The sequence below is a fragment of the Phaseolus vulgaris genome, chromosome 1 (genome assembly GCF_051622355.1).
Source record: "Phaseolus vulgaris cultivar YP4 chromosome 1, ASM5162235v1, whole genome shotgun sequence".
In the NCBI taxonomy this organism is placed as follows: domain Eukaryota; kingdom Viridiplantae; phylum Streptophyta; class Magnoliopsida; order Fabales; family Fabaceae; genus Phaseolus; species Phaseolus vulgaris.
Window position 1 is genome coordinate 47,294,370 of NC_143498.1, and position 72,089 is coordinate 47,366,458.

Here is a 72,089-nt window from a genome sequence, read left to right on the forward strand (position 1 = left end):
TATCTAACTATTAGCTATCAAAATTTAGTTACTTATTACTTTATATTTTAAATTAATTTTTATTAATATTTTAGAGATTAATTTAAAATTTAAAATATTAGTTACTAAAATTTAGGTAACTAATTTAGATATAAATTTAAAAATTATTTAATAAATTTTTATTAATAATAGAAATCATTTTAGACAAATAATTTTTTAATCTCTAAATTTAAATTTAATGTAATTAATATAATGATTAATTATGTTTTTATTTCTAAATTTAATTATTATGATTTTCTTGTTGTAATGGAAAAAAAGAAAAATATAAAAAAGATAGTAACGTGTTTGATTATGCATATTAACTGTTCACGTGGATTGAAAGATGCTTACATTGGATATGTTTGTTACTACTTATTGATTATCGATGAGTGCGAAGAAATAAAAAAGAGAACCGTTGAAAGAGTTGAAATTTTGCCTCCCCCATTATGACGTGGGAAGAGAAGAAAAAGATAAGTAATAACACATATATTACTACTTTACTCATTATTTTAAACTTTAAACAACACTTCTCACAATGCATAATCCATTAATTATGACCTATAGGAATTATTTATATATGTAATGTAACAATGCTTAGGAGTATGATAAATTATGCATTGATGGTTTGTAAGCACAAAGGTTTTTTTGTAATTTAAATTTTCACTATGGATAAATTTTAATAATAGTAGAAAAGAAAATACTTTTAAACATTAGATTAAATTCCCTCAACCAAACTAATTGCATAAAAAGAAGTGATAGAAAATAATTAATATTATATTATATTATTTATAATTTAAAATATATGAAATTAAAGAAATATGAAATAAAAATTTATTAAGCCTTATAAATATTACGTAATTTGTCCAATTATTTATAAATTTAGTCACTATACATTATGAGGGTAAAATAATGTGAATAATTTAATCAAGGAAAACATATTTGATATGTTGAATTTTTATTTATAATTTTTAATTAATTATTTAAAATTTATTAAATTATAAATGTTATTTTTCAATATATAATTTACTAGACATTCTTTTCTATTTTAAAAAAGTGATATAAAATTATTTTCAATTAAGTTTTTGGGTACTTTTACGTTACTATATTAGATTGTTTTTACATACTCGACTTTTAGATTGCTTTTTACGTACTCAATTAAGCATCTTTCAATCCACGTGAACAGTTAATATGCATAATCAAACACGTTACTATCTTTTTTATATTTTTCTTTCCTCTGTTAAAATATATTTAAGACTAATTTTACAATTATGATATTGAATTTTCTGTTTTTATCAGATACAATTGTTACATGTTTTTTATCATTAATATAGACATATGTATTAGTTGGAGATTTTTTTATTATTTGGGAGAAACACATATTTTTAATATTTTTTTATACAAGTTAGAGCATCCTTCATTTAATTTATTCAAATAAAAAAAAGTACTCGATTACCAAAAAAAAAAGTGGAAATTCATTATATTGGTTTAAGAAGTGAAAATTGATTTGCAGTACATGATTATGAATATGGGCATTAAATTGATCACTAAAGAAGTACATGGATATAATTGATTATGCTGGCATGCGCCTCTTCATTCACAAATAAATGCATGCAGATTCAGAAACCAAAAATGCTTTTATAGAAAGTCCTTTAATATATTTCATTTGAAATAAATGAAGTCAATAAGTCAAAACTTTGTGTTTTATATTTGTATTTTAAGAAATAAATTAGAAATTCTAAACAATGTTTATATATATATATATTATTTGCAGTTAAATTCAATTAATGGATTGATGTAATGATTATAAATTTAATTTTTTTTTAAAGTAATTTATATTTACTTTAATTTTTTTAAATATCATCACACTAAGATAAAAATATGTTACACATAAAAATATATTGGTTTAAATAATTGTAATGGCATTTCATATATATATATATATATATATATATATATATTGATAGTTAATATTTTTATTCTCCTATTTTAAACTAATCTTAATTTTCTTCTATTTGAAATTAAAACAAATTAATTGAATTTTAGTTCAATAGCAGTGATTTTGATTCTATTTTATTGCAAAATAATATTAACAAAATAAATTAAATTTATATGAAAGTATAAAATTATATTACAAATTTAATTGTTTTTTAAAATCCATGTAATTTTTATAAAATATTATTATTATGATAAATTTAAATTTTATTTTAAATTTTATAAATTAATTACTTCATATTAATCATCTTTCAATTTAATTCATGTTCAATTTTATTAAAATTAAATCAATGGTATGTTTGCAATTTATTATACTACTCAATTAATTTTGTTCATCAGATTGATCAAATTTCCTATAGGCTTTTCACCCAGTTACCTCATTGTGAACTTTTCATATTTATAGTTATACTTTTTAAATTATAATTAAAATAAAAAATAAAGTTATAACGAAGGTTTGAAATTAATTTTTTGTATTCTATGGATTATAAATTACTCAGGCTCTTGACATAGAAATATAAATTTCTTAAGAATAAATATATCCTAATATTTTTTATTATTACCTTCTAACAAATATAAAAATAATAAACATACGTACTTTCATATTTGTAATAATAAGAATAGCCACCTAGCGTGTACTCATAACAGTATGATAAAGACATTTACTTACTACTACTACCACCAAATTTTATTAGCAAAAGACTACCACTTACGAAAAGAAATTTTCAAATAATTAAGTATTTTAGTGAAAGGCTTTGTCGGATTGTTTAGGAGGCAATCAAGTGCTAAAATGTAGGGCAACAAAAGAATTATTTTTGAACCATTATAATCTAACTCCATTACCAAAAAAAAAAATTCTTGAAAAACTTATAAATAGATTTGATATTAAAAGAACACACATTAAAGAAAAGTTATATAAATTGTTATTAACTTCCACTATCCAGAATCAATAATGAGATAATAGGATAGAGAGAATGAGTGAGATAAAGAATAGAAAAGTTGACTATTGAGCAGACTAATTTGAAGTAAAGGAATAGTATAGAAATATGGATGGATAGAGACACGAGGAAGTGCTACAATGTCATGTTCCTAGCAAAACTCACCAACCACCTCTTAAGTTTTAGTCCATCCCGTTGGGCGCCACCACACTCAGCTACCAAGAAACAACCCCAATGCGCTCTTCCACGTGTCACAATCCCATACTAAGTTCCAATCCAACGCTTCTAATTACTTTTCAACAAACCCCATTTCGCATTCCTTTCAGCTACCTACCAAACACCGTTGCATGACACCACACGAACCGCACCTCTATATAACTCTCCAACCAAACTCTATTCTTCTCAGGAAATCCTCAACACACATCAACATTTCCTCACTCTCTCTCTCTCTCTCTCTCTACACAAAACTCACCTCCATTTTTTCATTCTCTTCATTTTATCACGATGGAAGCAACTACCCTTACCAACGCCCAAAACGGTTCCTTCTGCCTCCCATCCGCCAAGACCACTGATCCGCTCAATTGGGGAACGGCCGCGGAGGCGCTCAAGGGGAGCCACCTCGACGAGGTCAAGCGCATGGTGGCCGAATACCGCCAGCCGCTGGTCCGCCTCGGCGGCGAGACGCTCACCATCGCTCAGGTGGCGGCGGTGTCTGGCCACGACCAAGGCGTGAGGGTTGAGCTGTCGGAGTCCGCTCGGGAAGGTGTTAAGGCGAGCAGTGAGTGGGTGATGAACAGCATGAACAATGGTACTGACAGTTACGGCGTCACCACCGGCTTCGGTGCCACCTCCCACCGCCGAACCAAACAAGGTGGTGCTCTGCAGAAAGAACTCATCAGGTAACTAACTCTACTCTACTCTACTCTACTCCCTCTGTATACACACACATACACTCTACGTATATGTATACGTTTCGTAGTCGAATGTATTTTCTCGGTACGGTACTCATCAGGTTACCTATAATCTAACCGTTTCATAAATTAATTACTACAACCTAAAACAGTAACGTTGTTCATATTAAATTTTTAGTTTATCATTGAATTGCCATTTTACATTTAAAATAATTTGTACAAAGTTAGTTTCAAGATATTGGTATTTTTAAAATAACTAAAAGATCGGAACTTAAGAGAGTAGGCTTTTTGTAACGATAGAACACTAAAATTATATCATTCTATAATTGTTTTTTATATAACCAACTAAATAACGAGGATTACGAAGAAACATATTTTTTAGATGAAATTCTGGTCTTTATGATTTATTAGAATTACATTCTTATTAATAGATAAAAATAATATTAAAAGATGGAGTATATAAAAGAAAAAATCTACTTTGAGTGAATTAACCGTCCCGGAAAATAATAATATTTTTGGGACATGGGACTTTGATGTGAAAACAGTGATGAAGGAGTCTGAGACGGATAAGAAAAAACATATAATTTATTAGCATAAGGCGTCTTAAGTAGGGGATGGGTTGGTGAGACTACTACCCATGTTTGACTCAACTTCTTCCCATTCATGTCATTTCTAATTTTGTTTTTGTTTTATTTTATTTTAAGTTGGACGGCTCTTACCTAACTATACCCATTTAAGAAAGGATAACAATACATTCAAAATCCCAATTTTGTAATAATTATATTCTAATTTCTAATACTATACTTTTTTATATTATTTAATTATAAATTTATTTTTTTATTATATATTTATTTTTAAATCGATAATGATTCTCAAACTATATTCTCTTATAAGAAAATGCCAACCGCTAAAAATATTCAACTTTTATATCAACCATATCAAAAGTTAAAAGCTTTTATACTAAAACTACTATATTATAAATGAATATTTCTTACACCACCAAATAACTTTTTACACTATCTCTCTTTTAGCTATGGATTCTCATTTACCTGAACTCATTTCAGTCTTGTCTTTAAATGTTTTTATATTAATTATTTGTAAACATATAGGTAACGCGCTTTCTTTCAAGGTGGATTTATTTTATAATTCATTTTAAACTGGAATTCCTAATGTAACTTTTTTTAATCTTCTTCAGGTTTTTAAACGCTGGAATATTTGGAAATGGGACTGAATCATCCCACACACTGCCACACACTGCAACCAGAGCAGCCATGTTAGTGAGGATCAACACTCTTCTTCAAGGCTACTCAGGCATCAGATTTGAAATCTTAGAATCCATCACCAAGCTCCTTAACAACAACGTTACCCCATGTTTGCCACTTCGTGGTACAATCACAGCTTCTGGAGATCTTGTTCCACTTTCCTATATTGCTGGTTTGCTCACTGGCAGACCTAACTCCAAAGCTGTTGGACCTTCTGGAGAAGTACTTACTGCTAAGCAAGCTTTTGAATTGGCTAACATCAATTCTGAGTTCTATGAATTGCAACCCAAGGAAGGCCTTGCCCTTGTTAATGGCACGGCTGTCGGTTCTGGCATGGCTTCTATAGTTCTCTTTGATGCAAATATACTAGCTGTGTTGTCTGAAGTTCTATCAGCTATTTTTGCCGAAGTGATGCAAGGGAAACCTGAGTTTACTGATCATTTGACACACAAGTTGAAGCACCACCCTGGTCAAATTGAGGCTGCTGCCATTATGGAGCACATTTTGGATGGAAGTTCCTACATGAAGGATGCTAAGAAGCTGCATGAAATAGATCCGTTGCAAAAGCCAAAACAAGATAGATATGCCCTCAGAACTTCACCACAGTGGCTTGGTCCTCTCATTGAAGTCATTCGTTTCTCCACCAAGTCAATTGAGAGAGAGATTAACTCCGTGAATGACAACCCTCTTATTGATGTTTCAAGGAACAAGGCATTGCATGGTGGTAATTTCCAAGGAACCCCAATTGGAGTCTCCATGGACAACACTCGTTTGGCTCTTGCATCTATCGGCAAACTCATGTTTGCTCAATTCTCCGAGCTTGTCAATGATTTCTACAACAACGGTCTGCCTTCAAATCTCACTGCTAGCAGAAATCCTAGCTTGGATTATGGTTTCAAGGGAGCTGAAATTGCCATGGCTTCCTATTGCTCTGAACTCCAGTATCTGGCAAATCCAGTAACAAGCCATGTCCAAAGTGCTGAGCAACACAACCAAGATGTGAACTCTTTGGGTTTGATTTCAGCTAGGAAGACAAATGAATCTATTGAGATCCTTAAGCTCATGTCTTCCACGTTCTTGATGGGACTTTGCCAAGCAATTGACTTGAGGCATTTGGAGGAGAATTTGAAAAGCTCGGTCAAGAACACTGTGAGTCAAGTTTCCAAGAGGACTCTTACCACAGGTGGCAACGGAGAACTCCATCCTTCAAGATTTTGCGAAAAGGATCTGCTGAAAGTGGTTGACAGGGAGTATGTATTTTCCTACATAGATGACCCATGCAGTGGTACATACCCACTGATGCAAAAACTTAGGCAAGTGCTTGTAGACCATGCCTTGATAAATGCAGAGAATGAGAAGGATGTCAACACATCAATCTTTCAAAAGATTGCAACCTTTGAGGAGGAGTTGAAGACCATCTTGCCAAAGGAGGTTGAAAGTACAAGGGCTGCTTATGAGAGTGGGAAAGCTGCAATTCCAAACAAGATAAAAGAATGCAGATCTTACCCACTCTACAAGTTTGTGAGAGAGGAGTTGGGCACTGGGTTGCTAACTGGAGAAAAGGTGAAGTCACCAGGTGAAGAGTTTGACAAGTTATTCACAGCAATATGCCAGGGCAAAATTATTGATCCTCTTCTCGAATGCCTTGGAGAGTGGAATGGAGCTCCTCTTCCAATTTGTTGATTTTACTGTCATTTTTATAAGTATTTTTCTCTGTATCTACGCAAGTGAAACCATAATCATTGAGTTTGGTAAGCCTTTTAACAAATCTACATGGAAAGCCGGATTCTAATGTTTCCTCCATGTCAGATAGGACCTTGTAATTTAATATTATAGTGAAATTTCAGTTGATTAATGATTCGTACTAATACTCATGTGTTACTTTTAATTTTTAAGAACGTTATGTATTTTAGATATAATTAATTATTTAGTTAGATTATATTGTGTTTTATTAAAATGATATTTCTATAAATAATAATAAAAATATCAAGAAAAATAAGAAAGCAATATATATACATATAAGTTAAAAGTGTTATAAAAGTATACAAAATTATAATATATAAAATGTCTGTCGAAGTAAATTAATTATGTGTAGTGTGAGTATATGGTTTAAAATAATCTTTCCAGTAGTAGTCCAAAAGACGTGGATGATGAAATCTATTTCATGAGTTGTCTGCTAATAATAAAAAAGAAATTGTTAAAAATATTTAATAATTATTAAATAAACAAGATTTAAGAAAAATGCATCCAGTACAAAGTGCACTGACAATAAATGCCATGTTTTTATGTAGACTCTATCCAATTAATTAGGTCATTAATAACCTATTAGCTAATACGCGTGAATGTTTGGATGAAAATAAATAAAATGAAAATGTAAGAAAAGTTTATAAAAATTTGTGAGGGAGGTGATAGGTGTAATTGAAATGTTATTATTTTTAATTGATAAAATTGTAAATTTATAATTTTTTTATATTTAAAAATTATTAAAAAATTAATTTGATTTATTTATTTATAAATTATAATTATTTTTAAGTAAAATATTATTTAAATATTTATAATTATAAATATTTGATAAAAATTTATTTTTATATTAGATAACATTATTATTTTTATCTCTACTCTTTTAATTAATATAATTATTATATAAATTTATTTTTTATTATTAAAAAAATATTTATTTTTATTATTTCTTATATTTATAATATGATTAATTATGTTATTTATAATTATTATTATTTTTATAATTTTAATTATATTTAAATTATAATTCTGTTTTAAATAAAATTAATAATAATTTGAGTTTAAAATAAATGGGTAAAAATGTAAATTAATTAAATATATATATATATATATATATATATATATATATACATATACACTTTCTTGACACTTATGTGTAAAGAAAATTTTAAGTGCCAAAAACATTTCGATTTCTGTGTTTTTTTTAATTTTTTTCTTTGGTTTTCCAATTTTTCTTGGTATACTCTGAGTATGAGTTTTCCCACCTTTTTTCACTCCCAGATACAAACAGAGTCTTATTGTAAACTTCACATTTAATTTAGTTTGATTAATGTTTATTACAGTAAGCTATCATATATTTTAATAAATATTAATATTTTAATTATTTATATAAATTTATATTTTTAATTTTAAAAAAATAAATAAATTATGTTTTACATGTATTTTTATTTTATATTTTTTTATAAATATTAATATTTATTGTGGTTGTATTTTGATGTTGATTGTCAAAATATCAGAATTTATTTATTTTCAAAGGATAAATGTCAAAATGTTCATAAAGTTGAAATGTAAATACTAATATGAAAATTGTCTTACATTCTAAAAACTAGTTATAAATACAAGTAAACTTGAATATTTACTTTCGAAATTTGTTTGTGTTGTTGTGTTTATGTTTTCAATCATTTTTTGCCATAAGGTTGTAGAGAAGTATCAAGTGACATTATCATTTTTTATCGGTTCATATAGTATTTGTGATTAATATAATACTAATAAACTTAATGCACACGACTTTTAACTATTTATCCGCCTAATTTCTTAAATTTGTTTTTTATAAGCTTTTCATTTCTTGTTTTATTTCTTAAAATGGAATAAAACATCAATATCTTATCAACATAAACTCTTAAGATTACAAGATGAACTCATTCAATCAACATGTGTATAAATTGTGTAAGATGATTAAGAAATATAAAATTGGCTTGATAAAACTAATATAACTCTTCAAGAATATAGGATGAGTGAGACAAAATTAATCTAATCTTTCAAGAACATAGGATAAGTGGAAGAGAACAAGTTACACAATTATGTTTGATGGGTTAACAAATGAAAAAGGTGTTTGATTTATAACTTCTTGGTGAATAATCTTAAAGGAACGATTTTTCTTTATTCAAAATATCTCATACACATTTCTTGATGAATAATTTTAAATTGATGATTCTTCTTTATTCAAGATACCTAATACAAATGACAAACAACTGATAAAATATTTAAGATGTAGAATGATATGGAATATATTGGAGAAGAAAATGTAGTGCAAGTGGTTACTAATAATGCTGCAAATCTCAAGGCACATAGAGATTTATTAATGAAAAAAAAATAAGGAAGAGATGTATTAGATCCCTTTCCCATTGCATTAATTTGATATTTGAAGATTTTGACAAGAATTTGAAAGTCTATTAAAATATTATCAAGAAAGGAAGAAAAATCATCACATATATTTATGGTAGAACAATGCTAATTAGCTTTAGAAAAGAAATACTTGATAAGACCAAATATAACTAAATTTGTCATGACTTATTTAACTTTAGCTTGTCTTCATGTGTTGAAAACATCATTATAGACCATATATTAGCTTTGAAGAGTAAAAAACAATCAAGTTTAAAACTTCACATCAGGGAAAAAAGGTTGAAAATGTAGTATTGAAAGTTTTGGAAGAATGTCTCTTCATGTGCCTTAAAGTTATTCTCACTCTTATGATGATCCTAAGATTGGTAAACTCAGATATAAAACCTACAATAAATTTTTTATATGTAAGGTGATTGAGATTGACTGTGCAAAAGAAAAGATTAAATGTAATTTTAATAATATTAAGAAAGATAAAAAAAAATTATAACTTATTTGGTTTATGTGATGTATAAATTAAAGTTAAAGAATAAACAAATTAGAAAAAATATTATTATTCCATTCGATGATATTGAAGCAAATGATGATGTTGTTGCGATTGAGCTAACTCAATTTGATTAATATAGAAGATGGAGCAATAAGAGATACAACTCTACACTTGATGTATGTTGATAGTATAACTTTTGAGGCCAATTTACGTGATCAACATTATGATGAAGATGATGACAAAAATGATGATATTAATTAGAATGAGATACAACACTAGATACACTAGATCTTTTTGATCTTGATAGTATAATTTTTGAGACCAATGGTGATCAACATTATGATGAAAATGATGATGCAAATAATGATATTATTGAGAATTAGACATTGAAACTTAACATTTATCTATTTCTAATTATTTAATCTTTATATTTTAACAATTTATGTTTTATAATATTTGCATGAACTTCTTTATTCGGGATAATTTGAAATTATGTAATTTTAGTTATTTTAGTAGTGTGAACTTTTTTTTAAGTACTTTGCTTAATTATATTATTAAAATGTTAAATTACCATGTTATTTGTATATATATTTTTTTTCATATGAACTAAAACTCTTAAGAGTTTAGGAGCCAAGTTCCCTGACCAAGTTTCCAGAACTTCCACGACTTTTTTTACTTTTTATAAACTCTTAAGTTCGATAACCTTGATTAAACCTTATTAAACAATTTAAAACAGTTTAAGCATTTATTCAACATTATAAATATTTTCTTTTCTAATAATAATATATTTTCTTGTTTCATATACTCGGGAGCACATAACAAAAAAAATTAATAGTTGTTCAGTTATATAACGTATTTACATTCATTTCACCAGACGACTACACTGGTTCAGAATTTGGTGTACAGATAATTTTTCACGATACTAAGGTTGCAATTCTATATAATGTCAAGGCAATTGCTGAAGAAGATGAAGCGGCTGCAGAGGGGACAAGTAAATTGTAGCCATCAGGAAAATTATTGCACAACTGAATTATTGCACAAGTGAGTTGATTTCTTCTGGATGGATGGCTGTCCAAGGTTTGACCTTGACCATCACCGTAGGAGTGAACAAGGATGGGTTATGAGTGGACTGGAGCAGTGACATGAGAACTAGGCATTCCTCTCTGCAGAAGGGAAGAAGACTACCAAGTAGATTCAGGAGTTGCATATGCATGAAACACAAATAATAGGCACGCAAAGGTGCATTCACCACATCAATAATTATGCAGTTTAGGTACAAACAACTAAAAAATAAAAAGTCAGGTTAGCTATACAGCTGAAAGAATTGTGTTTAGCAAAAACACGGTGCATAAGTTAGTAAATGAGTCTAGAATACATTTAAATCTGGATTGGTGAATTCCTGCCTTGGATTCTAATGGAGGGAAGTTGGGTGATTACTCATGGTAAATAAGTCTAGATTATAAATATCTAGGTATACGGGATAATTAATGTAGAATTTTTTCCATTAATTTCCCTAATCTGTTTCTATTCTACCTAATAACTATTATACAGTAAATGGATAATTAACAGACTCAACAAATATACAAACCATGATCTCGATACCTTGTTCTGAGCATTGTCCCACAGCCCTTTCACAACCATCAAGCATATGGATCCAAACTTCAGCTAATACCTCACTGCTCAACACTAACTTACATTGTGTCTCAAGTTCCATTTTTTTGAGTGCTCCTTCAGTATCAACATTCTGAAGCAAAATCCTGTACTTTTCACTCAATTTTTCAACCTCCTTTTCATATTCAGATCGAAGCAGCGATATCTGCTCCACAAAGAAACAAAATGTAAGCTGAAAGTAGAAGGAACCGGAACTCACAGATAATATTAAGAAAGATGTGGGGTAAAGAAAGAAATGGATTGCTGCTCGTACCTTCTGCTCATGTATCTTGAAGGCTTCTTCATTATCCTTTTCTATTCTCTCAATTTCAATTAGTAGTGGATCTATGAAGGCTTCTTCATTCGTGTTTTCTATTCTCTCCATTTCATCCAGTAGTGAGTCTAGGTAGGCAAGGTGGGATATTTCAGATGCCACATGGTGATGTTGAAAATAACCACTGTTCATATATCCAGGAATAGTAAAGCTGTCAGGTACATGTGTCATATTTTCATTCATGGCCACACTTGTGAATGGTTGCAGTATCACAGGTGAACCAAAGGAAGAGTTAACTGGTTCCACAAGGTCGTTTGGTGCTTCCAATATTACTTCAGCCTCATGAATGTAACAATGATCCTCACGATTATGATAAAAAATATCATCTAGAGGCGTGACAGTACTAGCTGAATTGTGCTCCGGAATAGATGGAATATCAGACGTTGCTATCTGAAAGATACAAGGAACAGGTGTGGACGCATATGATGAGAATATTTTCAGAGCACTCCAAATAAACATCCCATGGCCCTTTTATCTTATTTATTATAATAAAATAAAAATAATTATATTTCTGTTAAAATAATAAAGAAAATCTTTCTTTTCGGTAACCTCAAGTCAAACAATTCAATAGGCAGTCTATATTCTTACATTTAACATTATTTTAGCAATTGAATCTAGGACACGTCAAGGTATTATTTGAACAAGAGTATGCAGAGCAATCTATCTTGCTTTTTCTTTAACTTATTATCTAATGAAGTGGGGGCACGGGAAGAATAATTCAGATCAATCAAGTCCCACCACAGTCTATATAATAATGTGTTACAAGACAGAAACTTCTATACTTATTTTCAATTTAGAAAAGAATAGAGCTCCTCCTTACAGCAAAGGAAACTACTAAACTAGAAAACAGCCAAATCTGATGACACAATAGACTAAGGAAAACTAAAGATCAAAATAGGAATGAACACTATACATTATCCAATTCTCTTCCCCTGTTAGTGTAGATATGGGTCTCTCCTGCTAGTTGTGATTGACTAACTCGTAGTTAGACTTAGTAAGATTGTAACTGTAATGTGGATTAGCTGTGCTTAGTAAGCTACTCAGTAACAGTGAAAAGGCAGACGTTCAGACCCATATGAGAGGTTGTTCTGGTGGAAAGGTAGGCGTTCAGTTTAATGCCAAGGGTGCTACAAATTTGATGTGAAGCCCATGTCTGCAATCTCCGCTTCCTCAACAAATGCATTTGTTACATCATTCTTCAACTCCTATTGAGTTTCCTCACCCTAACCATGGTCAACCAAGTCATCCCTGGCAGTATCAACCTATGAGCAGCTAACTAATCTACCAACTATCAGTCTCAACCATGGTATGTTGATAAAGGTGCTACACACCAAATAATCATACTTGGAAATGGTCCAAGTTTGCCTGTTCTCTCTGTTAGTTCAGCATCTTTTCCATCTTCTATCAATTCTAGAATTAATCTCATCCATTTGTCCCGTCATGTCATGACCAAAAATCTTGTGAGTGTTAGTGAGTTTTCACTTGATAACTGTATGCTGGGTTTTACCCCTTTCATTGTCTTGTCAAATCACAAAACTCTTGTAAAGTTCGCCTAAAAGGAAACTTGGGTGTTAATGGTCTCTACTTTTCACTACTGATCTCTAATCGGTGATTAATGTTCAGTAAATAATGTTCACTGCTGTCAACGTAAAACTGTAATAAACCCACAAGTTTGAGGAAGAACGTTAATTTATACATGGGTTTTTCCTGGTAGCTTTCTTAGGATCTTTCTAGTTCAATCTTTGTTGTAACTAACTAACAGTTAGTTAGACTTTGCGGTAACCTATAATGTGTAGGCTTAGCTTGCATAGTAAACTGCACAGTAACAGTATAAATATAGTTGCTTGTACTCTTATTCAAGTAACCATAGATTTTACATCCCCCAATTTCCTCTAGCCAACTGTGCATACTATATTAGAGATTTCCCCCTTTCAACCAATTTCTCCATGCCTCCACTCTGTTTCTTTCATCATATTTCCATCCTTGTCCCTTTTTACTTCTCATTCACCATGCCTTAGTATTGCTAGGCCCATTTTTCTGTTTTCCTATCCAATGCATGTGGGAGCGGCTCATCAATGTGATTCATAAACAGAATACACATCAGTCAAGTGCACATCTAATGCCAATGTATAAAAAATATAGAAACTGCCAAGGCATTCTAGTAAATGGAGGTTAAATTGTATACTAGGTTCAGAGACTTTTCAAATAAAGAAATATAAAGAGCTCAATGTGGTTAGAGCAAAGCAATGTTTTTGAGATTGTGAGATAGATCATAAACTCACAATATTATGGTCCCACACTCATTGCGAGCTAGATTAAACTTGAAATTGGACTTGGGTGAGATTGAAGCAAAATTGCAGCAGCAAGATCATGGGATCAAGTGAGATTCTCAATCCTGCAAGTGGAATTTTTTATATCATTGGCAGGATCTTATGATCCTTATTACCACCCTATGTTTTGTGATGTTGCCACACCCTTCCCCCTCCAAACCCCAAGTAGGATCTTGATCTTGAGTCTTGACAGCATTGGATTATCATTTTAGTTTAAAGGAAGTGTAAAACTATGTTCAAAAAGAGCTGTTAATGTGGTCGTTGTAGAAGAAAAGGATCCCTCTAAACAATTTTAGGTGAGAGATACATCCTTTTTCCTTTAACATGTTGAAGAACCTGATAGTAGACGCTTTTACATTACGAAATATTAACTAAAAGAGCTATATCGCATTTGCTCAAGATCATTATGCTAAACATGTAGTTAAACCACAAGCTCATCATAATAATCCAATAGAAATATAAATGAAAACGGAAGAAAAAGGAAAGCCTGGATTGTACTAAAAAATGTTCGGCAAGAAACTAGAGTCATATAGAAGAAAGAATTAAAATCTTAACCACCCAAGTGGTGTAGATAATGACTTTCAAGTTTGTTGCCATGCTCACAAGGCAACACAAAGTGACCACAGTTTGTTGTTTTGTTTCTAAAACACAGATTATCAATAAACATAAAAAAAATAACACCAGAAGGCTTCTTGTACAAAAAACTACTAACCTGAGGCAACGGCCACAAATTAGCATCCGATGGTTGTGTATATAAGGTTGTCTCAGCAAACTTCAGACCAATTGACTCATTACATACAGGACTCATTACACTGCCCCACAGTCTGGCCTCAGGAACAGCAGAACCAATGGAAGTTACAGCATTTGCCTCAACACTGTCAAGCTGCAAAGAATGAGTAGACATATTCATAGCATTCTCAATAGCAACCAATTCATTCATTAAAACTTGAGGATCTTCACAAACTTTGCCATCAGATTGTGTAATATCTGTACTTCTAATAGGACTCTGTTTTTCCAAATAATCAGTAAGAGGGTTGACATCATTACCCCCATGCTCAAGAGCTGAATCTTCTGCAGCTATTAAGGGCGTAGATTCCATGATGTCATCTTCAGAGCCAAACTCCAAGGAGAGAGAAATTGCTTCCACAGGAAAACTAGTGGGTGTATTTGGAAATGAACAAATTCCAAGAGTAAAAGTCTGGTCACATGAAACCCCTGTTGTGGGAGATTTCATTGTAAGATCATGTTCATTATTGACAGATTTCACAAGTTTTGTAACACAAGTATCCAGAAAATCATTCTGCCTCTCCTCCGTCAAATTATTCAGCTCAGGCATGGTAGTTTCTGAAGCACCATTTGTATTATATTTCTCAACACACGGTCCATTCGGTATATAATTAGAAAATTTCTTCACATGTTTCCACAGTTCTGAGTAGACATCTGTGGCTTCCTCTTCATTGCAATTGAAATTCAAGCACAGTTTTGCTAGAGTGAGTGAATCCTTCCTATCAATCTCATGTTTCAACAAAGAAGCTGCCAGCCAACACTAAGATACACAGACTTCATCACACAAGTATGATATAATGCTTAATGACTAGTAATATTTGTTTCACAAACAAAGTTTTCTCCAAACAAGTATTCACATAAACAACAGAGTGCAAAACTTAGCAACCCAAAACACCGTTTGCAACATATTAAGTGTGGCTGACAATTCGAACTCAAACATGATTTGAGACAGAAAAAGATAAAATGCAAGAGTGAATCGCGAATTCTTTATTTTATTTTTAAGGAAGCTATGCCAGTTCCAAGGTGGATGGTTTATCCTGGATACCCTACTGACAAAATTACCATAACTTAACAGTCAAAACATTCATAAAAATTCACACAACATTCCAGCAGTTTCCCAAAAATTCGTCATAGGTGTAGGAAATATGTGATAACACTCTAAGTGCTCATGTTTTTATAGGCTTATTTTTTTATCTTTCTTATTTTCTGATTTTTAGCATAGATTTGTATATTCATTAGTAAATAAGGGTTGTAATAAAGTTTGTATAAAAACTGTTTTTTCCGCTCAAATTTTGCATAGACAGTCTGATTAGTTGCTTATGATTTTTGTAGGGATATTTTCGAGTTGATCTTTGACTTATGGAGCTTTAATGAAGAAAATAGGATGATGAAGATTGGAAGTTCTAAGCTTAAAGGAATAAATCACAAATCTGCTGCACAGAAGGCATTACACGGTCTAAAGGCTGGAAGACAGTAGGGACTTGTTGTAATAGATTTTCGGTGGGCCCGATTTTTGTTTTAGCTTGGGCCCATCCATTTGTAGTGATTCAGAACCTTATAAATAGAGAACTTAAGAAAAAGGAGAGAATTCGGTAGATAGACAACTTAGCATTTCCATTTCAGTTTTTACAGTTTTCAGTTGTACTGTCTTCTAGTGTATTGAGTTTTCAGATTTGACTATTCGAGTTCTTAATTTTCTCTTCTACTCCTTACGCTTGATCTTCTTTTATGCTATTGATTCTACAACTTTACATTTGGAAGATAATTGAATTCTGAAAATGGGTGACAGCAAACTTGAAATTGTGTTAGACGATGTTCTATCCAAGTTGTTTTCTTCTTTGAAATCGTTTAGAATTCAGTTCTCGAGTGAGAACTACTTTCTTTGAATATACAAACTGATTGGTTCTGTATTTTCTTCATTTAACAAGGAATTCAAACATGGGTTTCTTGCATTCAAGATTGAAGATAACTTGACCATGGTTTCTATTCACTCTTGAGCGTTTCCCGAAAGAATTTTTCTTATCTTTACTACAATTCCTTTTAATTTCTGTTTGTTTACTATTTGGCATTTAAATTTTCAATTTCTGCACTTAATTCATTTACAATTCAGCTTTGTTACAATTGCAATTTAAAGTCCAGTTATGCTCTGTTTCCTGTTTCTGGTTTTAGTCATCAGTTTCATTGTTTCTCGCCTTAAGAAATTCTTTCATTTCTTTTCAATTTCGGATTGATTACAATTTTTGTTGTTTACAGTTATTGCACGTTACATTTCTGCCTTTTACATTTCCATTAGCGCTCCATTTTGTGTTGTTGAGACTATTAGACGGTCTAGTTGTTGACTAGACGGTCTAATAGTTGCCTTGTTTTTACACTTTACGAATTCATTTGTGTTTCACCTTTTGCTTTAAATTTAGTTTGTAGTTTCAATTCATGTATTACTTGAATCGTCTAGTGAATTTTTCTTTTAACCTTCTAATACATACTTTGTTTTTGTTTCTTCACTATAATTTTAGTTTCTATCTATTTAATTCCAATTTTTTATTTACGTTTCTAGTTTACATTTAATTCTTTTGCACAATTTCATTTATTTTTCAGTATCTACAGTTTAATTGTTGGTAGACGGTCTACTACATTTTCGTTTCTTCTTGATTCTAATCTCCATCCAAAACCCCCAATTTTAATTTAGGAAAGAAAGAATACCAAACAATGGATTCAATCAAGATGTGTTCTCAGGATTCGACCTAGATTATTGACCTATATTACATTTCAAGGGGAACTTAGTTTTGTTTGATAAACTAGGTGTCACAAAAATGCTCTATCAATATGCTACAAAATGTATAAGCTAAAACAAAATTTCTCTAGAAGTAATTGTTGCTAGCCATGCCTAGTTTGAGGTAGACATGCATTATGAACAACTGGGGAGCTTAAACCACTAAACATGTACAAGGTAGTAAGAATTCAAATTATTTGCAGAAGAATTAAAAAGAAAAAAGAAATATATTAGTTCTAGTAGCTCCTTTCTTTCTCAAAAGATGCACAATGATTCGTCCATAATCGAAGTGACCATCTACTAATGTTATAAAAATTCAGAGTAAATACTAACCACAGATATTTCAAAAGCCTGTACAGTAGAAACTTCTTGGCAATTAACATTGTAATGTTTGAATATGTCCTCAAGAATCCTCAGGGCAACAACCTTGACATTTTTCTACACATGAAACCAAATGAAGAAAAGCATCAAGGTCAATTATGATCAACAAAGACCTACAAAGCTCAAAACCAAGTTTTATCATATTGTTAATAACCCAGTTATACGAGTTGAACTACATTGGGCCAAAAGAGTTGAGAATAGCATAATGAGAATGCTCAGATGGATATGTGGCCACACAAGAAAGAACACGATGCAAAATGATTGTATATGAGCAGATATTAGTGTAACACTAACTGAGGAAAAGATGTAGAAAATTAGTTAAACACATATACAGAGAAGGTCAATGGAAGCACCAGCACCAGAGGGGAGTAGATTGCATGGTTATTTTTGTCCTGTGAAAAGGGAGAGAGAGAGACAAGGAAGGTCATTGGAAGAAGTTGTTAAAAGGAATCTTATAGTGAATAATATATCAAAGGATTGTATCTTTAACTGAGACAAATGGCATCATGTGATTCAAGTAGCTACGATCACCCAATGGAACAAGACTTGTGTTGTAGATGATGGTTGTAAACTAAGATGATAAATCTTCCCTTTTTTCATAGCATTATTGTAGTTTTCTTATTTTAGTTTTAATGGGTTTGAGAATGCAAGAAAAGAAACTTGAGGCATAGTATAAAAATCTGTAACAAACCCATTGCATACAGAATATATATACCCCTTGCGTACCACATACTTGCATGAATGGTGTACTGCACACTTGAACATGTATGATAGACCTTTGGTTACTGCTATACTAAAACTATTAAGATATCTAGGTTCCAACTACAACTATACTAAGCTTTGAGTGTTAAGTTGTGCCTGATTCATTTCTAATACAATTTTATACTTGCTCCAGTCTTCACGCTAAGCCACTGCAGACTTTACACTCCAGTATTCAATCCGATGGATGAAGGTGGATGTTAAGATGTCTCACATTGGTCGGGAAATTGTTAGGTTTTGGGGAGAAGTTGTGCCATTTCATTTCTAATACTTTTGAAAGGAGAAAGATTTGAAACTGGTTTAGAGTGATTCAACCAAGACTCCCGAGAAAGTATGCTTGTACCAAGATGGGGAGTCATGACCCCCACCTGAAGGTTCTATTGAAGTTTTAATAAAAAGAATGCATGTTTAGCAAAGGTTAGTAAAGTAAGTATTGAGACCCTACCGGAAAATGTAGAATGTCACAAAGACCTGATACATTCGACTTTGGCAAGAATTTGATGCTATTTGGTCCGTCATGTAGTTTCCTTTTCTCTGAAAGTTGCATGTTTGCTGCAGTTCCTCCTGTAGTTGCATTGGCCAAAGGATGCCCTGTGGAATCAAGTACACTAGGCAAACCATTTGAACTACCTGAGGGTATGAAAATAAATTAGCGGTAGCATGTACCTTTCAGAACATTCCCACCACACCCCGAAAAAATAACTCTGCCATGAATAAAACTAATGGTTTGCAAGTAAAAAGTTGGTTGAAGGAATAAATAAAAGACTATAAAAGTGGAAGAAAAAAACTAGTCATACCATTTGATTTACTTGCTCTATTGGCAACACTTGAATTCTTCTTGCTCCTCGACCTTGGTTGAATATTCTTGGACATTTTCCTGCCCCAAGAATCAACAATATCATTGAACACCTTCCTAGTCTTAGGATCAATGGCATGATTTGACAGTTCCCTCCCCTCTGTTTCAACAACGTCCTTGGACGCTTTCCTCCAATTGGGGTCAACTTTATCCTTGGTCAGTTTCTTCAAATTATGATCAACATCATCCCGGGACACTTTTCTCTTCTTGGAAGCATTTGATGATGTCCTCTTTCCTATAATTGTATGATCTTCACAGTCAGATTCGTTTAGTATGTAATCAAAATGTTTGGCCCTACTCCTCATCCTCTGAGATGAAACAGACAAAAATTTCCATTGAGGATACCTTCCTTGGAGATCACTCCAGGAAAAAGCACGTGGCTCACTGCCCAATCCCTTCATTATTCTTTCTCCTAGCAATAGAATGTTCCTCGCATAATCCCCTCCATTCTGCTGTATTGTTGATATGAATGACCATTCATGACAATCAATATCATCAGCACCACAAACCAATTGGGATGATAATTCACAGAGTACATCATGTAGAAGTGATTGATCTGCAATGTCTGGAGTAGAAACAGAAGTTACACTGGCATGCAAATCATCCAGCTTATTGAACAAATGGGAGGTGCCCCATTTTAGAAGTGTGTGAGAAATACTCTGGCTAATCAACCGCACATTACTGTCAAGAGATATACCCTCCTTCGCAAGCATTAAAAATTTTTCTTCAACCGTGTAATATGAGTACAACCTGAAAACGGTTAACTGTTTCAACTTCGAGCTGATAGACATTCTTTGTAAGCCTCTTAGGTCATTCTGTGGGTCAAAATCACTGTCAAACAATATAACAGTGTCCACTGAAGAAAGCTTAACACTAGAGAGACAAGCACGGTTTTCCATCAAGAAGACAAATTTTCCACTATCTCTATCATTAAATGTGTCTAAAGCGGCTTCCTTTGTTTTAGGGGTATAAGCTCTACCATATCGCACATAGCAATCTTTACCAAATCTCTGACAGAGAACATCATCCAAAATATCTCCAATCGATCCAGAACCACTAGTTGACTGTAGTTTTTCAAAATGAAAAAGAGCTAACTGAATCCTCAAAAATCTTAAACAATCAGGTTACAACCACAACCACGACAATTAACAACCACAATGCAATACCTTGTTTTAATGGGAACAACAATTCTCGTATATACATGCAGCATAAATAGTAACTGGAAAAAAAAAACACAAAATTCATATATTCACAAGGTAGAATGTATAGGAAGAGAGACTATTGTCATACTCAATAGTAAGTCAACAAGGACGCAGTACTGACAGCAATTCGTATTTCTAAACCCTAGACATGTAGTATAAGTAATAACTAAAAAAGCCAGAAAATTCATATATTCACGAGGTAGAATGTATAGGAAGAGAGACTATTTTCATATTCAATAGTAAGTCAACAAAGATGCAGTACTGACAACGTACTTGCACTGCTTCAAGTTTTTGCATTTCATGGAAATCATATTCTGATATCATTGTAAAAGATAATGCCGTACTCACGAAGTATCTGACAATCTACTTTAAAGAACTCTCAAAATTTCAGCATCAAGAAATCAAAATTGGATGACAAATTTTATATGCCAGACATGGCCTTCCTATTTTCGTGGCAAACTTAAAAGAATGCAAGGTGGATCTGATTCTATCAAAATTCCAATAGTATTCTTGACAATAGCCAGCATCAAATAGTAGACAATAGACTCCAATCACTGTTCACAGCCTAAAGTAAGAACAGAGAGAGGCCAACTTCAATAATCCGATATCAAATTGTTGACCACAATTGTGCTTTTACATTAAATTTTAAATTTAAATAAGAATTCTAGAAGATTTAGATAGCAAAGATCAGGGTCAAATTATTCAGATCTGAGTTTATTTTATTCTACTTTATTTTCATCCTATCTTACCTTTATATTTATTTTGTAATATCAGGATGGTTAGGATCTCTCTTGAGCAGCTCTACCTTTATAACTCTTGTAATTATGATCAATCAATTATACAAGCTTTGGCTCTCATAATTCCTCTCCAAAAATTAAATGGTATTTGTTAAAATTATGATTGTTATGGTATTATACAGCTTTCATAAAGCAGCCATTTCAGTGTATGTACCTAGCCTAAGGGTTCAGTGTTATAGGATATACCTCTTCTCTCTTTCATATATATATATATATATATATATATATATATATATGCACATCAAGGAGTAGTACTCAGTGATTTTATCACATCCAAATTCAAGTTGGTATCAAGAGTCCTATCACCAGACCACCACTTCCCAATGTCTCTAGCCATCATCCTCCGCTGTCATTTTGTCTGACACAGTCAGAGTTAGGTGAGCCTCAAGGAGTGTGACCTAAACCCAGTGGGCATGTGATCACAACTTCCCGATGTGCAGATCTCTGTCAACCCTTCACCAGGCGCATTTGTCCCACCTGCCACCGTCCTGGTGTCGGAATCACACCGGACCACTGTCATTTATCTTGTTGGCATCTTCTAGGCACATTTATGCCCTTGTCTTCCTAGTTCAACACACTAGGACAGCCGGTCAAGGCTCTCTCCTCACAGCTTAGGATTTTTTCCCTATCAAATATGTTTGTTTGTGGCTCTGTCTCTGGAATGGATTCTACTATTTCTACTTTTTTGGCTGCTACTCCTACTATTACCACAGCAAAACTCAACTGGAATAACTACTTATCTTGGTTCGCATCCATAGGGTTAAGGTTTCTAGGTCAAGGATACCATGATCATTTGGAAAAGGATACCGCAATTGTTGGAAGGGCGTCCTAGTTGCAACAATACCCAAGGTATGCTATGTAGGAATTTATTGCTAGTTACAAGTGAAAGACACATCCTGGTCAAAAAGCAAAAAAAAAAAAAACTTATTGCTCTCTTTATATTGAATGCTATGAAGGGAGGGAAATTTGACCATATTCTCTACTTTCTGTTGAAAGACAGGTTGCTAACTGAGATACTGCTCGTATAAATTCCAACCACAACAACAATAATCATAAACATTAATAAAAAACAAAAACGTACTGTATAAGTTAAAATCTATAGAATAATAAGTATACGATATTATGATCATATATGACCTGCTATGTTAACTGATTAAAACAACAATGTTATAGCAAGCAATATCTGTATTATCAAATCATCCCATAATTTTGTATATAAACAAAATATTAGTAGGTAGATGAGTATTACATCAATGAGGAAACATGCACAATATTACAATCAAGCAATCAGCATTAAAAGCGTTCTCAATGTAACAAGTCAATAAACTCACCATAATACAACAAATAATAAACAAACAAGAAATTTCAATAGATAACTACCTGAAATAATATTAACACCCTTAACCCAAGTCTTTTTGCTTCCAAAAGGATTTTTTCAAGAAGTAGCAGTTTTCCACTTGCTTTAATGCCAATATCTAAATGTTCTTCAACAGGTAGACCCTGAACAACAGAATTATGCAGTGCCGGCTCCAGGAGATAAGGGTGATCACAGCACTATAAAATCAAATCACATGTATAACTATGATCATATTGTCGTATTAACAATGCTTTTAGTTATAGCTTTTATAAAATTTGAAGTAATACGAAGAAAGGAATGTTGGAACTAAAAGTTGACGACAAAAAATGTGTGATACACGAGATTTTAGCTTATTTGAAATTTTGTTTCTTATCGTGTCTACCTTCCTTGTTGAGATAATAAGCTCATGGAGGGCATCAACTGAGTCGGTCTTCTGGCCTGAGCATAACAACATTAAGTTTGAAAGCAGAATTGAACAATACTGCTCAAGCTGCAAATGAGAAAGGCAGGCAGGAACCCAATACTCTACAAACCTAGTAGAGCCAGATTTGCATTTGAATACAACATATTTTTCCAATTGGCTCTTCAAATTGGAAATGCTAGCATTGAAAGAAGTTTCTATTGGAGTAATACTTGACCCATGATGTGCAGACTCGAGGAATGAAAGCAGTTTGATATAATCAGATCGATCTTCCTGAAAATACATCGCATAAAAGTTAATAGGATGGAAAATATCAATATCAAACACAAATGGTTTACCTTTATTTGTCCACTAACAAGAAGGAGCTTCATTTCAGTTTTTAGAATCTTGATACTGTCCAAGTGTCCTGAAATTCTGGATTGCAGGCATTCATCAATTATTATTGCTTCCCATGGAATGCATCTTAGTTCATGTAAGTCCTGTATTAAAACATAATGAGCACAAAAAGAAAATTAATAGTTTTTACTTTGAAACAAAATTGTAGAATTTACAATTGTTTCTGAAGTCACTTATCAGATGAAGCTGTTAGATATAAGAAAATACCTTAACAACAATATCAGAAGATGACAACAGTATTTGAAATAATATACCATTTTCTTCATTAAAAAACTCTAATGCCCTGATGCCACTCCGTACATCTCTGTTTCCCTTGTAAACTACGAGATTGGCAGATGGTGCCAAATGTAAGAACTCTGTTTCCCATACAGAGAGGGCAGTGCAAGTTGAGATGATGAGAAAAGGCCTCTTGCTATTACAATTCAAAGATAATACAAACAAAATCACCTTTATAATGCGCTCCTGCAAATGTAGTTTGACAATACATCAAGCATTCTAATATGCATTGTAATAATTGACAGTTATTGAAACCTACACACTTCCTAGACATTTTGAAAGCAAGTGCAATATTATACTTATAAAAGGTCTTTGCATCGGCATTGCAATTTTCTGACACCATTTTTACTATAAGCACCAAAGAAAATAATAGCCACCATGTTTGGTTGATGAGTGAATATGAATCGCTTTTCCTTCCCCTCCCCCTGGGTTGAGCTTGTCCATTTTAATATACTATAATTGTGCACATATCATACAGAATATCTTCAAACCCTAGGAAGCATACTAAATTTTATGCAGACTACAGATCACATGTCCTCTTATCTTCCACAGATGTTTGTTCATTGTGTTTCATTTTCTTGACAAAAACATTGTTTTCACCATTTCTTATACAAATCTAAAACAAGGTAGCATTTTTACAATTACTTGTGAAAATAGAGAACATTTTCTCAAATAAAACAGACAGATTGACTCACAGTTTTTTGGGTTCATGCTATTTAAATGAAGTACTACAAACACCACAATTTTCATTTAATAACTGACTATCTAAATACAGGAGAAATCACATATTTTATACAAACAAGGATGAATTCTGAACAGCTAAGAAACAAAGTTACCATATAACAACAAAACTAGAGTATATGGAGAAAAAATAGACCTGGTCAATTTGATCATCTACAATAAGAGCATTTTGGCCTTTGTGCCAACTCATGCGAAGCTTGTTCACATAACTCAAATACTGGTTATAGAGTCCTCGTGAATATCCAAATGACAACACTGATAATTCAGCAACGAAAGTTTTTCTCTCCTGCAGCGTCAAACAAACTGTTCAGTAAAGAAACATACTTTTAGCATACATTCAGGACATGTTTTGTAAAGGCTGTGAATTGGCTAATAAAATTTGAGATTTTGCTTTTTGTATCAGAGCTATCATCTCAGTCATGGGTTTAATTCTAATCATAAATGACTCGAATCTCCAACTACTGGTGTTTTCCAACTTGACTTGTGGTTATTTATCTGAAGCAACAATCTCAAATATGGCGCCAGGAAGAAACAGTCTCAAACAAGTGAAAATAACAATTTTATGATACAACTCTTTACCATCCCTACCATTTGACAATGGACATAGCTCGTATAAAACAACCCACGTTTTTCCTTCATTCACATGGTAACCAATCAACTTTTTAAATAGCCCTAGTAACTTCAGTTGAACAAAGCAACAGAAATTTTCATAACAAAGCATTACTCCAAGCAGATGATAGTTCCATATTTTATAGGTCACAAAACTATGTTATCCCATTTAATTTTATCTACAAGCCCATTTATAGAGAATTAAAAACTTCCGGACACTAATATCGTTCTTCTGTCTTTTTAGAAGTGTATGAAATGCAGTTAGTTAAAAATTTGATTGTCAAAACTCGTAAAAAATGGCACTGTAACATATACAATAAAATTAAATTTTGTATATCAAGTTAAACTAAAAGAAGCACCTCATTGTCTTCAAAATGACTTTTTGACAGTTTATCAACTTTCTTTCGACGACTTTCATAATCATGTATAAGTTTCCTGCCTTTGGCTGATGTCAAAAATGAAGCATCTTGTAACTCCCATGTAGCATTATCATAACCAAGACCAGTCCATTTAACAAGCCACTCATAACAGCAAACTGAATCATTGTCACCATGGCCATCAAAATGCACAATTTCTCTTTTAAGCAGTAAGCGGTGAGGTATACTCCAATATCTTTTCCACCTGGTAACCTGATAATTTGGCAACCAAAGAAGAAATTATTTTCATGGATAATTCCAAAGAGAGTACAGAATAACAAAACAACAAACCATTGGTGGTCCAAAGAATATGAAGGGTAACTGAACCTGCAGTTTACTCTTAAACTTGGCCAAGAGTTTAGGAGCCTCAAGAAGCATTATTGATTCTGTAATCCAGCGGTTGTGAGCATGAGCGAGACCTTGATACTTGACAAAGTACTCCCTTTGCATCACTAGCAACATGCTATTTACTATCAAATATCACCTCGTGCATTATCTAATGTACTTCCATGAATAAGAAATGTAGATGAAATAAAAAAAAAGAGTAAACTCCCATTGTAGCCCCTGAAATTGCAGTGTCCATTACATTGGTCCCTGACTTTCTAAAACATCATTCAGCTAGTCTTTTCTCTTGCAAATAGAAAGTGGAAAAGGATTAAAGTAATTTACTTTTAGTAAAGCTAGCCGTAAGAGTGAATATTCTTTAAAGTTAATGATTAAATTGACCAACGCTTTCAATCTCAATGACTAAAATGGGAGGTATACCTATTAGCAAACTTCAGGAGGCATGGGAATTTTATAGACCATACCTTTATTATTTGAAACCACTTCTCTAGAATCCAAGATGGATTTCACTCCTTCAGAAACCGAATGCACGCCAAACTCTTTTTTTTTCTTAGTGCACCAGATACAATGCCAAAACCTCAAAGGAATGTATTTGAGAGGAGGATCCACACATGAGGGATGGTACCTCTTCTGGCATCCTTTTCCAGAGCAACATCTAAAATATAGTTCCACATTGATAAACAAAAGCAATTGACAACAACAAATATGTCTTAATTTATAATGCCTAAGTCCATTTTAAACAAAGACAGATGCACAAAAACAATTTTACTTGCTACAAAGAAAAGTAGAAGTTAAAAGCAATTATTTCAGGATATGCTCGTTTTGGTGCTGATATCTTGAGGTTAAATACTCTTTTAGTCTAAGTAAAATTGGTCAACACGTGTCAACCAAGTGACAATGTGTGACAAGGGTCACACATGGCGTCTTCATGACTACCATTTAGCAAGTGTTATTTTAAAAAAGTTTTTATCCAAAGAAAATTTTCAATTTTTCATTATGGCATAATGTCAATTGCAACAAGATAAAGGTAGAGTTGCAGTCTAAGGAATCCCAAAAGGATTGAAAGGACGTGGTATTTGTTGATTTCTTTTGCCTTATTATAATTGACATGGTGCTATAGTGGAGGATCAAAAGTTGACTTGGATATTAATTTATTAAATGTATTATCTAGTTACCCAGTAGGTTTTTTGAAGGCTGCAGAAGCTGTTGAATTAGAGCTCCAAGTATTTGTTAGCTATAGAAGAGTGTCAGACAACATGACTTTGAGATTACTATGGTCATAATCCCTAGCAGTGGTTAGAACTATATCTCGCAATGTTGTTGGTGAGATGAAGGTAAAAGGGAATGGAGAAGATATTACAGATTCAAAAGTGACTAAAACAAGATCAAATAAACAAAGGGGGGCTAAAATTGAAATTTGAAGGGGACTAAAATCAAATTTTATTTTTCTCTATGGCAAAATACATTCTTTAAAAGAACACATGCAACAACACTTACCATGTGGCTATCTACTCGACACTAAAGCAACCATACTATTAATGAAGTTAGTCATTATTGAGACTATTTTCAGTGAATTTCCAAAACTGGAAGATGAACCCAGAGGTTTTAAAAATATAGGGATGGAAAACCACAAAAACTACAGTCAAAGCCACAAATTTTAATACATAATCTTTCCAAAACCTTCGAAGTTGATTATTATTCATAGGAACCTACTCCTTTGTAAAAGAACATATTCAATCCAAAATTGTCCAAATTGTCGTAAATTTGCAATTGAAATAAATCTTAACAAAATGCTTTCAGTTACTACAAACTGAAAGTAACTAACAAGTTTGAAATCTCGTAAAATCTTTACCACAAAATGTTATTAATCCCAATGGAAAAGTAGGGCAGGTATAAGAAAAAGATTGGAACAGACTGACCAATTTGGGTCATTAAACCATAAACTCCATCCAAGAAATAAAGTACAGCAGAAGTTACAGAGGAAAATGCAGCAAATGAGTTTCTACATAGCAAAACATTTGTGAAGGCAGAAAAGAGAACAATAGAAATATAAAAAGGTGAAAACCATTTAAAGGTGAAATATGGAAACTCACAAAAGTACTCCACCACCCAAGCAATTGGAACATACAACGTCCTTGCCCCGGTTTTTATCTTTCACATGAGAATTTGCTTGTGCATTATTTGTATACTCTTTAGCCAATCCCTCAATGCACTTAGAACGGGCATCCCCTCCATCCTAGCAAGATGTATGAGTCAAATCAATACAACCACTAAGTAATTATGTATGTCAACACAGATTGCTATTCTTGGTTCAATTAAAGTCATTGTATATATGTTTGGATGTAAGAAATTAGTTAAAATAGATGGAATATTGATGAGTTAGTCGGTTGAGGTTTTTGTCATATATATAGAAAGAGGGGATTGTTAGCAACCAAGAATTGAAATGAGAAAGAAAAAAGACTTCTTTATTGAATAAGATGAAAAGAACAAGAAATCGAGAGCACTTCCTCCATATTTGTTCACTTTGGTTTTGATGGTTTCATCACAATTTTGGCTTCAAAAGGCATCTTAGAAGATTAAGGGAGAAAGGTCATATGAATTATCTTTGGCCTCATCTCCTAAGCAATATGTGTCAGATTTCACCTTTAGACCACTGAAAAAATCGAAGAATAGACGATTTACCATGATGAATTATAGGCTCTCAGACTATGTCAAATTTCTTCTTAAAATCAATTGCCATTAAGTGAAATTACCCTATATAAGTTGAACTCCAAGAATCGAAGCACGCAATATGAGACTTTTGAGTGTAGTGGAACAATCCCCACAATCAAGGTTAAAGGACAAGGGTGGTATTGGTCGTCTCTCTAGCTTCAATGTTTTGACCTCAAACCCATAGACATCATTAGGGTCATCACATCCAAAAACTAATATCCCCTTCGGTGGTCGATGGCTCCATAACCAGTTTTTCCTGAAAAAGCACTTCAGTGGGTTGAGTGAGGATGGTGTTTCTACTATATCCTTGATCTTGACTCTAAACGACATGAGACTTTTGGGTATAATGAAGCAAATTTCTCCTTTTACAAAGAATTAAAGTTCAATCTACAAATGAACATATCAACCTCTCTCTTGTCCCTCTCCTCTACATTTATATTTAACTACCACTCAACCAACTAACTCATTAACATTCTAAACTATCTTAACTAACTTCTTCTCCTTATACCCTAACAATATACCCTTCTAAAATCAACCTTGTCCTCAATGTTAGAATTATGGAAGCTAGATTCTATGGCTCATCTTCATCACCATGATCTTCATTTGTCCTCCTAAAAGCATTTATATGCTTTCCTACCATAGGAATGGGAACCCAATAGCCATTACATGCAAGCAAAAATCCAAAGGCTAAGGTGGTGATAGGAACAAGGATGGACCTTGTATAACATGAATCACTTTTCCTGCCTCTGAACCTTCCTTTCTCCTTTACTCCATCGTCAAGCAATCATCCATAGACGCAACGAAGTTTAATACTAAAGGTTCACCAAGCAAGCTAAAATTCCAAGATTCTAATACCATTTATGTTCAAACCACCTTCATGATTGAATCTAGGTTCAACGAGTAACAACACTTTTATGCAAATCTGAATTTGAAAATAATATGCTTGGTTGCATCTTTCCTTTTCAACTTCCTTCATTTTCAACTCTACTATTGGGTTACCAAGAAAATGTTTTCGTAGCCCAAAATCTTGCAATCCATCAAAGGTGGATTGCTTGTACAAGAACTAATCTTTGCTTCAATGCATTCTAACCCAGTTCCCTCAACGCTATATTTGCCTTGTTCAGCCATATGTAGATCACGCTCTTCATTCAATATCTTGTATTGCATGTGGTTTAGCTCTAAAATGTTGGTACTCTCTTTCCACAATTGTCAAATTTCATCTTAAAATCAATTGGCATCGAGTAGTGTTACCCAACAGATATATAAGATGTACTCTAAGGATTGAGACAGACAATGTGAGACTTTCCAACACCCCGTCCACATATGCTTGCCAAACCAGATGAACCTACCGAAATAGACAATTACTAAAATGAGATACAAACTTGATACCATGTCAAATTTCATCTTAAAACCAATTGGCATTAAGCTAAGTTATCCAAAAAATATATAAGCCGCACTCCAAGAATTGAGGCAAGTGATGTGAGACTTTCCAACAATTTTTATCCAAGCTTTATTGTCTTATTTGGGCTCTCTTGCCACCAATAATAAAACCAAAGTATTGTCACACCCTCCATACTCATGAATGCATATTTCAACTTATGGATTTAAGGAATTTCTTGTACCTCAAAGAATTTTTCAGCCCTACAAATCCACCCAATTAGAGCTACCCACACAAATGATGGCAACTCCCCTTGGCCCAAATTTGTGCTTCCTCCATCTTTGACACTGGCTCCCCCACGAAGATCCGAAAAGTTGGACTAATTGTTAGGAACCAAGAATTGAAAAGAGAGAAAATAAAGATTTTTATTGAATGGGATGAAAATAACGAGAAATAAGAGAATACTCTCTTCTACCAGGGTTTCCCCTTCACAAAGAACTAAATGTCAGTATACAAAGACACGTATACCCCTTTCTCCTATCCTTCTTTCTTCCCTTATTTATACCAAACTAACACCTCAATCAACTAATTCATTAATAGTATAACTATCTTAACTAATTTCTTATTCTCCTTATACCCTAACAATGTCATCCCAAGGATACTTTTCACAAGCATATATCTAAAGTGTTTGTATTTTGCTGCTTAATTTTATATATTTGAATCCATACTCCCTAATTTTGTCACTATTGTCAAATTGTCTTTTACCAGCTAACTGCTTTCCATACAATTCATTTCATTTTTAGATCTCTGCAATTCACATTTTATTCAATCGGACATTTCATTCCATTCCATGATAATTACTATTATTATTTGTTATTTATTTAAAACAAATAGCCTCCACTGACTCAAGGTCTGCACATTTAGGCATTAATTCAAACAGTGGCAAATTAAGACAGTGCCGCATGAGATGAAAGAAATCATCAAAATGCCAACTGAATCACAAAACCTACTTCATCCATAACAAGAGTCTGATGGCTCATGTCATAGACAGCAGTATGGTTCTCGGTCGTAGTATCTTTCATGATATCACAGATATTTGATCACGGGATCAAGGAATCACGGACTACCTGAAACATTAAAGGAGAAGAATCGGTAAAGTTTATTCTCAAGGGTTATAACCTTAGAAAAAATAATCCGAAACCCAAACCATGTTCTTCTATCTTCATTTCTTTAACGATAAAGTACCATCCTTTAGAACAAACAAAACCACGAGACCTTCTAGAAATTCATTTTCTTAATTTAGTAAGACGAAAACAGCTTATCAGCAAGAAAATAAAATAGGAAGTTTACAACAGTTTCCCGTACAAGTTTTCTTACACATCAGTTTGTTACCTCTTAGGTCACAGTGATTTCAGATGAACCAAAACCCTACTGCGTAATAACCCGCACTTTACTGTGATCACCAGCAACTTTTGGTGTATATATAAACTACGAGTCTGTTCAGCTACCTCCAAGTAAACAAACAAACTGCAAAATAAATAAATTAATTAACTACAGATATTCCACATTAAACTACAAAATGTGTACGAGTCTGTTTCTGTTACTGTTAAAGAGTGATTTATCAATATCAACAAAATAGAAGAAAAACCCTGTCTATGTACTGTTGAGAGTTAAAAAAAATAAGAATATAAATAGCATGCAGATGAAGAACAGTGAAGGCACATAAAAGAAGCGAGGAAGAGGAAGCGTTGCCCCATGGCCATGCGTCACATCATTTTTTGTCTCACCGTGAAATCACTTCCAGTCCCTACGCGAAGGAAAGAGGAGCCAAACGCGATTGTCGCGTAAAGCTGGCCCATCTTATTTGTTTTAATTAGATTGTACGGAACTGGGAATATAAAGAAAATGAAAAGACTCACCCATCACTTTCTACTTTGAAATGATGATTCATGTTAAAAATATTTATTAAAGTAATAAATAAAATTATCTATACCTGTGTAGATGTGTATATATATATATATATATATAAAGGAATTCGTTGTCTTGATAAATACATTTTATATGTTTAATTTTAATTATATAATTATTTCCTTTATTTTTTTCTCTTAAACTTAATTATACTTCCTAAATTGCCTCTTATTATTAATTTTTTATTTTTTTAAATATAAAGATACTTATTGTCTCTTTTTTATCAGTCAATAGAAATTATTTTATTTTCCTCTTATTTTTATTTTTCTTAATTTTTTTTCTATTCTTTCACTTTTCATTTCCCATCTTTTAACCCAGATAAATCCTAAAAGAAAGAGAAGTTGAGTGATAAGTTTTTTAACACCTTTTAAATGTAAAATGGATTTTTCTAATTTTTTTTATTTTGCATATAAATTCTTAATCATATTTCTAATGAGAGTCAACATCTGGTATTAAACGTCATAATGACAAGTGTCTTGTTTTTATGGTAGTTGTGATATATATCGTACAAAGAAAATTATGAAATAAAAATTAAAAAATTAGTTGTTATAGTGATTAAATTAGAGACTATTTTATGGATTAAAAATATTATATATCTAAATTGATATTTAATTAGCAATCAAGGTTTTGTTACCAAATTTAAAAACTAAATAATTGGTAGTTAAAAGTTTGATTGCTAATGAGATGTCCATTTAGAAACCATTTAGTAATAATAAAAAATAATTTAGAAACTAATTTTTTTTTTAAATATCTCTAATTTAATTATTATAACAACTATTTTTTTATTTAAAATTGATTTTTATTTCATGTTTTTCTTCTAGTAGTGATATATATATGTATATATAAAAGATTTATATTTATATATAAGTTCTTTAAATAATTCTTCATTTAGAGACCTTTTGTTAAGTTTGAAATGTTTTCAAATAGTGATTCATAAAAACTAAAGAGTCTATGTGGTCTTTGTGACTCCCCATAACTGGAAAAAAGTAACAAATCTTAATTTCTTTTGTTTGGCTGAAGGACCTAGGATGGGAATCAAATATAAACCAGCAAAAACCTCAAAATGGAGAGTTTCAAACAATTTAATCCAAAAACAGCTTAGCATTACTAACTGAACCAAAACAATATTACAAAAGCAAAACACATAATATCATGTCCACTTTTCTGGTTAGGAATTTCTATATTGTGTTTGTTAAATATGTTGTTACAATTTTAAGTTTATTAAGAAAGTATTATTAGAATCAATGATTATATCTTAAATATATAGTTACTTTAAATATTCGATGTGATTTTATTTTAAAAAAAAATCAGCTGGTAAGAGAAAAAGACGTATTTAAATTTTACCTTTATTTTTAAGTAATGTAAAATTATATTGAAAATGTATACATGTATACTTGTTAAATTAAATAAATATCAATATTAAATTACATCATTTGCACTAATTTTTTTTTATAAAAAATTTTCATGTTAGGCATCACTATGCTACTAATTTTTTTTATAAAAAACTTTCATATTAAACATCATTATGCTACTTGACATCTCAGTTAGGCTGACACCTTAATTAACAACAATTATTACTCTCTTATTAAATAAAAGAAAAATAAAAAAAATACAAAAATATGGGAACTAAATCTTAACAAAAACGATACATAGGTATACTTATTAATAAAGAATTTTAAGAGATCATTTGCACTAATTTGCACTAAGAATATTTTGTTTAAATTTAAAATCTACAAAGTTTCTCTTTAATTACACTTTTTCAAATTTAAAATTACTCCAAGACAAGAAAGTAATTAAACAAAGTAGTGAAGAACATTTAAATAGAAAAATCTTTTTAGCTAAAACCATCACAAAAATACACAAACATCTGAGAAGTAGGGACCACCTTAATGCAGTCCATCTCATAAATCCTGAATGGATATACAATAATAAAGACATTTACATGTCATTTTCCTCCTCTATTTATGCAACCACTTAATAAAAACTTACTAAATGAGATAGAGTACACTTAGAGAAGAAGAAAAAATAATATAAGTAAAAAATGGATTTAACAAAGTAATATAAGAAATGGATTTAAAATTGTTCAGTTTCTATATTGATGGAGGATAAGTAAAAAATTCAAGTGTTTTGGATTTTCACCAGTGGTTCCTTCAAAATATTTAAAAAGTAAAAGGAAGATTTAGATGTAAAACAATAAATTATCTAATTACTTATTCCCATGTACTTGAGTTTCATTCTACAAATTTTTACAGTTTTACAGTGAGAAGAGTGCTCCAGTGATATTTAACTAATTATGTAAACTTATACTATGAGTTTCATTAAAGAAATGACTTATATGCTCTGCAAATAAAATTAAAGACTCATCTGCATAAAAAAAATATTTATGAACATATCAACAAACACTTCAATCATCAACCCATGTTTTGTAGTTAAGTGTTTTCACAACAAGGTGTTAAATATGAATATGTCATATTATATAAGAAGCAAATATCTCATAAATAATTTTTAAGGTTGGTTCAACTAAGATTTAGTTTTTTAAAAATTAAATCATTAATTGATTAACAAAATTTTTTGCAAAGTTGAAGCACAGAAAAACACAACAATAAATAATAATAATAATTACATTTAAATTTTTATTATTTATATAACTTTTTAGAAAAAATATTATTCAACCAAATGCATTTGTGTGCGTATATTTGCTAGTTTTATGATTCATAATAGGATAAAATTAATGTTTGAGAGAAAAGTTCATTAAATTTAAGTTGTTTTTATTAAGTCTTATCACAACAGTGTTAAAGTGAATACATCTCAAAAAATAAAAAAAATATAAAAATAAAAAGTTATAATCAAAATTATATTTAATTTTTTATTTATATAATTATTAAAAAATTATTTGACCAAATGCTTTCACATGCATATGCATTAGTTACTTGTTAGTTTTTTATAAACAATAATGATATAAAGATAATGTTAGAGAAAAATGTATCTACTCCACATTATTTTAACGTTTTAACACTAAAGTGTTAAAAGATGAATTTGATTTATTTTTATATTAAATCATGACCCACAAATACTTCGTGTAATGATCTTAAAAAACAATTGTGTCTAAAGAATAATTTCAAGTGGTATTTCAATTAAATTTTAGTTTTTAAGAAGCTAGATTTTTAGCTTTTTCCTTATAAAATATTATATTGAACATCACCATAAAACTTTTAACATCCAAAAGGTTAGAAAAAATAATTTCATCAATCACATGTCACTAGTTGAAAACTTTATAAAAAAAAATATATACATATACAGAAAGTGTGACGGATCAAATTGAAACTCATGTAAAGTCTCTATAAACTAAACTTTGAGAGACTTAAACGATTTCTAACAAAAAATCAAATAGTTATTGGAAAGCAAAAAATCAAACCAAAGAAAATCTAGTACATTACCAAAACCAATGTAAGCAAAACTACCGACACATATATTACCCTCACAAAATATATCTGAAACTTTAAAATCCACATATTTGCAGAAGTTAAAAGTCTTTTGTTAATGAGTTTTCAACCTCCACAAAACGATATCAAAATTTTTGGATAACATTGCAAACTAAAGAAAAATCATGTTCAAGCCAATTGTGTTTGTAACTTTTTAGATTTAGAGATCTTTATTGCAAGGATGGCAGTCATCAACTTAGCATAAATGGAGGAAATTATCCATGACAGAGAGAAAATCTTCTAACGAACTCCTCTATATTGCCTCTAAAGATGCCATCACTTAAAACATAACCAGGAAAACCTCCGACAACACCATCAACATTATTTTTTAACTAGTTTACCCCAAGCATAAACCAATCTACCTATTTAACTCTAGTACCTTTGAAAATTCTAGTACAAACATTAAAAAGTTTCAAAATGCAAATATCAATCATATCATTATGCATAAATTTATAACATTTTTTACTTGTCATTTGAATATTCTAATAAATCAAATGAACAATCGACTGAAAGATGGTAGGTTTTATAAATCTTATATGATTTCTAGCTTTTCAAATAATATAAATAACGAAGGTTAAAGCACAAATACAAGGATAACTCTTTCATAAAAAAAATATATTATTAATAGAAAAGCAAGAGATATTAGTAAAAATATAATTTATCTAGGCTCAAAGAAGTTTAGCAAAACACACTCAAAGAAAATATAACTCAAACTATTCTCATTAAGGTTGCATAAACTACATCTGGAACATAAGTTAAGTCTCTTGTATGAAAATGTTCATAAGATGATAAACGATCATGCCACAATTTCCAAATAACTAAAGATTTAGCTGGTGAAGTGATATTAGACCGAATAATCTTTTCCCATAACAATAAACATAATTGACATGAATAAAGATACTGACAATCTTCATACTAAGTAAACCAAATTCATCCATCATCCAAACATGTTCATCAACCTTGTTAGTAATAAATAAAAAATTGGTGTTGTCAATATTTAGAATATTTATTAAAGAACTTGGGATGTGTGACAACCAATATCATTTTAGGTATCACAAACCTTAAACCTAAGAGTTTTAGGAATACCAAAATCTCGATACATAAAAATATAAAAAAAGAGTCAAACATCATTCCATAAATTAACAAATTAGCCATTATTAATGATCCATTTAGAAATTTTAAGAACAACAAAATGTCAATCATTAAGAGTAATCATTTTATTATACTTTTTTAGTAAACATGATCTTATAACCCAAGACCAATTCAAATTACTGTAAGTAAAACTCCAACTTAAGCATGTATATATTATTTTATTCTCTAAGATTGATCACACATAACTCATGCTGCTTGTGAAAACGTAAAGTGTCTTATTTAATAATCACACTATAACCTTTCAAGATATCTCTAGTCTAGATGAAATTACAAATTCACCCTTATGCCTACTTAAGTAGATTCATAGATCATCTATAAACCTTATAATTGTAAACAAGAGTCATAATAATAATATATTTAACCAGTTAGGTCCTACCAATCATACTGAACAACTTACTTTTTAATAACTCGATCTGATTTTAATATTATCAACAACTAAACTAAGAAATATTATCTAGGTGCACCTTTGAAAAGGAGAACACTCAAATAAGTAAACGAAAGTTGACCTCCATCAAAACTCAAGATTGGAGTAAGAAGTGTTGCTAGTGTAAAAATGACTTTTAATATTATTGAGTCAGTGATACGAATCAGAGTCATACATATGAAATAGTTGCATAATACTTATAAGACTTTTCTTGTTAACCCTGCAAAAGACAAAAAAAAATTGCATAAAGAGTATGGGAGGAAAAATAGTATCTTTAAAATTCATCATGGGAAGGATGTTCTTAGAATCAACCGAAAGTGAAACCCCTATGCTTAAATCTTCCTCAGTAATGAAAAACAAAAGAGGAGATAGGGGATCCCCTTGACGAACTCCTCTACCATAATTAAAATAGGCAACCACTCCACCATTAACCCCAATGAAGACAAAAGTCAAGTGCAAAATAGTTTTAACCCAACTGAAAAACTTATCATAAAAAAACAAACTTATGCAAAGCAATGAGAAGAAAATCTCAATTGAGAGTGTAAAAAACATTTTGTTTATAAATCTTCATGGTTACATTACCTCCTTTAGCTTTAGTATGAAACATATATAATGGTCTTGAAGGCAACACAAATACTAACAATAATATGCTTTTTGATGAGGGTTGATAATACAACTAACAATAATACTTAGTTTATTTGAATTTTAGTAATGATTATGAAACAAAAAGTAGTAACAACTAAAGAACAAAAGTCTTTAAGATTTTTTAGACTTTGAACTTCAAGAATAAAAGATAACATTGGAGTTCATATAAGGGAGTATCACAAAAATCACTGTTAACTAAATCCAATAAGTTTGAGGAAAGAAACCCCCAAAACCATCAAGACCATAAGAACTATTAACATTAAGATTAATCTCGATCTTTATCACTTCATTAGTAGGTTTAAGAGGAGTAAATAATTTTAAAAGTTAAAAATCGTAGGAAGACATAATAATGCACAAAGTTATTCATATAAGTCAAATTATGATAAGTGACAACAACAAAGACAATAGTATAATAATGCAAATACGAGAATCAATTTCTTGTTTGTCAGTTAAGATAATATCATAATCAACCAACCTTGAAATATAATGGTTATCTTTGTAGATTCAGTAATTATATGAAACAAAATTAGTACTTCCTTCACTGTCAGTATATAAATCGACACAGGCTTTCTCCTGCCAAAAATTTGCTTGTCTATCTAAAGCTAAGTTAAGATCATCCAAAGCAAGCTCCTCATTAGATTTCAAGTCAGTCAAAGGAAAATCACCTTAAGTAACAATTTTAGTTTGAAGGCCAGTGAGAGCAACTTGTTTGTCAATAACAATTTTATTAACATCACTAAACATGTTTTTTATTCAATATTTGTAAGCCATCTTGACACTTTTGAGCTTTTGTTACAAGTAAAACACGAGACAGTTAATATAACAACCCAACCAAACACTTTTAATGATTTTAGAGCAATCAAAATGGTCACTCCAAACTTTGACAAACCAAAATACGGATGAAACTCTTGAGTAGCGGAACTAGATGACAACAAAAGAGGGAAATGATATGAGTCATCTATAAACAAAGTTTTACATTTAAAATGCTATCAAATGTTAGCATATTAGTTGTTTAATAAATCATATATAAATTTGAATGTTAGAAAAACATCACAGTAAATAATAAAAAATATATTTAATGATTTATTAATTACGACTTACTTACTAGTTTTATTATAAATAGTGATGACAAAGATAATGTTAGAGAAAGTTCATTAGATTCCAATTTGTTTTGATTAAGTACTTTTGTAAGAGAGTGTTAAAACATGAATTTTCTAGATCATGACAGATGCAAATGCTTCATCTGATAATCATAAGAAGTAACCACGAATGACGAATCACTTTGAGTGGTGATCAAACTAAAATTTTGTTTTTACGAAGTAAGATTATTAGTTAATTAATAAATAATTTCGTTTGGCGACATTAAATGCAAAACAAATTGCGTACTTATTTTTGTTTGATAAGCTTATGCTTGGACAAACTATAAGACATTCATATAATATTATAACTACTTATATTATGTTCACAATATTTCTTGAAGAGTTATCTACATTAAAGATCTGTCGAAAAACACATTAATGTTGCTTCATGCCAATAACTATTATGAAAATACGACATGCCAACTATGCATAGACCATCAAATTTTAAGTACTAAGTTGTTGTTTGAAAAAGAGTTATGTAATTAATATTGTATAAAAAATATTTAATACATCTATACACATTACATGAACAAACATAAACATGATACACATGAACAAACATAAACATGATACGAAGAAGTGACGCGTATCCTTAAAAAAAACATTGAGAAATTTTAGACAAAAAATTTATATAATATAATAGTGGTGAGTATTTTAACCAAAACCTGTTTTATTATAAAAAAAATTATTGATCTTAAGTTTTGTTGTCATGAAAGAACTTTATTCTCATGAAGTAACTTTATTGGTCCACATAAATTCTTTTTTTTCTCATTTTGTTTTTTATATTTTTCTTTATTGGTGTATTGATATTTATTTCTCTTGATACCATGGTCACCCACATCTAACATTATTTATATTAATATATTGAATATATAAATTGATTGTTTATCTCATTTCAATTACAATTACATATATAAAACTACAAGAAATTCATTAAATAATAACTAAAATTACAGACAAAAAATAATTAGTCAATATATTAACTAAATTAGATACTATTTTAGAGACAAAAAAATATTTGTATATAAAGTGATTTCTATTATTAATAAAAATTATAAAAATAATTTTTTAATTGGTATCTAAATTAGTTAGGAGGGTTTTAGCTATTAATATTTTAGATTTTAAATTAGTTTCAATTAGTCTTCTAGAGACTAATTTAGAATTTAAAATATTAGTAGATAAAACTTTGGTAGCTAATGGTTACATACAAATTTAAAAACTACTCTATAATTTTTTTATTAATAATAGAAACTACTTTAGATACCAATAAGTTTTTTAGTTTCTAAATGGTCTCTAATTTAGTTTAAAAATAATTAATTATTTTGATTTCTAAAATTAATTGCAATTTAATGATTAGTGTAAATTGTTTGATGTTAAACAAGATTAATTAACAAAATTTGCTCCAAAATGCATTATACTACTTATATAAACATGTTTGTTCACATTGTTTATATACATTTTCTACACATGTAAATGATTTTAAATTTATTTAACTTTTTATGTACTTTGGTTATCCTTTTTTCATAATAAAACAATGAACTCGCACAAACTTCCATTCACCCAACAATCATAGGTGTATATTATACATCTAATACATCAATTCTACTTTGTTGAGATTTTAATAATTATTAAAAAACATAATTAAAATAATAAATTTTATTATTAATTATTGCATACTTTTTATAGTTACATTTTAATTATTAAATGTAATGTTATATTTTAATTCTTAAATGTAATAAACCGGCATATATTTATTAATGTAATATTTAATACTATTTAAGTATAAATATTTATAAAAGTAGTTCACTCTTCATTAATATTTAATATATCTTTATCTATATAAATTTTAAAGAAAAATCATACATTTAATACAAGTACATTTTAATTATTAAATTCAATAAATTTCTGTACATTTTTGTATATTTATTAAATATGATACTTAATATTATTAAAATTTTCATAAATTTTTAAATACAATTAAAACCATTGATTAAGACAGTTATGGGCAAGTTTAATGTTTTCATCCCTTACCATGTTAATGTGTTATTTGAATTATGGAGTGAATTTGAGATTATTTGAGAGGAAAATGTGAACAAATTTAGGTTGTTTGGATTAATATGAATAGAGTGGAAGGAAGAGAGATGAAAGAAAAATTCGTGAAAGTTTATGAGTGATGTGATTAATGAATTTGAAATATTACTTTTTTTTTCTTGATAAAAACATTATTTAAGAGATTATTTTTGAAAAAATATAAATTATGTAATACTGTCAAAGCATGCAAAATTGTTAGATATTAACAAGATTAAGATAAATCCATGGTATGAATAGGGAACAAACTAATATTTACGGGTGACAATGCGGGGCGGTCATGCGGGCCGCATTGCTACCAAAAAGTGTGGGCAGATTCACTAATCTAGCCCGCTAATCCGTTTTGGCCCATCCCACATAACTCGCAGCCTACGTGGGCTAACAGCGAGGCGGAGCGGGTTAGCCCATTGACCCACATAAATAAAAAATAATTATTTATTTTTTTTATAAAAAAAAATTATACCCCATTCACCCATTATTGTAGTGTAACCTTTTTTTTTGTTTTATTTATAAAAAATTGAATTTAATGTACAAAGAAATTAAATATTTTATTTTAATCATCTAAAGGAGTTAGTATTGAGAGTGATAGTGAAATTAGTTTTAAGCAAAATCTTATATTTAAAATTTGTTAATAAAAAAATAATATAAAGAAGAGATTTCAATTAAAAAAGTAGTCATCTTTATTAAAATATTTTGTAGCAAAACTTTGATAAGATACTCTTATATATATAAAAAAAATAGATGCAAAACAAAACTGTAATTATTTTTAATCAAGCCTTCTAACAATTCCGTATTTGAATTTATATTTTTATCTTAATTAAATAAATTGAAACATGGATAAAATTTTAATTTTCAGTAGTAAGATAACTTTTTTATAATTAATTAAATTTTAATTTTTGAAAAAAAAAATCTTATGCAACCCGCAGGCCTGCGGGTTACTTCTTATGTGGAGCGGGTCAGTGAAATGAGTCCGCAATCCTAATGCGGGGGCCTATGCGGGGCGGGTCAGCCCGCATTGCCACCCCTACCAATATTTAACATTATAATAAACCCTAAACATAATTTACCACAAATATCAATGTTTATCAAATAAATATGAGTATTTTTAATTTACACTTCATCCATTTTAGAAAGCATATGTTTACGAAAGAATAAGTTAACAAGTTGCATATTTGTATTTAAAAAAATGTAATTATTGTTTGTTTACTTACTTCTTTAAAATAATGTGAGTATAAATTATCATCTAATTTGATTTTTTTATTTAATAATAATATTTTTTATTTCATTAAAACTCAATATTAAAGATCCAAAAAAATCACTAGGAGAAATCGGTGATTAATTTTTTTATTTATTTCTGTGATTAATGGTGGAAAATGGCATACAAAATTTCAATTTCAAAGTGTGGCCGAAGAGAGACACACCGCTTCTAAGTAAGCACCACGTATAAAAGGGCAGCATTAGTCATCATTCATTCATTTCCGCACTCACTCACTCTTCGTTTACCGTCTCGTTTGATTCGATTACAATGGCGTCCGAAGGCATTATTCTCGGCATGGGAAACCCTCTCCTCGATATCTCCGCCATCGTCGACTCCGAGTTCTTGAAAAAGTATATCACTCTCGCCACCTTTCACTTTTGCATGTCGTTATTTCCTCCATTTTTGTTACTTTTAGTGTCGCACTCGTTTCCTGAATAACGATTAACCTCGTTTCTTAGATGCTGAAACGACGTCGTCAATCGTTTCGTTTGCTTCTGAATGTTCTTTCTCTTGTTTTTCTGTGTGACATGCCAGGTACTCTCTCACCTTGAACAATGCGATTCTTGCGCACGACAAGCACAAACCTATGTAAGATTACTCCGTTGGCTTTTACGCGCTGTGTTTTACTTCTCTGTTGCGTTGCCTATTGCTCTTGTTCGCCCTGTAACGCTGTCGTTTTGTGTGGTTGAGTTTGCGGTTTGTTGATTTGCTTTGGCGACTGAGGTTTTTGTCATTGGAACGTCGAGTTTTGTGTAATGGCAAGCACTGCAGTCCTTTTACAATTTTACACGTTGTGAGGTTTTTGACTGTGTTCTTTGGGATATCATAAACGTGCTAGTTTGATGTGGTTCTTGGGTTGCATGGGCTTACTCTTATTATACAGTTATATGGTCAATAGTTGCTTTGGGTGATGTTTTTAAATTAGAATTAAAGCTTTACTTCATTAGCGAGCATGCTAAAGGTCTGCATTAAAAGATTTATGGTGAAAATTCAACTCTAATTGAAATACAAGACAAGAAAATGTTTACAGAACTCGATCTAAGTTTTATATTAACTATTGAAGGAATTCTCAGATTCTGGCATGTCTTCCCCTAGATACCTGGTAATTGGTATCAGTGTGTGTATTTTGCATGATTGTAAAGTAAAGACTTGTTGCAATAATGCATGGGTATTCAGCCTCCTATTTTAATAAGGTTTTGGATCTTTCTCTGCTGATCTTTAATTACAGATTAGTTTTATGGTTACTTTGTTAGATAAAAGATATCTTTTGAGTTCATTTGATAAGGTTCTCCATTTCAGATATGAAGAATTGGTTGAGAAGTATAACGTGGAGTACATTGCTGGAGGTATTTCACTAGATCTGGAGTATTGGATAATTTCTTAATATTTAATATCAAAAGCGAACTCAATAGCAGAAAGAAAGAAAGAAATCAGCAGTGGAAAAACATAATTGGTAATGACAGTTGTTACGATTTGTTTTTTGTGCTGACAGGTTCTACTCAGAATTCAATCAAGGTTGCTCAGGTATGTATCTATATAGTTAGTTGGTAATACTCTGGATTTTTAGTAGCTTTGGTTAAAGTAATTTACCATTACTTCTTCTTCTTGCAGTGGATGCTCCAAGTTCCTGGTGCAACAAGTTTCATGGGTGGCATTGGAAATGATAAGTTTGGGGAAGAGATGAAGAAGAGCTCAAAGCTGGCTGGTGTAAATGTAGGTTTAATCACTCATCTTCTCCTTTCATTGTCACGTGCTTCTCTGTACTGGCTTAGATATGATCTTATTTTTCATTCACCAGGTTCACTATCATGAAGATAAAGCTACACCTACTGGAACTTGTGCTGTTTGTATAGTTGGTGGCGAAAGGTCAGACATCAAACTTTTCTGTATTTTTTATTCTTCGGTGTTTTTACTAATTGAAATTATTTTATGCTGTTTATAAAGAAAGTATATCCTACCCTTCAGCCTGACTTTTACTTGATTGCAAATTTTTGGAAGCCTTATATTTTGATTGTCTCTGAATACAGGTCGCTTGTGGCAAACTTAGCAGCTGCAAATTGCTACAAGTCTGAGCATTTGAAGAAACCAGAAAATTGGGCCCTAGGTACCTTCTTGTTGGTCTATGCAGGCTCTTTTTATTTCTGTCAACACTTCATATCTGAGTAATTCAAACTTCAGTTGACTGACATTTTTAATTGTGCAAATTTCCCTCACACAGTTGAAAAAGCCAAATATATTTATATTGCTGGCTTTTTCCTCACTGTATCACCAGATTCCATCCTGTTAGTTGCTGAGCATGCTGCTGCAAATAAAAAGGTTAAATAGAATTGAAAATTTTGTTTTTTTCCTTTTTAAGGAAGTTTCTGAAAATTTTATTTGTGTATGCAGCTCTTCTCGATGAACCTTTCTGCCCCTTTCATCTGTGAGTTATTTAGGGAGAGGCTGGAGAAAGCTCTACCGTAAGGATTCATCTCGGATAAATTAAAATGATTGAAATTTTACATATTTGTTCTTAAAAATGTCCTTTATGTGTTTCAGGTATACAGATTTTGTTTTTGGAAATGAGACTGAAGCAAAAACATTTTCTAAAGTTCAAGGCTGGGAGGTAACCCTTGTATATCAGATCTTTAGGCAAGTTGTGGTTTTGAATGTTAGAATGTTCAACCATTACATCTATTGACTCCCTCTTTTTTTCTAGACTGAAAATGTCGAGGAGATAGCTCTAAAGATTTCCCAGTGGCCAAAGGTGTCAGGAACGCATAAAAGGATAACAGTTATCACACAGGGTGCGGATCCTGTATGTGTTGCTGAGGATGGGAAGGTGAAAAAGTTCCCCGTGGAACTTTTGCCTAAAGAGAAACTAGTTGACACAAACGGAGCAGGTAATGTTCTGCTGGTTATATGAGTTCAAATGCGGATATGTTATTTATTTATGCTAATAAAATGGAAGTCTTATAAATAGGTAAAAGGTTGTCTTTCAAATGCGGATACTAGTTGACACAAGTCTATATATTTCTTATGTATTTAGGTATGTTAATAAATCTCGTAATGGTCTTTCATGGTGATAAGCGGATACATGATCCGGGCAGAGTGGATTAGTTGGAGAATAGCCCTATAGTTAGAGGTGCATAATCATTAGGTTAGAGATGAATTGGATCAATTGGGGAATTAATTTTCTTATTATTTAGTTTATAATGAAACACATTAACATTGTTTGACTCCATAAATGAGGAAATGCACCATTGTTATAATTATTTAAAATAATATCATTATTTTTGGCATTTGTTATAATTATTATAATATTAAAATTTTAATTTAATATTTTGAGAATATGTTCTCTTTGTTCTATTAAAAGGCTTAATCTAGTTAATATACATATAAGTTTAAGTTTAATGGCCTATATACAGTTGAATTTTTTTACCTATTTAAGAGTTCTTTACCAAATAGATTTTAGACTAGACTATGTTTAAAAAAAATCCTGAACGGCCTTATTAGTTGAATTGGTCAGCTTAAATTTGAGAATTAAGTCAAGCTCTTAGGCTTTGTGTAGCAAGCCTATTTTCACATGTTGATGTTGTCTTCAATTGTGATATGCTCTAAATCCATACTGGCTATAAATTCTCTCATACACACATACTAATACATAATTCCTCTTTGCACTTTTAAATGCCTTGTATATTATTGTCATACAACATTGCTACCAACATGACATTATTTATGATTTTTAAGGCACTCCCAGTATTTCATTGGTAGGTGACAAGCAAGATGTCGATTTTGTTTCATCCCTCTTATTTTTTTTCTTTGTAGGAGATGCATTTGTTGGAGGATTTCTTTCACAATTGATTCAGGAGAAGCCCATTGAAGAATGTGTGAGAGGTGGCTGTTATGCAGCAAACGTTATCATCCAAAGATCTGGCTGCACTTACCCAGAGAAGCCTGATTTTCATTGAGTGTTTTCTCTCGGTTTTGTTGCCTTTATGAACTTTTTCATTGTCATAAGGAAACATTTTGTGGTATAACTGCTTTTTTATTTTTCATCCCGACTGGGGTAAGCGAGGAAAAGCTTCACTGGAAGGAAACATATAATTGAACTGTTTTATCCTAGTCTTATTTTTTGCCAAGTTTGTTACCAAGTCTTTTTTTATTAGATATTGAACAATGTTACCCTACGTCTAACTTGCCACTTCGTCTGCGAGTATCAATCGCTTAACGGCCGATTGATTAACTTTACAAAACATGTTTTTTTTTTTCGAAAATTTTATCTAGTTTGAGAAAAAACAGCAAAACACTGCTTTTGACATTGGCAAAATTTCCTAAAACCCGATTTACTGGGTTGCATTTCTATAAATTTAAAAGTATGCTCGACTAGAATAATTTTGAATATGAACATTGAATTTGATGAGGTTGTTCAGCTGGTTTATTTGTTAATTTTGTAAAATGTTGATTGCCATCTTCATATGCCTTAGTGTTCTAAATATTTTAATTCAATTTAAATTCGCTTTCACTATGTATGAGTACAGGATCTCCAAAATGTTAATGGTGAAAGACAATTTATTATTATTATTCAACGAGGTTGGAATATAAGAGAATGATTTAAACAACTTTTCGGTCCTTACCTCTCCTTTTCTGCTGAACTCACACTTCTTTTCCATTCCTGGTAGTTTTGGACTCTTATTATATTTGTAAAAGGTACTTTATAACGTTAAGGTTCAAATTTTTGTATCCTTTTTGAGATTTGTATTAATTTATTCAATTATTGTGGTTAATGGATCTAATAAAAGAAAATTAACAAACTTTTGATCATTAATCAACCTCATTGTTGGTTGGTTTGATCAGATGTCGAGTCAAGGTTTCGATTCGTTCTGACCGTATCGGTACAATTATATTTATAATTCAAAATAATTATATTTTTCTGCCAATAATTTTTATTTCAAAAATTGTATACAATGTCATGCTTTTCATATGGACATAATTTATCGGACAAGAATGAGACAAAAAGGTGACGGAGTATTAACAGGCGATTATGCTTTGCTTAGACCAAATTACCATTTGATTGGTTCTCTTCAGCTTGCTTGGAACAAGGACAGCTTTATGCAGCTGTATCTCTATAACATACTTTTCGCTCATTAAGTTTAGTAAAATATGATCGTTCAATTTTTTAATGATCTTTAAAGTTCTGTAGTTTTAATAATTTAATCAATAATAAGTTGTAAGCAAGATTGTTTTCCTATCACTTTTCTTAAACTATTTATCATACTTTTATACGTACTTTCCATAATTCGTGCTCCTTTTCTTTTGCTACCAATGCTTTTCTTTTCTCTTTACTTTTGCACGTAAAAGGGTCGTTCAAATAATCACCACAACACTCCAAAACAAAATAGCCTAATTAGAACTTTTATTTAAGGACTTATTTTGAGATGACAACAAAATTCTCTTTTAGGTCATCAATATTTTTGGCTCCAATGTTTAGGTTCACTCCATTACATATTCACGCACTCATGTTCTTGGGATGAAAGTGTGGAGTGTGTACATGCAAAATCTCTATGATGATTAAGTTAGTTTCGATATTAAATATTAAATATGTGATAAATGATTATACATACTTGTTAATGAGATTTCCTATTGATATTACTAGGCGACGGACTTTGTTGGACTATAGTTTATAATATTTTTTTTATTGTTGAGCTCAAATCTTGTCACTGTAGTTAATCACTAATTAACACAAATAATCCAAGTTCGTTTTTGGTTTTATTATATTAATCTTAAATTGTTTTCGGTCAACTTATTGAATACTATCTTTGGTCAGCTTGTGATTGATAAGTCGTTAAGTCAAAATCTTAAACAAGTTCATGTGATTATAGGATTGAGAGATTATAACTAATTAAATGACGTTCCGTCCTGGACAAATCGAGCACCGAGCACGCGTTGCCAATTTGACTTAAGTTGGGATCAATTAGATTCATAGCTGATGCATGATCGTGACCACTGAAAAAGAAAAAAAGTTTTAATAAAAGGTCAAATACATTCCATGATACTCCTCTTGTAAATAAGCTTAGATATCATGGATCTTATCTTAATGATTTACAAAAATATATTAATTGATGTAATTATATTATGATCAATTCGATTTATATATGTTTTTGCATGATATTATACAAGAATAACTGAAACAAAGATATATGTATGATCCGACTTAAAAAATTCTATAAATATACAAAGATTTTGAGAAAGTATGTTAAGTTATATAGATTCTCCTTATATATTACATTCACGATATTTGTATGATCTTACTTGATTTTTTTAGGTGAAGTTCCCCATTATTTGGTGATTTCCAACATAAAAAATTGTAATTTTCAAAAAAATCACTTCCATACTCAGATAATCCAAACTCATCTCAATAAAAACAAAATGACATAAAAACCTGTCGGTTGAAGAACTATTATAAACGAATATATTTTGTTTAGCTAGGAAATTAAGGACATTACAGAGCTTGAGTTACTATTTTATGATCATTGTTTTTATGGGTATTCACTGTTCAATCTATAATTCGAAATCTAAATCAACCTTAAGATAATAATACACTTTGATTTCAAAAGTCACCAAGCCGTTTCATTGATAGTTTTATTTATTTTTAAAGTTGGATGTACTTTTCATCTGAGACAATCTGGTCCGAGTTAAGTAAAATGACTATAGGGAATATAGTTTTCTCGTTCTAAATATTTAATCTAATTAAAAAAATTATTAATTAATTTAAAATAACCTCAAAACACTTGATTATTTATGATACAAATGAAATAAATTATTAAATAAATTAACAAAATTATTATATATGATACAAGTTTTACCATCAATATACATATATTATTTGTTTCTTAGAAAATATATTTATTTTAAAAGTTAATTAAAGAAATGGATACCCTAAAAAATCTTATAATCACTTAATTTTACATCCGTTCTTAAAAATAACATTTACATAGTCACATGTATCGAAATCTTTACTCACATGCTCGATGAAAGGAAAACAATTAAATTTAAGATGTAAGTATAATTGGAAAAACAACATAAATATATGAAAAACGTGATTCAGTTGGATTCAATTTTAACCATAAAAATTAAAAATTAAATCAACCCAGAAAAAGTTTTATTTTGGTAATCAAATTGGTAAATCAAAATCCAATTTTTTTATATAAGTTAAATAATTTAAAACAGATAAAGAATTATGTGCAAAAGAGGTAGTTTAATTTGAATGGTTATGTTTTATAAAGTAAGGGGTTGTGAAGTGGAAGCCCAAATCGAAGAGCCCCGAGGACTCATGTTTTCATTTTCATAATTTCATTTCATCTCAGAGTCTGGTATCGTATTGTCATCTAGAGCGTTGAATGCACGGCCCTACCGAAGCGCGTGAGGGAAAGTCCCAGACTCATAGCCAGGCAGCCACCACCACCTTGTTCTCTTACCTTTGTGGAAAGAAAATCTCAAAGAAATCAGAAAGAAACTAACAAAACAAATCAGAGGCATTCTGTGAATCGCCATGAGCGACCACCACCCACGGCTGCACCACCTTCGCTCCACCTCGCACCTATTGAAGGAATCCCTGTTATCGTTCTCATCGAATTTCGTCACATTTCTCTTCCTCTCTCTCCTAACCCTCTCTTTCCGAACCCTCGTCGAGACAGGCACCGCTCATGTCACCTCCTTCATCGACCGGGACCCTTCCCTCCGCGCCCTCCTTTCCCGCCTCGACCTCGCCGGCAACGCCCACCATCACGACCACGGCCACGACCTCCCCTCCACTGCCGCAAACCACGCCCTCCGCCACCGACGCCGCCCCTTCCTCCACCTCACCCGCGTCGGAACCCTAGACGATGACTTCTTCTCCGGCGACGACGATGACGACCGCTCCCTCTTCGGCTCCGTCCCCAAATCCACCGCCAACGCCACCCTTCTCGCCCTCTTCCCCTTCCCATCCACTTCCGCCTTCTCCGATCTCCTCGCCGACGACGGAGTTAGGGTTTCCCAAGTCATCCGCTCAGGAACCACCTTCAACACCCAAGAATTGTCCTCCCTATCGTCGCGAACGCCTCGCGACGACGATAACAGCGATAACGAGGAGGAGAAGCTGAACGAGAACGCGGAGAGGAAGGAGGGCGTGGATTTGCAATTTTTCGTGAAGGGGATCGAGGTGGGTCGCCGGGACGCGACGGCGCTGTTTTTTCTGGTGAGTTTCCTCTCCGTCGCTTACGGATGGGTGATTCTCGTTTTTCTCGTGACGTATTCGTGGGTGTTGGGTGTTGTTTTCGTTTCCGTTGTGAACGATCTGTTGGGGAGGTTTAGCTCCGTTACGGTTTTGGTTTGGGATGGTTCGAGGTTAGGTCTGAAGAGGCTTTCGGGGTTTATTCTGATGCGTTGGGCTGTGAGGGACGCGTTGACGCAGCTTCTGGGGTTGTGGTACTTCGGAGAAATTGAGGATCAGTACTCGTTTTTCAAGCTCTTTGTGAGGTTGAAATTGATGCCCTTCTCTGTTATGTCTCCTTGGGTTAGGGGCTTTGAGAGAGAGATTTCTGGGTTCTTGTTCACTTGGTTTCTGGTGGATACTTTTGTGGCTTTTATATTCTCTGTGGATGCTTGGGTTGCCATTGTGGACTCGAGGAAGAGTGGGAGGGAGATTGTAAAGGAAGGGTGCTATTTGATATCTACTATGTTCAACCAGGCTATTCAGGTTAAGTGCTTGGAGGCTATACTTTGTGGGTCCTTTGTCAGATGGGGTTTGGGCCGGGTTTGCGGGAGGTCTTTCGCCAAGATGTTTCAGTCCACCATGGAGGTTTACTTCATGGTTACTTGGCTTTTGTTTTACTTCACGGCAAGGTGTAGGGACGCCGATCTTCATGGTAGGAGGTTTGGACAGAGGGAATTAGAGGGCTTGGTTGAAGGTCTCAGATGATACTTGGGGGTAGTTCAATTTGGATGGATGGATGTGGTTTTTTCTTTCTTTTTTCTTATTGTGATGCACAAGTAGCAGCAGCAATGTTTCAAAGGTTCTTTGCGTCTCCCACTTTTGCCTTCGCTGTTGGCTGTTGCCGCCATTCTCTAATTTTGTCACCAGCGATGTGTCGAATGTGTATTTCACCAGAAGGCTGATATACTTCTCGTGTATATTCTGAATGAGGGTAGTTCTTATGTATATTATTCATGGAATTGTTGAATTAGTTCACTCAAATATGTGTTGGTGATAACAGTCACAAATTACAGGGTTTGGGAAATGAAGAATGGTAATGAAATTTCTCCATGCAACTTGGGGTTATGTTGTGATGTCAAAAGTAACTGCATAGCCTTCTATTTGTTTGGAGTTATGCTCCATCCATTAGGGAGATTTGGTGGCATGACTTGGACATCATCTACAAACAATGAAAAGCACTTTAATCTGCTAGATAGAACAGGGAAAATTATTAGTTTGAGTTATGCATTGTGTTCCCCTGTTAGAAATTCTCCAAGAAGGCTTTTCATGCTAAATTAACTTTTTTGTTCTGTATGATTATCAAATTCTTTCATAAACAAGCCTTCACATTTGCTGTATATATATAATCATCTTGTAGAAAGTTCATAAAACCTGTTTTGCATAATGGGGTTACTTGACTAAGTTTGGATGAGAGGAAAACTTTGGCTGATAACAAAACAGGGCTACATCAAGGGGCATTCCAAGTGTTTAATTAATTCTTGAAGAGCTTTGTGTTTACTTCTGCTAGACTGATTATTAATAGTCAGAGTAAATAGTTGATGTTTTCTGTCTGGTGATTTGTATGTTTACTCTGTTAATTTGTCTTTCTGAATTTACACCCCTTTCCCTTTGACTAGCGTCTTGGAATGTAATTTTTTTATGTATAAATGTTTTGTTAGATGAAATGGATTTACCTGAAGATGATTTGTGATATAAACTCCTTGTAAAAGCAACTAGGTTGCAATTTTATGAATTGTACTCTTCCTCCGTTTGTGACTGATAGGATTCCGGTTCTTTTAACAGAACACATATAACATTGTTGGACAGTATTGTTGTCATTGAGAACAACGAAACGTAAAACCAAAGTGGAGAAGCTCGAGTTTCGATGATTTACTAAATAAACTGTCTTTTTGAGTGTGGTTTCCCTTGGCAGCATGTTGAGGTTTACTCTTGTAAAACGAAAGTTCTTTGAATGGTTCCCATCCGCACCTATTGCCGATAACAATCCCATTACTATCAATACATCATTCTATTCTTCATGAAAAATAAGTGCAGTCTTAGGATATCTGTTTTTGTATGATTTCACTTAATTAGCTTATTTGGTCTTTTCTGATAGTATTGGGATTGCTATGCTGTTTTTGAACCAGATAGCTTCAGAATTGACCTACAAAAAGGGCCATTACAAGGGAGGGGAATTGACTTATGTCTCATATTGGTCAGTTTTTCTGTTTTGATCAAACCTAAATGCACTTGCTTAAATCTCTTGCCCTCTTTTGTAATTCTGCAAGAAGACCAAAGAGGAGATAATTTCTTTGTATTGCTTTAAGAAAACTAGAGAGGAAGAGGAGATGAATTTTGAAATGTACATTGAAGAAAAAAAATGGAGGGAAAGAAAAATATAAAAAATTGTTTTCCAAACTGAACCTTACTTTCTTTTCATTATATTAACACTTCAACTAAATGAAAAAAACTATTTGTTTTTATCCTCTTTAGAGCATACTTGATAACTGCGAGTGTCCATGAAATCCTAAGGAGGGCAGTTTTCAAATGCAAACTTGAAGCATAAAATTGGACATAGCTTTAAGAACAAAGGAGACCATACGAGTTTTCATATTTTATTAGAAAAAAAGGGGAAGGGGGCAGCCACCTAAGCAACAGTTATAGTTCTGTGGTGTGGACAGATTAAAGTAAGAATTGTGTTTGTGTGTAATGGTTCTCTGAATACCATTATAGTGTTTGTGTCCAAAAGAATCAGCGTGATTATTAGTTCAACAGTTTTTTCACCAAAGAAAGAAAATGTTGATGAGGTTTTTGAGAAGACATCAAACATGAAATGGAATATAGTATATAGACATACATTATGTTCATTCATACCTGTACTCAATACATCTTTATCTTTTGAAATCAAGGCATTGACTACCAGTTATTTATATATAAATTATTTTACTAGAATTACTCTTATATCTGTTTGTTAAAATAAATCTTATTATAAATTAGTCAATATTAATCTTTTCTCTAGTTAGTATCTTTAGTTAGTATTAGGAGAAGATAATAAGAATGAACAGCAAAACTCTTCAATCGAGAAGTAAAATTTATGACATGTCATATTCAAAGACTGGAAAATAAACAAAATATATATAGGAAAAAAATTATATATTATAATTCACTAACATATTGTAACATTGATTACCGGTTATATGTAGGAATTAATTATAACAAACTAACTCATTTATAATAAGATTAGACTAATACTAATTGATTTATATTAAAATTCATTTTAACTAATAATGGAGATAAAGCTAAACTAACTAGAGATATGATTAATATTAATTAATTTGTAATAAAATTTATTGTAATTAACAATAAATTTAAAACTTGTAACTATTATACGGATTTTCTAAACTTTTACCGTCACTTCACATATATTAATATATAGAAAATCGTTTATAAAGATTAAATTAGATTTATTTTAAATTTTAAATTAAAAACTGTTATTTTCCTTCTTCTTTTTTAAATATTCATTTTTAGTTTTTCAATACTAACTATTGGGTAACCAACAATGACACATGTAACCAAAATTATGATGTACAAAATCATTTTTTAAATTGTTGGTCAAAATATCTTTATTATCTCTCAAATTTGGGTCAAATTTTATTTTATCCTCTCAAATTTAAAAATAATATTTTTAGTCCCTCAATTTTAAAATGGATTTTTACTCTAATGAACAAAAATTGAATGAATATTTTTAGTTCTAGACTGAATATGAAAACGAGGATAATTTATCATTGTGGCCTCAGTAGTAGTAAAAACTTAGGCCACTATTATAAATAGAGGGAAAAAAAAAGAAAGAGAAAAGTAAAAATATATCAAATAGTGTTAAACTTGTTTTTCTCAACTTTAAAAATTAAAATGAATTACTTTTAAATTAAAATTTAGAAAAATATTTTTAAATTTTGGGGACTATAAATATTTAAATACGAAGGACTGTCTTATTTTAAAAAAGTTGAGAAATTAAAATAACATTTTAGATTTAGGGAAACAAAATAAATCCAAATTTATACCAAAATAGTATGTATATATATATATATAATATATTTATATTTCTACATCATTATTTTAGTGTCATGTATATTGATAGCATAATCCGCCAACAATGGGTGTAACTGACAAAAGAAAAACAATTATTTTTCTAAAAATTAGGAATTAAAAAGAATTAATTTAAAATTCTAAAAGTAAAAATAACTTAAAGTTAAGAGATTAAAAATATATTTAAATCTAAAATAAATAAAGATAAATACATTTTAAAAAGTTATACCAAAAAGTTGTATCAATTTTATATATTGTCATAGACTACCATCAATTGTCTAATTTACATAAAAAATTATATTAATAAATTTATATATATATATATAAAATTTATCAATAATATTTTTAGACAATTTAATATTTTTATAACTACTTCATTTCTTTTAAATTTGTTTTTCACTTTCTCATCACATCTCTCTGATCTCACATTTTTATTTTTTTTTCTTTTAATTTTTCACACGCTCAATATGAATAGATACAACTGCCAAACATTATATAACCATCATTTTAATGGTTTGGCTTATTAAGGCTTTTCTACTTTCATCCATAATTTTCATAAAAGACATTTAAAATTCATTGTTGAAGTAAAAAAAAGGCATTATTTTTTTTAATAAATTTGAGGGTCAGTTATATTGCTAAAATATTAAATATAATATCTAATTTAACTTTAAAATAAAATTACTATATAAAAAGTAATTAATTATTATATTAATTAAATTAGATATTATTTTATAAACTAAAAAATTATTGGTATTTAAAGTAGTTTTTATTATTAATACAAAATTATAATTTAGTTTCTAAATTCATATATAATATTAATTACCAAAATTTTATTATTTTAGATTTTAAATCAGGATTTAACAAACACTAACCCAAACTTCAACTTCAAATGCTACTCTGCCACGCATAAACAAAGAACTCAAACTTGCATGACCAAGCTTCTCCTTCATATGCACAACAAACAACCAACGAGCACAACCCAAGCTTCCCACAACAAAACTAAAATGAAGAAACCACATATTTGAGCATTTGAAGAGCAAAGCATGAAGAAAAGAGAAAGGAATTTGAAAAAGACAAAGTTAGGGATTTTAAAGATAGGATGGGGCACTTATGAACTTATATGTGAAAATGAGGTTAAGTGTCTTTAAATCACTTAAGCAAGGTCGGTCAGAACTAACACGTGCATAAAGGTTTGCACCGTTCTAGTCCTTGTATGCATTCCTAAATATTGACGATTAGGTCCTAGCATGCACCAGGTAGGCCCTGGTATACACCACCAAGAAGGTAAGATTTCTGCCTCAATCTCGGATGGTGACATAAATAATTGCAATTTCCGTCTTTGTGAACAAGTCCATGGGGCGTAACCAGTAGAATTGTGGGAGGTGGGAAAACTAACAGGGCTTGTTTGCCATGGGGATGAAGAGGAAGTTGTCCAAGAATACGTGTGTTTGGAAGAAAGGGATACTAAGGAGGTGAAACAGGCCAAGGAGGGTGATAGGGAAGTTATGCTATGATAATTATAAATATGAACATTAGAGGAATGGGGGGTGGTACCAAGGCTAGGTATTTGAATCATTTAATATCTAGAGAGGGAGCAAAATTTTTTTGTTTACAAGAAACTAAAGCAATGCAGTGTTCGGATGCCAAGTGTTACTCGCTTTGGGGGGATAACAAAGTTGGATGGTTACACTACGAAGGGGACAATGGGGGAGGAAGTTTGCTTTCGATGTGGCACAAAGATGTTTTCATCTATGATAGTCATGTGATGGGGAAGGGGTTTATATTCGTTTTTGGGCTACACGTTAAAGCTAATTGTAGGTGTGGGGTGGTAAATGTCTATGCCCCATGCTCATTGAGGGAGAAGAAGGTGTTGTGGGGGGAACTGACACGCATCAAACTGGCTTATCAAGATTTGATTTGGTGTTTTTGTGGCGATTTCAATGCTGTTAGAAGCCTAAGTGAAAGGAAAGGCACAAGGGAAAGGGAGTCTCAATCAAGCGAAATAAGAGATTTCAACCGGTTTATTGACACCAATCTTCTAATCGAGTTACCTTATGTCAGGAAGAATTTCACATGGTTCAGTTCCAATGGGATGGCCAAGAGTAGGCTTGACAGAGTATTGGTATCCGAAAATTGGATGCATATTTGGCCAAGCTGCAAACAGTATGTGCAACGCAGGGAAGTCTCCGATCATTGTGCATTAGTAGTAAAATCTGTGGATAAGGATTGGGGCCCTAAACCCTTTAGAACAATTGACGCTTGGTTGGCTGAGAAAGGCTTTATGAAGATGGTGAAGGACAGATGGCCGGCTTATCCAGCACAGGGGAATAGCTTCATGAAGGTTAAAGATAAACTGAAATGGTTGAAGGGGGACTTAAAAGTGTGGAACAGGGACACTTTTTGCAATATGGAGACGAACAAAAAGAGGATTCTACAAGAGATTGAGGATTTGGACTGCCAAGACTGTAATGACAACTTTGTGGAAAGTGAGAGAATGAGAAGGATCGACTTAGTGGGTCATCTGAAGGAGATTGATAATAAGCTTGACTCTCTTTTATGCCAGAAGGCTAGAGTGAGGTGGTTCAAGAACGGGGACTCATGTACAAAGTTCTTCTACTCAACACTGAGGTGGAGAAGAAAAAGGAATGAAGTGAAGGGTGTTGAGGTTGGGGGCCTGTGGTGTGAGGAGCCTAGCACAGTACGAACGGAAGCAAGAAGGTTGTTTGATAATAGGTTCAAAGCAACAAAAGACCTACGGGTTAGACTTGATGCAGTTGAGTTCAAGTACCTATCTATGTCAGATAATCTGAGCCTGGTAGAGGGATTCACTGAGAAGGAAGTGAGGGAGGCGGTGTGGCAATGTGAAGGCTCAAAAAGCCCAGGACCTGATGGGTTTAACTTCAACTTCTTAAAGAAGGGGTGGGAGTTCGTGAAGGGTGACTTCATGGAAGTTATGAACTTATTTCATGAAACAGGGCGTATACCGAAGGGGTGCAATGCGTCCTTCATTGCACTTATCCCTAAAGTAAGGAATCATGTTTTTCTTGATCAGTACAGACCAATCTCTCTTGTAGGGGCTATGTACAAAATCATATCCAAGGTGTTGGCTGAAAGGATCAAGAAAGTCTTGCCTACGGTTATTGATGATTGTCAGTCGGCCTTCCTGAAGAACAGAGGGATTTTAGATAGTGTGTTAATGGCTAACGAAGTGATTGAGGACATCAGAAGATGTGGGAAAAGTGGGCTATGCTTAAAGGTGGATTTCGAAAAAGCCTATGACTCAGTTAGATGGGAGTTCCTCTATGATATGCTGAATAAGATGAGGTTTCATAGAAAGTGGATCAGGTGGATTCAAGGCTGTTTAAAAAGCGCCTATATCTCAGTATTAGTGAATGGGAGCTCGACAGAAGAATTTCAACCTAAGAGAGGTTGAGACAGGGAGACCCACTAGCTCCCTTTCTTTTTCTGATTGTTGCGGAAGGATTGGCTGGGTTGGTAAGGCAAGCAGTGAAGGCAAATCTACTATCCGGTCTTAGGATTGGTAGACAAGAGGTCGAGTTAAGCATTTTACAATTTGCTGATGACACTTTGTTTATGTGCAAGGATTCCTTTAGTAATGTGGTGACTTTAAAGGCTATTCTCAGAAGGTTTGAGATAGCCTCTGGCCTTAAGATTAATTTCCATAAATCCAAGCTTGCAGGCATTAATGTGCCAAGGAACAATATCCTATGTTACATGAAGACATTGAATTGTGATTAGATGACAGTGCCTTTCAAGTATCTTGGGATCGAGGTGGGAGGCAACCCAAGGAGGAAGAAATTTTGGGAGCCAGTCATTGACAAGTTAGAAGCTCGGCTTAGCACGTGGAAAGGGAGATTCTTATCAATGGCAGGCCGAATTTGTGTCATCAAATTTGTTCTTAATGCCGTACCCCTATACTACTTGTCTTTGTTTAGAGCTCCGGTCTCAGTCTGTAAGAACATTATTAGTATCCAAAGGAGATTCCTGTGGGGTTGGGGGAAGGAAAAAAGGCCGATATCATGGGTAAGTTGGAAAAACGTGTGTAAACCAAAAGAGGAGGGAGGACTGGGTATCATAGACATACGTGACTTCAACTATGCTTTGTTGGCCAAATGGAGATGGCGTTGGCTCTTGGATGAGAAAGGAAGATGGAAGGACATTTTGGAGTCGAAATATGATGGAGGAGGCGAGGTTATGCAATCCTCTATTAAGTTACAGTCATGGTGGTGGAGGGATCTCCATAAAGTATGCACAGAAGGAATAGGAGACGGATGGTTCCAAGCCGAAATGGGATGGATCCTAGGATCCGGTGAAAAAGTAAAATTTTGGGAGGACGTGTGGGTTGGAAATTCCAACCTCAAATCCTTATTCCCCAAGCTGTATTCTATATCTTGTAATCAGGGTCAGACAGTGAAAGAAGCAGGTGAGTGGGAAGGGTCAGAATGGCGATGGAATTTAAGGTGGAGGCGTGCCAGATTCGAGTGGGAATCAGTGTTGGAAACGGACCTAGCAATACACATATCTAGGGCTAATGTTAAAAGGCAGGAGCAAGACATTCGGGTGTGGGGGATCAATGAAAAGGGGTGTTTTTCTGTAAAAACAGCATATGCGAGCCTAACTAAGAGAGGTGATGGCACTCATAATGAAGTCTTTAAACTATTGTGGAAGGCCAAGGCTTTTCCCGCTGTCACGATCACTGCATGGAGGGCCCTGTTGGACAGATTACCAACTAGAGAGTCTTTGGACAGGAGGGGAGTGACGATAGAATCAACGCTGTGCGTTTTATGCCAAACTAAAGCTGAATCTTGTCACCATTTGTTTCTAGAGTGTGATGCGGCTGTGCGTGTGTGGGAATTATGCTATAGATGGATTGGTATTTTATCTGTACAACATAATGCCTTAAAAAATCACTTTGAAAGCTTTACGTTGAATCAGGCCAGCAACAAACAAGACATGGTTTGGAAAGGTATTTGGGTAGCTATTATACGGAGTATTTAGGAGCATAGGAACTTGATTGTGTTCAAACAAGGGGTTGCAGATGCAGAAGAGATGTTCCAACAAGCTCAGCTTAAGTCTTGGTTATGGATGAAGAACAAGGCACACAAGTTCAACTACTCTTTTGTGGATTGGGTTTTAAACCCAATGCTTTGTATTAAGAGTTATAAGTGAAGATATATGGTATAGGAATGTTAGGAGGTCCTGATGATGATCTTGTGCACAGAAGGATTTACAGAGCTACAAAGGGTACACTTTTGTTGTTTATAGTTTGGTGCTCACGACCCAACTCTAGGTGGTGTTTTGCTAAAAACTGCAGTTATGAGCTATAGGTGGAATGGAGGAGTTTTAGATGCTGGACGTGGTTATGGACATGGCTTTGGACACTCGTTGGGCTCACTGGACTGGAGTGTTAGTATGGGTACCTGATGCTGCTGGATGGGGTAGGGATGGCCTGGAACGGTATGCAGTAAATGCTACATTAGGTGGGTGGGGCGGAATGATGATGCTGTAAGGTTGGTTTGCTGAAGCAAGGTCTTGGACCGAATGGGTGAAAAGGCTTTGATGGTGTCACAGCTTTTGGGTGCAGCAAGGGGCATCACGAAGTAGGAATGCTTTGTTTGCCTTTTCACATATGTTATGGCAGGTCTTTGTAATCATAGCAGCAACACTCAATTCTCAGGGTGCAACACGGACACTGTGCTGAACGTGGAGGTAAAATCTGTTAGCAAAATGTGGTAAGAAGTGAAGAGGTCCATGATGCTTTTCTGGTCTAAGAAGCTGAAAGTGCCTATGGTTTTCGGTGGGAGACTTGTATCCAACTCTGAAGCAATTATGCAGTGGTCATCTTCTTAGTTTTTCCAAGTGGATCACGCCTGAGGTGGGGCAGGGGTCATTTTATAGCTAAGTTGTGTACTCACTGATGTAGTATATTCTGTCATATATAGTTGTATGCTTAAGCTATGAACACTTTTTGTATACGGGTTGGGACACCCCTGAAGTGTCCCGTTCTATTTCATTAATTCATTGCTGATAAAAAGAAAAATGCACCAACTAAGTTAATGCACACCTGGTTCTAGCATGCTTCAATCCAACCTAGAGACGACACAACCCTAGCTACATCCAACTCAAGTGTAGAGTCGGTTCAACCCCAACAAAAATCCTTATATATTTTGGCTTTGCCTAGTTTAATCCACACAAGAATGTTTGCCTCCATTTATGTTTGTGTTGTGTTGCCATAACCGACGTTGTGATGTATGTGATTTTCGTCCACATACAAATGTTTTAACCCACTCTAATAGTGTTTTGCATGTGACCAACACTATAAATTTGATCTCTAACCAAATATTTTCTTGTATTGTAGTGTTTCTTTAAATATTTTTCTTCTGATAAGTGCTTTTTTTACATTTATAAGTCTTACTATTTACCTTTTCTTGTATTTATACTCCTCATCCTTTATTTTTTAAGAGTTACTTTACTTTTTTATGTTATTTAATTTCTTTGATGATTTTTTTTTGGCTTTTATCTTATTTTTAAATTTCACAATACTTTTTTAATATATAGAATTGTTCATCTTTTCAATTTTTCCAAAAGATACCGAAAATTTCTATAGATTATCTTTTGTTATATTAAAAACATAGTCGAACTTTATATAAACATATCAATGAAAATATTATTAGTAGAATCAATGTATTTTTATAAATATAATTATTTTCTATACGTGAAGTTAACAATACAAGAAAATTATCAAATAGAAACCAATTTTTAAAGACCAAAATAATTAGGTGTAATAATAACTAAATTAGAGACAATTTTATAAACTAAAAAAAATTGGTTTCTATATTAGTTTATATTATTGTTAAATAGTTTCTAAATTGGTATCTAATTAGCTACCAAGGTTTTAACTATCAATTATTTAAATTTTAAATTTGATAGCAAAAACTTTGGTTGCTAATTAGATACCAATTTAGAAACCATTTAACAATAATAAAACTAATTTAGAAACCAAAAATTTATTTAGTCTTTAAAATGATCTCTAATTTAGTCACTATAACAAATAATTATTTTTGTTTCTAAAATTAGTTTTCATTTTATGATTTTTGGTAGTGTAATTTAACAAAAAAACTTCTTAAATAATTTTTATTTTTTTTAAAATATTGTTTATGGATTATTGTATTTTGATAAAAAAAAGAGAGGTATATGTAAGCTATGTTTGATATTTGGTCATCTGCCTTTAGCATATTTGTATTGCTGAATTTAGTTTAGTAATGCATTTCATTTCCTTTTTAATAATTTTGCATACCTGTATTTATTTATTTTTAAACCAAGTTTCAACTAAAAGTTACATCACAGTTGTTTTTGAAACTTAAGCTGCATAATGAAGTTGATTTAAATTTATTTTTGTAAACTTCAATCCAAAACACATAGTTAATTGAAACCAAGTGTTTGAAGGCATTTGGATATGAAAAATAATAAGATTTTTCCTTGACAATGATTTTGATGGCTCCAAAAGATGAAGACTGAGAATCTAGGTCAACCTGTGGAAATATCTTTAGGTTTAGGGTTTAGGAGCTATCATTTGCAGAAGGACAGAATTTGTTGGATCAGAAGACAAAACTTGTGTCCATCAACTGCATATCATCACCACTGCTACCTCTCAATAATTCAAGATCACTTAATCAAATTTCTGTCATCTCTTTCTGTTTATATTTTAAATAAATTATATTTTTTGGTTTAAAATTTAGTCCACAAGTTAATAAATCTTTTTACTTATTTTTAACAAGTAAAAAGAAGTAATTTAATATATATATTTAAAATTTAAAGCATATTAATAAAATTAATTTAAGTTTATATACAAATTATAATATGTAGGTATTTTTATAAAGTAATATTAAATCTTTTTAAATATACTTATTTTTTTTATGTCCACAAATCTACATACTTCCATCAAAATTTATTTAGACTGCAGATTAAATGTTAGAAAAAAAAATTACTTCAATTAGATTACACTTTTTAACTGGTCATACTTTTTGCGGATTGAACAAATCATCCATCGGGTCAAAATATGTGAAAAAATATTAATTAACATATTTTAAAATTTTATAAACTAGGATTTTATTTAACATCTAAAATCTTAAATAACTTTTTATAAACCCAAATTTTCCACTTAATATCTTAACCGATGCATCTTGTTTGGGATTTCTATAAAAGCAACCCAAGAGTGACATGCTGGATTTTTGTATACAGTACTCATAAAAAGTTATAACTTGCTAAAATAGTTTTTTTTTAAAAATTATAATATGAAACTATATTTGATTTGTTATAGACATTTATTTGTGTGATCGTTTCAAAACACTTAACGGTATGTCTTAATTGAATGTTCGTTTACAATTGTATATTCCATGTCTTTTAAATATGTGAATTATTCATACTAAGCATTTATAATGCGTTTGCATCTACCATCTCCTTTTATGTTATTGTATTGATAGCAACGTAAGAAACTTCTATTATGCTATTAAAACGGTTTCCAAACACATCCTTATCCCAATATAAAGGCTATACATAATTTATTTATGTATGTACATTATCAGATCTACCTTGGACTTTTGTGGGCACACATGTCTCCACAAACTTTTAACTTTTCTTCATACATCTATAATTATAAGTACTATTGTCTATATATATATATATATATATATATATATATGTATATGTATATAATATTTGTATAACTTAAGTTTTCTGCTACACTAGACATAATATTGACAGTTCATTTTCTTATTGCTACCAAGAGATCCTCATCATCCTTAAGTAATCCAAGGATCAAGTGGCCTTACAGATAGTAATTAACTTATAAACTTTCCTTAACTTGGCCAATGTGCTAATTAACTCTGCATGTTCCCTGATAAGAGAAAAAACACAGATGAAACAAGAACCTGGATCTACAACATAATAAATGGCTACATAATGACTCAGACAGAGAGAGAGAGTGGTTGATTATTTGGAGAGCTTGCAGAGCGAAGGACAGTGAGGAAAAGATGCTCAGTGCAAGGAATATAGAGCTTTGAGTATGCAATGAAATCGTACTCATCCTGAGCCTGATCCAGCAAAGTCTTGAAGAGAGGATGGTTGAGCAACGTGATCTTGATCACATATCTCTTGTGATGCTCCCCCACGTACACAACCAAGTGACCCTTTGGCACATCGTTGGGAATATCGCATTCTCCTTCATCGTGCATGGATGGCCACACTTCCCATTCGCAGCAGTAATCGTAGGCACCACAGTGGATCACTCGACTCCCAACTTTCTTCCACTTGTTAAGACACCCTCTCAGAAACTTCCCCTTCATTCTTCTCTTGAAGCTTCTAGATCGTGTGTGTGTGAGAGAGAGAAAGGGAGATGGAGAAAAGTACATGGAGTACTCGGAACATGAAAAGATTTATATAATTGCGGCATGGGAAGTACAAATGCTCCAGAACATTATGGGAGTGTATTTGCTTTTTAAGTCAGATACTTACTTATGTTTGTTAGAAAATCGTTTTTTAGATTTTTTTATCAAATTGTTTTTTTTTTTTACTAAAATGTGGTGGCTTTTAAAAAATTATAAATTTGAGAAAATTGTGTTAATTTGACACGGGTTGTGTCAATGCACGACTTCATACGAAGAAGTCGTGTCAATGCACGACTTTGCCATCTCAACCTGAAATCGTGCTAACTTAGCATGATTCTTGTCATATCAATCTAAAGTCGTGTCAAATTGATACAACTTTGTTTACGTTTTAATTTTTTTTAATTTTTTTGTTTATATATTAAGTAATAAATTATATAATATTTAAAATTAATTTGATACATAATTGTTTAAGGGTGTTAGTTTTAAGAGACAAAAAATTGGATAATCGTGTATGGATCATGTTTGACGGTAATGTAATATATTAATTTGGTTATTTGATTAATAAAAAATATGAATAAAATTGTTATTGCATTTGGAAATAAATAGAGAAATGAGAATTGTTATTGTATTTGGAAAATAAATAGAGAATTGTTGCGGATTTGAAAAATTACCTTGGAAAGTAATAGTTTTATAGAACACATGATGTTGAGAAGAGATTAATTATAACTAGACAAATTAGTAAAATTCATTACAAGATATAAAATAAAATAAAAAGTTGAACTATTTGAAGTAAATTATTTATGGAAAGACTTGCCACAATGTGGTTTTCGTATTTGTCGTCGAAGTCTTCATGGAGGGTGATGATCAGACAGAGGTGGAGGTGGAAGAGGATCATCAATGATATGTTCGTCACTGGAGAGAACCCTAACAGAAGTCATGACAGGTTAACACAACTTCAGATTGAAATTACAGAAATCGTGCCATGTTGGCACGACTTTAACTAAAAAAATCGTGCCAAATTGGCAAGACTTAGTCAAATTTATAATTTTTTTAAAAGTGATCCCATTTTAATTATAAAAAAACACACTGTAATAAATAAAAACCTGTTTTTTTACCTACTTGTTTTTTTAGATGTTTGTTTTCGGTGTGACATGCAACTTTCCTTTTTAGAAATTGTCTTCTTAATTACTAATCTAACCATCCCTAACCCAACTTTTAATAAAAACATCTACCATTACAAGCATGATAGAATACTCCAATCTAAAAATAATCCATGAAATGGAAGAATAAGTTCTATTTGAGCTAAAAACTTGTTATTGAACATTCGTATAGGTTCTATTGAGCTAAAAACCAAAGACACAGTAAATGGTTGACATGATACATCGTAGCTTTTGCCTATACAATTATGGCGGAAACATCAATATCCAATATATATTATTCTAAGTGTGTCAGATACTTGGAGACATCAAAATCCAATATATATTATTCTAAAGCGTGTCACAGATACTTAGCTGACTTTGCTTGTTAGTAACTTCTTTATAGCATACCAGCATGCAGTGCCATATTAGTACCTTAGAAAATAATAGATAAGAGTTCATTTCAGTTACAAAGTCAAAATAACTACTATATATGTAATATACATGGAGAGTATTGTCAGTTAATTTAATTTTATAATATTTTGAATTGTAAATTAAAGGTGATTTTAACCAAGTAAACATGTTGGAAAATCTAGCTTTTAGGTGATCTTGATGATAAAATCAGTATTATTAGACTGATAGTACTTACAATTACTTTTGAATTAATGAGGCCAAAATAAATGTCAACTATATGCTACTAGTGAGGAATTATATAAGAGTGAGAGAAATGAAAAGAGCAGATAATGAAATATATGATAAAATAATTGATATGATTGAGAGAGAGAGAAAGCAGTAACACTGTAAAAACAAAAGAAAAAACTATAATGCATTGAGAAATTTCTTTTAAATGACGTGTCGGTATTTGATATCGAACACGATACTCATATGACAATGGTAAGATACGTATTTATAAAGTGTCCAATTCAAAATGTATTTATTAAATTTCTGATAATTTTAGTACGATTTTAATATAATTTAAAAAATATATATATTAATTTTTTTAAAATTCAAAAACTTTATTGTATAAATTGTTATTATGATTATAAAAATAAAAAATAAAACATCTTTCTACTTAAAAAAATAATTTAGAACATGCACACATAAATTTTTATTGTCAATTTATATAATTCATAATTATATAATATATAGATTTGTGTCCCCGTGTCCTATATTTTAAAAATTTGAAGTATCTCCGTATCCGTATCGTATCAGTGGCCGTGTCAATGTTTTCACTACATAATTTGACATGTCTGCAACTTTGTTAATAGAGTTTAGTAACATTATGAATATTAAAAGTATTTAAAGGTTTATATTTGCTAATAAATGCCAGTTAACAGTAATTCAATGTTCTAATTAATATCAATCCCAGGATGAAGGATAGTCTAATTAAGGCCAGTATCTGATAGAGTGACCTTTCGAAGTTCTTAACATTCACAGACCCCACAACTTTGGGTAGGAAAGGATAAGATATGAATGAGGGATGGGATAAAGTTTCTTGGGTAAAGTGCAAAACCACTTATTTCCCTTGAATTTCAATACTTTATAATTTTTTTATTTTGCAATGTAAATTTAGTAAACTTTATTTAAAGTAATAATAAATTCTAGTATAATTATTGTTATGTATTTTAGTCTTATATCACAGATAAATAAACATGGGAAGCCACAAACATGATTTCAGAGAATGTGATACCCAAATTTTTGTTCATTTTTTTAGTGTATTTAGAACTACTCAGACACATTGACTGTAGAAAGTTTATGTATTTGTCGATTCTAGTTTTTTTTTTTCTAAACACGTATTGATGTGAATTTATTATTCTTATTTCGACTTGTTTCAGCTGCTACTTGTGTTGAATAATCTTGAATTTGTGTGCATAGCAGCTAAGGCTTTCATTTTTCAAGGAATAAGGAGGTACTATCCGTACAAAAGTGCTACTTATTCAGTCCTTTAAGAAGATGAGTTTGAGATGAGTTTTATTGTCCGTACTTAGCTCTTACGCATTTAAGAATGAGTTATCCTATGTTTTCTCATAACTGTTTCTATAGACAGAGAAGTTATATATAGGAGAAAATTTATATAAGATAAGTCATAAAATGAATATGTAATGAAAATAAATAAGTAAAAAAGTTATAGAAAATTGTTATCAGATTATTAGAATAAAATATCTCTTCTAAGTCATGGGCTATACACTGAAAGAGGGATGGAAGAAAACATGTACAGTTGCAGACAAAGAATTAGTCTCACAGTTCTTTACCCTGCTGGAATATCTGACCTTGGTATATGTGACATGTTTGACTTGATTCTAGTTTCGCATACAAAATTCATTGATTTCCAATGGTTTTTCAGCTTTTTATTGATCTTAATCTTATCATTGTAGCACATGAAGTTTTCTTGGAAGGAAGGTTAACAATTTTCAGCAAGAGAGATAATTTTGCAATAAGAAAGTATGCTATACAGATCAACTGAAAGTGTAACCAAAAATATAAAATGAACAAAATCAAAGAACCAAACAATTTGTATCAAGACTGATGATTTTGCCATTCTATTTTGGTTGATAGATGTTGAAGAAAAGGTGGGGTAGTTCTTAAAATTTTATCTTTTCATTCTATAGTTAGGAAATTATAAGGGAACTAGAAACACTATTTTTTGAGATCTTTTTTCTGGTCTGTTCTTCTTAGACAGATACTCAGAGACCACTAAGACTCAATGTTGTCATCATAGACAAAAGTGGGTCGTGCTTGGTTGTTTGAAAAGAATAGCATGTTTAATTTAAGACAACCTGCAACAGTTTTCCAGATATTAGAGGGACCATTGTGCCTTATGGAAAAGCCTTTTTGTGGATTTTGTGAAATTAATTTTGTAATGGAATACTATTTATTCATTATCATATTAGTCCTACCAACCGAGTTCAAATACAAGAAGATTAGTTCAACATGAACCTAAACCATTATTTCCATAAAAATTACCCTGTTAATTAACCAAATTTAACAAACATGTGAAAAAAAGGAAGAATCATGAACTGTCAAAAAGAAAGTAAAACTTCAATTTTTGGAAGATTTGATCGTATAACTAATGCAGCTTGATCTCTTGTTTTCACACAAATTGTGTTAAGAGGGTCTTTTTGTCGTGAGTTCTAGAGAGCAATTGCAAATTGAATTGGATCATATCTGTGTAACTATTGGTGTAACAGACTCTCCATTCACCCAAATCCAGTGGCTACTTGTGCAACATAACTACATTGATAAGATAAAGTCTTCAAGACTAAACGAGGTAGTTATTCAAATTGAGATATGATAAGACTCATGTTGCAAGTGATATTTTGTGTTTATAGAGTGAAAAGTGAATAAAGCACTAACACACTTGCAATCACTATCCATTTTGTGCACTGAAATGATTTGATTTGATTCGACTTACTTTGCTCCCATTCCACGTGCATTTTCTGTTCACATGAGCTGGTGCTACAGGCCACTTTATCACTTTGTTCCACTTCTTCCTAAGTGCCCCACCCACATCCCTCTATTAATTTCTATCCATGCTTCCTTTTAGGGAGCAATGCCTCTCTGTACACTTACTGTGGGGATTTTATCATCTCAGAATTGTGTGTGAAATTTAAAATTTAGTGTCGGTTGAGTATGTGGAAACCTTGGTTTTGAAAAATAATAGTTACTTGGGAGAAAAAAAGGTACATAGTCTTTAGCTGTCATTCCACATATAAGAGTTTTAAATAATGTTTTATTAGAGCTTGATTGTCAGAAATAAGGTTTTGCAGAATGTCCTAAAATGGAGACAGAAATATAGGCAACAGAAGATTGTATCTCATTTTGGACCTCAAATTACATAAGTAGATGTTCTGCATTATCAGCATTATCCATAAGCTAACATTGTTCATAAGAATGATATGCTTGTTCTCTTCTCACTATGATTGGATTCAAATTTGAAAATTATTTAAAAAAAATCAATACAGTTACAAGTTTTGATGTACAAATAAAAAAAGAAATTTATATTTGAACATCCTTATATATACAAGTTCAGAATAAAATGTATATGCAGCTCTTTATGTATTTTTGGTATAGTTTTCCATTAGAATCAGTTTTACCTTAGTATCCTATCTTATCTTTAGTGTAAATTTCCATATGATGATTATTAAAGTTAAATTTCAATTGTGATGAAAAAATAACAGTAAAAAACATGTAAGTTTTGTTGAATTTATTGGTAAATAAAGTGGTGGACAAGTGCCCTTCATCTTCCCAGGGCCCTCTCACCCAATCATTTATGAGTGATATGAAAATGTATATGGTACAACAAAGGGGTACTATTGTAAAAGGTGATGTGATGTGATGTGTATTACAGCGTTCCTTTGTTTTAAAGTTAAACAGAACTGGTGTTACTGATGTTAGATAGAATTGATTATAAGTTAGTAAATGTAATTGAGATGTGTGATAAAACTAATTTCATTATCTCTAGTGAGAAAACTTGGTTCTTCATGTGAAATAAACAGATCTTCATCTTACTCATTTTCATGCATAATTTAAGGGCATTTTCATGTACTCTAAAAGCATTTTACAAAATAAGAAAAAGAAAATTTATGCTTTTTACTGCAGAAATAAACAAAGAAAAACATAAAAATAAAAATCCATAGAAGCAGCCCGAAAGGATAAGCCATGAGCTGTCAAATAATTATTTTACTTCCACTGTTGCAAAAAAATGTTGATATATTTTAATTTCTGAAGCACGATGTTGTTTTTTCAGTCTCATGTTTTAAATAATCTTAAATTTTTTGTCCATTTTCCATTTTTATATACACTTTAGTTTATTACCTTTATTAGTTAAACTTCAAACCAAACATTTTTTAAGATACACTCAATCAAAAAATAGTTTCATTACTTAAAATGTAAAAGTACAAATCAAAGTTATAATTTTGTAAAATTGAAAGATTAAAAAAATAAAGAGACGAAAATCCGGGGTCAAAAGGTGTCAAATTTACTATTTAACCAAAAACAGAATAGATTTTGCTTCGTGTTTCATTCAAGATTGGCATCTACAAACTCACTTACTATTAAAAATATTCGTTAGCTAATTCAACAAAATAAGAAGCCTAAAAAATTATAAAACTTTAATTTAAAAAATACATTCAGGCCGAAATAGATGAGTTCGGAAGTATCTGATTCTACAATCTAAAGTAAAAAAAATTCTTAAAAAATTGTATTTCTGATTATAAAATTCAAAAAACATTTTCAAATTCAAAAAATACTTTTCAATCTAAAAATACTGTTAAACAAAATAAGAAGCCTAAAAAATTATAAAACTTTAAAGAAACATATTCTGAATTATAAAATTTAGAAAATATTTTTCTATCTAAAAATATCTTTTAAATTCTATAATTCATAATCTTTCTAGATTACCTGAAGTGAAAAAAATCAATAAAATAAAAAGTATTTTTAGTATTTTAAGAAGTATAGAAGTGAGGATAGAGGTGCAGGAAAAAACCGTTAAGATAGATGATCTTTCCTTGCATAAATTTCGAATTTTTTTATAAATAGATTTTCATATAAGATGTTAATTTAAATGAGGTGTCATATTCTCGTAAAGATATTTTTCAGAGTAATAACTTGCTAAAAAATTAGATAATATTTAAACAAACGTAGACACAAATATGATAATACCACTGCTTGACAAAACCTCACCTTAAGGAGGGTCGAAAATACATGTTATTTTTACATCGAAATTGAAGACAAGTATAATCAAAACATCAGCTTAAGCTTGTAAATATATTGTTAGTTGTTAAGAAATCAACGAATTACCTCCTTCATTCTCTCTTTCTTTTATTAAACATCATTTGACAGCTGGATAAACCAAAAAGGTGAGATTAAAAAAAACATCAGTCCGCGGTGAATTGAACTGAAGACCCCATTGGAAAAAACTATATTTTCCATTTAGAACATTGTGAAAACAGAGTTCCCAGTTCTCGCAATGGTTTTGAGAGTCATTCAAAATAGAATTTTTACTTGCCTTCATCAACCATTCAAAATAGAATTCCAGTTAATTGTTGAGAAGTCAGTAAAGCTCCATACCGCTCTACAACAAAAGATTGTCCTTTGATTCCTTGATCTCCAAGTTTCCAACTGGCTCACCATTCGGTGTCAACCCTCGAATCTTAACATCATAATAAACTTCTTCCACTTTTCTTAGGTCATACTTCATTCCTGCCAAGTCAAAGGTTGAAAGATATCATCCAAACAGATAGATGGCATGAGTCAACACAACTCCTCTATATGCAAACAGTGCACGTATTTTGGCGAAGGAGAGTAATCCATAGCTGATATATATATTTTTTAATTATTGCCGGTTTCGGGGTGAATCTGTTATGTTAATGCTCTTACTCATTGCACTTAGTAGACTAATCTTGCTTTAAGATGATAAATATTTGTGTGAATATGGATTTAAAATCCATTTCCATTTTAACTAGATCAAATTTAAATGGATCTTTTTTAAATAAAGTGAATTAAATCTAGATTCAATCCATTTTGTTAATTAGATTAAATCTATTTTGATATGGATAGAGAGTAACTTGGCTCGAATCGGGCCTAAGCCGACTCAACCTGAACGTGAACCAACTCGGTTCGACATCAGCTCGGACCCGGACGACTCAACATCAGCCCGAGCCCGGACGACTCAACATCGGCTCGGGCCCAGACGACTCGCCATCGACCTGGGCCCAAACGGCTCGACATCAGCATGGGCCCAGACGGCTCGACATCGGCCCGGGCACGCTCGACTCGAAATTAGCCAGCCCAATCGACTCGACATCGACCCGGGCCCGCTCCACTCGA

The 72,089-nt window shown here is 31.8% G+C and overlaps 6 protein-coding genes across 25 annotated transcripts in view; 3 read left to right on the forward strand and 3 right to left on the reverse strand.

Annotated features, from left to right (window-relative positions):
• Positions 1-3,297: 3,297 nt before the first annotated feature.
• LOC137814459 (phenylalanine ammonia-lyase 1) lies at positions 3,298-6,986 on the forward strand. Its single transcript, XM_068617217.1, has 2 exons — positions 3,298-3,844; positions 5,052-6,986. Exons 1-2 carry the CDS (start codon positions 3,450-3,452, stop codon positions 6,799-6,801), a joined length of 2,145 nt encoding a protein of 714 aa, XP_068473318.1. The 5' UTR covers positions 3,298-3,449; the 3' UTR covers positions 6,802-6,986.
• A 3,514-nt stretch (positions 6,987-10,500) lies between these two features.
• On the reverse strand, positions 10,501-32,127 carry LOC137814460 (uncharacterized). 20 transcript variants are annotated; one of them, XR_016522865.1, is made up of 20 exons: positions 32,049-32,127; positions 31,654-31,788; positions 31,272-31,388; positions 28,265-28,407; positions 26,636-26,826; positions 26,154-26,278; positions 25,770-26,039; positions 24,938-25,087; positions 23,992-24,246; positions 23,727-23,867; positions 23,350-23,661; positions 22,991-23,164; positions 19,553-20,675; positions 19,201-19,385; positions 17,949-18,053; positions 15,107-15,605; positions 14,772-14,942; positions 11,670-12,119; positions 11,348-11,561; positions 10,501-10,908 (listed from the first exon to the last, which is right to left on the reverse strand). XR_016522865.1 is itself a non-coding variant. In XM_068617224.2 (19 exons), the coding sequence occupies exons 3-19, from the start codon at positions 31,341-31,343 to the stop codon at positions 10,895-10,897; spliced, it is 4,758 nt and encodes a 1,585-aa protein (XP_068473325.1). In that variant the 5' UTR covers positions 31,344-31,388; positions 31,654-31,788; positions 32,049-32,127; the 3' UTR covers positions 10,501-10,894. The 20 variants fall into 20 exon arrangements, 16 of the variants coding, with proteins under 16 accessions (XP_068473325.1, XP_090160363.1, XP_068473324.1 ...); XR_016522866.1 differs by having other exon boundaries at positions 10,501-10,926; XR_016522879.1 differs by lacking the exon at positions 32,049-32,127 and having other exon boundaries at positions 23,992-24,140; positions 31,654-31,890.
• Positions 32,128-42,625: 10,498 nt separating this feature from the next.
• LOC137814461 (adenosine kinase 2) lies at positions 42,626-46,537 on the forward strand. Its single transcript, XM_068617227.2, has 12 exons — positions 42,626-42,767; positions 42,952-43,005; positions 43,717-43,763; positions 43,910-43,941; positions 44,029-44,130; positions 44,216-44,283; positions 44,445-44,521; positions 44,636-44,733; positions 44,806-44,876; positions 44,956-45,022; positions 45,116-45,299; positions 46,225-46,537. Exons 1-12 carry the CDS (start codon positions 42,685-42,687, stop codon positions 46,365-46,367), a joined length of 1,026 nt encoding a protein of 341 aa, XP_068473328.1. The 5' UTR covers positions 42,626-42,684; the 3' UTR covers positions 46,368-46,537.
• Positions 46,538-49,663: 3,126 nt separating this feature from the next.
• Positions 49,664-52,023, forward strand: LOC137814462 (uncharacterized). The gene has a single exon (XM_068617228.1). The coding sequence runs from the start codon at positions 49,949-49,951 to the stop codon at positions 51,356-51,358; it is 1,410 nt and encodes a 469-aa protein (XP_068473329.1). The 5' UTR covers positions 49,664-49,948; the 3' UTR covers positions 51,359-52,023.
• An 11,398-nt stretch (positions 52,024-63,421) lies between these two features.
• LOC137816072 (auxin-responsive protein SAUR50) lies at positions 63,422-64,190 on the reverse strand. The gene has a single exon (XM_068619169.2). It carries the CDS (start codon positions 64,147-64,149, stop codon positions 63,706-63,708), a length of 444 nt encoding a protein of 147 aa, XP_068475270.1. The 5' UTR covers positions 64,150-64,190; the 3' UTR covers positions 63,422-63,705.
• Positions 64,191-71,169: 6,979 nt separating this feature from the next.
• Positions 71,170-72,089, reverse strand: part of LOC137814463 (Translin family protein) — a 7,767-nt gene continuing 6,847 nt past the window's right edge. Inside the window, exon 7 of the mRNA XM_068617229.2 lies at positions 71,170-71,462. Within this exon, the coding sequence (XP_068473330.1) occupies positions 71,335-71,462 (128 nt within the window). The 3' untranslated portion in view covers positions 71,170-71,334. The remainder of the gene's footprint in view (positions 71,463-72,089) is intronic.

What these genes read in the sequence shown, in the direction of transcription:
- LOC137814459 (XM_068617217.1), top strand. Translation starts at nt 3,450, where the DNA reads ATGGAAGCAACTACCCTTACCAACGCCCAAAACGGTTCCTTCTGCCTC. An exon ending in CTGCAGAAAGAACTCATCAG is followed by an intron (nt 3,845 to 5,051) that starts GTAACTAACTCT and finishes AATCTTCTTCAG; the next exon opens with GTTTTTAAACGCTGGAATAT.
- LOC137814460 (XM_090304218.1), bottom strand. Translation starts at nt 31,343, where the DNA reads ATGAAAGATACTACGACCGAGAACCATACTGCTGTCTATGACATGAGC. An exon ending in TTGTTAGTGGACAAATAAAG is followed by an intron (nt 23,662 to 23,726) that starts GTAAACCATTTG and finishes ATGTATTTTCAG; the next exon opens with GAAGATCGATCTGATTATAT. An exon ending in GTGACATTCTACATTTTCCG is followed by an intron (nt 18,054 to 19,200) that starts GTAGGGTCTCAA and finishes TTTCATGTGTAG; the next exon opens with AAAAATGTCAAGGTTGTTGC.
- LOC137814461 (XM_068617227.2), top strand. Translation starts at nt 42,685, where the DNA reads ATGGCGTCCGAAGGCATTATTCTCGGCATGGGAAACCCTCTCCTCGAT. An exon ending in TGTATAGTTGGTGGCGAAAG is followed by an intron (nt 44,284 to 44,444) that starts GTCAGACATCAA and finishes CTCTGAATACAG; the next exon opens with GTCGCTTGTGGCAAACTTAG. An exon ending in ATGCTGCTGCAAATAAAAAG is followed by an intron (nt 44,734 to 44,805) that starts GTTAAATAGAAT and finishes TTGTGTATGCAG; the next exon opens with CTCTTCTCGATGAACCTTTC.
- LOC137814462 (XM_068617228.1), top strand. Translation starts at nt 49,949, where the DNA reads ATGAGCGACCACCACCCACGGCTGCACCACCTTCGCTCCACCTCGCAC.
- LOC137816072 (XM_068619169.2), bottom strand. Translation starts at nt 64,149, where the DNA reads ATGTACTTTTCTCCATCTCCCTTTCTCTCTCTCACACACACACGATCT.